This window comes from Corapipo altera, unplaced genomic scaffold, assembly GCF_003945725.1.
Source record: "Corapipo altera isolate COAL_440 unplaced genomic scaffold, ASM394572v1 122, whole genome shotgun sequence".
Taxonomy (NCBI): domain Eukaryota; kingdom Metazoa; phylum Chordata; class Aves; order Passeriformes; family Pipridae; genus Corapipo; species Corapipo altera.
The window spans coordinates 896,664-967,449 of NW_020884961.1; the positions used below are offsets into that span (position 1 = coordinate 896,664).

The following is a 70,786-nucleotide window of genomic DNA, read 5'->3' on the forward strand; positions in this document are numbered from 1 at the left end:
GATATGAAATGTCATTAAAAAGTAATGTTCCTCTGCTTTGACAATCATATTAGTAAACATTGGAGGCTCTGCAGGTTATATGTCAGACGGGCCGACACTAATGGGTTTATTAACATATACAGTAGCACTTTGTCAAACCTCCTTGTTAATCTAAATTTGCAGGTGACAAAAAGAGAGGGAACAGGGAGCAAGAAGATGATTTTTAAACACTGTTTAGGTTTGACCACAAGTTAGAGGAGCCAGGACACCCCCAGCAAGGTCACCTGGGCTGCCTCCATGGCCTCCCCCAGCCCTCACTCCCAGGGGAATGTCTTCTCTGAGCTGATGGGCAACATAGACACTCATGCTGGAGATGAATGAGTGCAGTGGGAAGGGCACTCACTTATTTATTTCAAGATTTATTTCAAGATGGGGCTGAATAGCTGCATCCCCATCAAAGCCAGCTGGTCTCTGGCACAGGAGCAGCCAGGACTGGGGTGTGCTGGGCACTGTGGGGAAGTCAGGGATTCTGAGGGGCAAATCCAAAAGGGCAAATGGAGTCACACAGATAAATGGGTTATGACAGGAAGTCAAGCCATAGAATCATAGAACATGTTGAGTTAGAAGGGACCCAGCAAGATCATCGAGTCCAACTCCTGGCCCTGCACAGGGCGTACCAACAATCCCACCATGTGCCTGAGAGTCTTGTCCAAATGCTTCTTGAACTCAGACAGGCTTGGTGCTGTGACCACTGCCCTGGGGAGCCTGTTCCAGTGCTCAGCCACCATTTAGGTGAAAGACTTTTTCCTGATATACAACCTAAATCTGCCCTGCCTCATCTCCTGAGCTAGTTGAGAGGAAAGGAAGTTAGATATTGAAATTTGGGCAAATGACCAGACTTCAGTCCCTATGGACAGGTAAAACCTGGAGGGATCTGCTGGCACCTCAGGGTGCCCACACACACTGAGTGTTGGGATCCAGTGGGACCTGTCCTGTGTTTTTTTCCCTCAGAGTGGGATGGTACAGTCTGTATATGACAGAGTGATCAGGTGTGTGTGTGTAAGGACACTCTGAAGCAGCAATTCCCCTTCTCCCTCTGAAAAAATAACCAGACTAGGTGAGGCTGCTGGAAGGCACTGTTGACTCAGGGTGTTGCAGGGCTGTGTTCATCTGTTGGGTCTGTGCTCAGAGGAGGGAACAGCTGAGCCGTGTGTTCCCTCGCACCAGCTCCGCGCTTGCCACAGGCTGAGCAGAGTCAATGACTTGCCGTGGGTTTTATTTTGGGAGCTGGGAAGTGTAAGTACAGTGGGGCCTATTCTTGTCCGAGTGACTAAGCCTGTGCCAGCCCGGAGCTCTTCATCCTGGCAAGCAGATGGTGCGTGGAGGAAAAGCGACTCCGTTCGCTGCTCTGAAAGGCCTTTTCTTCCCGCAGCGGCGCCTGAGGGGGGCAATGGTTTGGTTGGTCGGGCTGAGCAGTGCTGGGTGTTCAGGGGCCTTTTGGGGGGTGACACTAAATAGGGCAGAGTCACAGCTGAGGCCACGGGCAGGTCCTGCCTCGATGGGTTTGGAAGGACTTGTCTTCTGCTGGTGTGAAGTTGCCTCATGAGGATGTGGAGAGCTCGGCCGTGGGGTGGAGCAGTGGGGCTCAGAGATCCTCTGGAGTGACATTTCTTGGTTCAAGGAGCCTCTGTTCCTAAAAGCCCTGTGTGCCCCCGAGCTTGGCAAGATGTGTGTTCCTGCTTTGCAGATGCACCAGCCATGGCTGCTGTTCTCCTCACCAGCTCTCCTCATTTTGGGAACTGGAAGCCTGAGGCTGAATTGCCCAGCTGACACTGCAGCTTTGCAGGCAGGCACAGGGCTATTGCTGCACAACCCAGGCTGGCAAACCCACCTATTCCTTCCCTGCCTGCAGCAGCACCTCTGGACCTGCAGCCACTTTGAGCTGCTTCAGCAGCAGGCAAAGCAGAGGCTCTGGGCAAGAACAGAGATCATCTCTTCCCCTGCTCCTCTTCCTCCAGCCTGCAACCTCCCCCTGCACTCATCTTCCCTCTGTTCCTGCTCTTATGACTCCAAAAATAGGCTGGTTGTACCGCCTTGACACATGTACCTGTGACAGAGGAATGGGTGTTATAAGCCCTGGGAGTGGATCCTGTCAGTCTGGTGATTTCTGCTTTGTTGGCAGATAATTACAGTGTGGAAGGGAAAAGTGTTTGCTGAAAGCAGGAACTTAATGGGGTTTACAAAGGATGCTTTGTCCAGGCAGCTACTGGAGTTAATAAAACTCAGCTTGGGCTCCATAAAGCTCTGCAGACCTTAAAGTCTGAATTCTGCTGAGTGTTGCCAGGCTGGGAATTTGGGGCTGGCATTCATGATTACTGTCCAGTGCTCCATGGAGAGCTGTGGGGGTACACAGGGTAACGAGGACTCGGGGAGGTACGGGAACAGCTCCTGAGCATCCCAGTTCACATGGAAGTCAGAGCCAAACAGGCACAACCGTTCCTGTGTGCAGCCAAGGAGTTTGGTTGTTGGATTTCATAGCAACAGGATCCATGCTTTGAGACAACACCATAAACTCCTAGAGGTTTTCTGTTTTGGGGACTCATCACCATTGAGTGCTCGGTGCATTTGTCTTCATTTGGTCCCTTCCAGCTTAAACAGTCAGCAACACTTGGTAGTGAAGAGGGAGTACAGATTTTTAATACTGTAGTATCATTCCTCCTTTTGTGACCCTGTTCCCAATGCCCAGGTGGGATGTTTCTGCAGGAAGTGGGTGCCAACCCAGCCCAAAATACCCATGGACCCAAAAATGCTCACTTGCAGCACTGGGATCTGCTCCCTGTACTCGTGTCTGATGGTTGTACCTCCTTATGAGCTTTGAATTCCTCAATGTGACATAAAGGCAGTGGGAGCTGAAAAGCTGCTGAATTGGTAACTTTTGGGGGAGGGAGTTCCTGCTCTTTTATTGTCTTTTCCTTCTTTCCTCCAGTAGCTGCAGTAGGGGAAAAAAAAGTGTAAGAAGAGGGAGGAAGGGCCTGGAGGCATCAGGTCAGAAAATAAATACTGAAAGAATGAGAAATGGAGTTATTCGGAGAGCAGAGTTATTTACTTTGAGAGCCAACTTCTTTTTTTTTTTTTTTTTTTGGTAAAAAAATGTGAAAAAATAATTTTCTCCAAATATCCTTTTTTTTTTTTCTTCCTTTAAAAACTTCAGGCAAACTTTTGGTGTTGCCTCTGCTCAGGAGAGACTTTGCAATTTAATAACCTTGTTATGTTACAAATCCTGAGACTCCGCGACTCCTGCCCTAGTCCCTCTGCCAAGCACAGAGCATTTCTTGACCTTTTAAAGAAAGCCAGAGATAATGAACCATTTGGACCGTAGGATGCCCTAGTTGCTTGGAATAAAATCAGTGTGGCTGTGAATTTTGGAGAGGAACAAACGCGCAGCTCCGAGCCAGCAGCGAGGGCTGAATGTTCACTGTGATCTCCCACTGCAGAAAGAGCCATAAAGTCCTTTAAAACAGTTAATAAATCAGAGGACATGGGCAGAGCGAGATCTGGGCTGCACAAGGGCTTCAGAAAGTGTCTTGAAAGGTCCAGGGAGGGAGGATTTGTCTGGCTGCCCTTGAGTTTCAGCTTGTAACTAGTGGATTTTTCTCCTTCAAAATTCTCATCAGCTCTTGTGAAACGTGAATGCTGAAGAGGCTGATGCTGCTTGAGGGGAGTTGGATGTCAGATGCTTCCCCTGTTATGGATGGCCTTGGAAATTGGAGTGTGTGCCTCACATTTTACACCTCAGATGTTGGAGGTGCAGTGGTAGATATTACTTTCATCGGTATTTTCTGTGGTGAGTTTTAGTTCTTCTTTGAAAATGAAAACTCAGAAAAATATTACAGCTTCATGGGTGTTGTCCCAGGTGTCCTGACTAAGGTAGGAAACATTTCCTGGTGAGAAACACTGACCCCTGTTAGTGAAGGGGCCCCAAAAAATGTGTCTGGGAGTGGAGGCTGATCACCCAAACCATCCTTCCCATGGCCCAGCAGCTCTTCAGAGGAACATCTCCTGGCCCCCTCCACTGAAGCTGCAGGGTCCAGCTCCTGTGGGCACACACTGAGCAGCAGCAAGAGCTCTGCCAGTCCCAGAGGGTTCCCACACAGAACGAGAGGACCAAGGCTCCCTGGTCCTTTCTGGAGACCAGCAGATGTACATGGATGATCCTTTCTGTGTCCCTGGATTTCTGCATTGTTTGTCTCACCAGGTCTCTCCCAGTGCCTGGGGGATTTGCACCAGCCCTGTGATTTTCCTGCCTCCTGAGTGTGGTCACTCATGCAGGTGCTCTCTATCCAAGTGTTTTTGCTCTTTGCATGTACTTGCTGAGTTATTCTGTCCCTTTTCCTTGCATTTTCCATGGTACTCATGTCTTAGCACAGAAGCACCAAGCTCCTCTTCCCTTGCTCTTCCTGCTGCAGCTGGGTGATGTTCCAGGTCCATGGTTTGGACCCAGTTCAGCCCAAACGTTCATGAACAGGGACACAGGGACACACACATGTGCAAACCTGGCACAGGATGGGGCTGGCAGGCTGGCATGAGCTTTGCTTCCACACCCTCATTTCCATCTCATCCGGCCCTGCAGTTCCAGCAGAAAGGATGTAGAAAGACTTTTGGCTGGAGCAGTAGAAGGGGTGGCTAATGCACTCCAGCCCTCACCTCACTGGTGCCTGTAGAAATACATGATTAATTTGTTTAAAACATCACTGAGCATGTGTGTGTTATTCCTCTGCTGCAAAACCAGAGCCAGAGCCTTGGTCTGTAATTCTTTTAGGGAAAGATGTCATAGTTGGTCTTGATTAAACCTTTAGTTTAATGTTGATTAAACCATGGCTAAATTATTCATGTGTCTAGCTGTTCATGCAATACAGAAGGAATTTATTGTAATGGGATGGGTTGACGTGCCCAGTGTTAAAAACTTGCTGTTGTGCTCGTTAGCAACAGGTATGGAAAAATAAACAAATAGGATGGCAGGGGAAGGCCCTTCTGCATTCTCACCGCAGCGCAATGGAGCTGTGGGTTAAACTGAAATAGCATTGGGTTTATGGTGACTTTTAGCCACAGATCTCATGTCATAGCCTGCTTTCCTGCCAAGGAAACATGGGCAGGCTTGCTCTCCTCTAATGGGGAAACCCAAAACATTGCAGAACGTGGCCACCGCCGTGGTGGTGGCACAGGGCCAGGCGGGACGGTCCCTCGGTGCCATAATAAGTAATGATTTAGGGAAGGGAAACCTCCAAAGTCAACGCTCGTAAGGAAAACCCCAGGGCTGTTCTGGTATCTGGCAGAGTAGATGAAACACCATGCTGAAGGGATTTCTCCAAAAGGTCTTCCACTTTCTGTACAGTGCTGGCTTTTTTCCCTCAGAGCTGAGAAGCTTGGCATGTGTGTAACACATCCCACACCGCCAGGGCACGGTTATACTGGTCACTGGAGGGTGTTCCTGCTGCTGTCGTTCCCCAGGGATAAAACATAAAATTTAGGAATGGATGTGCACGAATCTACCCTGAGGCCTGGATGGTTCAGATCTGGGGTCAAGGGTGACTGGGTCAGAGCCACATCCTCGTCCCTGGTGGCCTGTGGAGGAGCATGTTGATGGAGGCTGCCTTTGCATTCACATCTCCCTCCTTCGCCATGCAAAAGCTGAGGGTGGGGAAGGAAGGGAGGAAGGAATATCCTGCTGGGTCTGGCCTCAGCCCTACCCTGCTCAGAAAGCTGCTGCAGGGCTGGGCAGGTGTTGGGGCTCGGGGAGGGCAGAGGGGAGCTGGCACAGTGGAGGAGCAGCAGGAGAGGGACCACTTTACATCTCTTCTGGTAACCAGCAGCTGAGGGGAAAGCTGGTCACAATGGAGGGGGTCAGACTTCAGAGGAAAATAAAACCATTCTGGAGCATGAGGAGTTAAGAGAAAGGATGATGTGGTGTGTTGGAGGAAAGAGTGACTCTCTGAGGTGGTCTTTCCAGCCTGCACTGCTCTGGTATCCTCTAGAAAAAGCTTCGGACTTTTGACGAAGGACCAAATCCTGAAATTTTGTAATGTTGCCCAGAGCCCTGTGTACCCCTCTCCTTGCTCAGATGGGCTCCCACCAGCATTACATCCCTGTGCTGCACGAGGGTGGTGCTGCTGGTGGAAGGGAGGCAACAAACCCTGAGGGGTTGGGGCATGTTGGAGGCTCTTCAGGGCATGGAGGTGGGTTGGACACTGTTCTCTTGTCTTTATTATCCACAGACCAACAGGTCCTGCTGGCTGAAGAGCTACATCCTGAGAGACAGATGGGCCATGGTTTGGTTTCACCCAGCCTGGGTGAGTTTTTTGGGCAGCAGAAGGTCTTTCCTGAAGTCTGTGCTGCTCAAAGAGTTTGGAGGGGCTGGTGGGGCCTGAGGATGTGAAGGTCATTTCCCCACACCCAGTGCTCATCTGCAAGCTCAACGTGCTCCTTGAGGTCATTTTTTAGGCCAGCCTTTCTCAGGGGACAGAATCAGGACTCAAACCATGGCTTGCTCCTGTTGAGGGTCCCTATGGCTCCCTCAAACTCAGGGAAGTCTCATCCCCAGGGGCTGGAGGTGCTGAGAGGAGGATTAAATTGGTTGGGGAGCCTCTTACACCTTCCCACTAAACAGCTCCAAAGCCTCAGGTTTAACTAATCTCCCCCCAGTCCTGCTCTCCCACACCCTGATCCCAGAGAAGAGGCTGAACACCAGTCAGGAGCTCTCCCATCACCTTATTTCAACTAAGGGCTGAGTTTCCTTGCTTGAACCCAGCAGGACACAACTCCCAACCCCCAGTGCAGACAGCAAGAGCTGTGATGCCCCAGGGGCTGATACTGAGGTTTATAAAGCCCTGTGTTTTCCTTTGGGCATTGTTGGTGGTGGGGGGGGGGAGGTAACACAGCTCCTGCACAATAGGAACTGTGCCTGGGGAGGCATTTGGTCCTTGTTAGCAGATGCTCAGTAGCTGTTTTGTCATTTTTCTTGTTTGTCATAAAAAATAAATACAGTTTAATGGATGATCTTACAGAGGCAGGTTTTGGCAACAAAATAGACCGTGTCCCACTATAAACTTGATGTGTATAATTTAAAGCAAGATGGAATATAAAACCATTTCCAACTCAGAGGAGGGAGAGTGAGACACAGATTTAGGTCTTGATTGTGCTGAAATGAAAAACAGTACATTCTTGGATAGTGTATTAAATCAGGCATTTTATTTTATAGAGTCCAAACTATAAACAGCCTTTTTAAGAATAATTAATCACATCATTTATTTTCTTTTGTTTACAAAATTTGGGAAGCTGATTTCTTTCATGTCTTTGTGTATTTCTAGAGATATTGTGTGCAAAAGAGCAGTTCTAAACACCAAAGATGATTATTTGGAGACCAGGGAGGACTTTAAGGGGACATTTCTGACAAAATCCCATCCACTAGCAGAGATTTAAGGAATACTCTGAGGAGCCTTTGGGAATGATGGCTCTGATGGGGAAAGCTGGAGCCAAGGGCAGGGCTGTGGTGTGGTGGTGGGGAGGTGGGTGGAAGAGGCAGCTGGTGATGTGATGACCTTCCCTGCTGTCACAGACTGGTGTTAGGAGGTTGGTGGGAATTGGGGGGCTTTTGGGGGTGTCTGTTTGCAGAGGATGTTCTGGCCTGTGGTGTGTTCATCTTCTGTCCAGATTGGAAAAACCTGCCCACTGATGTTACTTAAACTGGGCAGTTCATTCTTACTGGGATCAGAAATGGAACAGGTCTGTGCCCTCAGCACCCTCTCCATCACCCCACAGGGCTGTGGGCAGAGCACCCAAAGCCCTGTTGCTGTAAATCACCACAGCTCCGCTCCAGCTGGAAGAGGGATGAGGATTTCTGCCAAGGAAAGAGAGAGATCCAAAGTGCATTTCCTCCATGCTCCTGTGGTGTAAAGAACCCAGCCCCTCTGGTTTTGGAGCCTGGCTCGCCTCACTCTGCTCTGGTGGTTCAGTTCTGGTTTCAGCAGAGCCAGTGTAAATCCAAAACAGCTCTGGGGAAATCAGTCAAGTTCCCAGAGACAGGAGGCTAGGGGAGATAGGAAACTATTCACAGCTTGTCTGTAGCTGCTGACATGACACATAAAAAGCTGGCTGAAGGCAGCTCGATGTGCTACAGGCGCTAATCTCTGCTGTTAGTGGGTTTCCTGACACTTCCCATTATCAGAGCTTCTCTACAGTTGTTTACAGGACTGCAGAACTTCAATCTTTTCAGCTGAAATGCATCACCCCTGTGCCATCCATTGCACAGGTAGTGCCACTGGGTGAAATTCTGCTCTTTCTTGATTTTGTTATGACCTAAGGAGCTGCCCAAACCCCGCTGTGTTAAAAATAGCAAATGATAAAGCTGCAAAGTCTTGCACCCTGGAGGAGTCCAAGCCAATGTTCCTCCTGCCTGAGCAACCCTTGTGCCAGCCTGGAGAAGAGGAGGTTCCAGGAAGACCTTAGAGCCCCTTCCAGTGCCTAAAGGGGCTCCAGGAGAGCTGGAGAGGGACTTTGGATAAGAGCATGGAGGGACAGCACAAGAGGGAATGAGTTTGAGCTGACTGTGAGGGTGGGGAGGCCCTGGCACAGGTTACCCAGAGAAGCTGTGGCTGCCCCATCCCTGGCAGTGTCCAAGGCCAGGTTGGATGGGGCTTGGAACAACCTGGGCTGGGGGAAGGTGTCCCTGCCCATGGCAGGGGGTGGAACTGGATGGGCTTTAAGATCCCTTCCACCCCAAACCAATGTGTAATTCTATAATTAAATAACCGACCAGATCCCATATGAAACCCATCCTCCTTCAACAGAAGGTAAACTAACCTTTTTTTCTGGACTAAAAAATGATGTTTTACTGGAAAACCAAACCAGTTTTCTTTGGCTGTGCTGCCTCCCGTCCTCATGGCAGCTGTACTGCTGCTTTTCCCTGGTTGGGGTACTTATTGCTGGAGGTGTTGTGGCAATATGTTGGAGCTGAAACATATCGGCTTCGTGCCAAAATAATTCACTTCAGGCTGTTTGACTCTTTTTTTCCGATGAAAAATCAAAATTTCCTCTGGAAGATGAGACATGATTTCAGTGGGGTGGGGGAGGATTGAGTGGTGGTGGTGCGGGAAGAGGAAATAACTGTCTTTTAAAAAAAAACAACCAAAAAAACCAAAACCAAACTAAAAATTACTTTTCTTTTGCAAAATAAATTCTATGACACATTTTTTCTACCAGTCCTAATTTCAAACAGTGTTTGGTGCCAGCCCGATGAGTGTTGGAGCAGCTCACATTCCTGTAGGAAAAGGGTATAAATTCTAGCACCAAATTTGAGCTGGCAATGGACCTTACTCTCTGGGACCCTGTGGACCCTGTGAGGAGTCTTCCCAGTGGGATCAGTGCACAAAGCCCTGGTCTTCTCTCAGTTGGTTTGGACACAGAAATCCTGCAATGAGCCATTCAAGCACAGAAATGCATTTTGGCCATCAGAGGGCTGATACAACAGTTGTGTGAATAGGGAGTTGGCTTAGTGCTGGGATTAGATAACAGACCAATCTGGAGAGAAATTGTTCCTCCAGGGACTGGTTTGGGGTTCCACATGATGCTGTGTTGCATCTGCTCAGGACTGGCCACCTCCTGCCACCAGAGGTTCACGTGGAGTTGCAGGACAGAGACTTAGGGGGAAAGGCGACCTTGGATTTTGGATGCAAGGCTGGAATTCAGTTCCTGGCTCTACACAACAGCCTCCCTTGCCCACGTGTTGGCCTCCTTGTGCCAGCAGCAAGGCATGGAGCCACTGTGGTGCTCGTGGTGGGACCTCCCTGGGCCCCCTTGGGTTCCATTAACAAGCCAAAGGAGAGCTGTGGGCTCTGGGTGCCCTTGGTCTGGGTGGGTCAGGCTGTCTGTGCCTGCTCTGAGCCTCCCTGAGCTCCAGCCATTCGTCATCCCCAGACCCCAGAGGAAAAAAATCACAACTTTCAGGACATAAAGAGCAGAAAAGGTTTCACCACTCGCTGGTTTGCTTGTAGCAAACGGATCAATAACAATTGTTACTTAACTAAATAAAGCCAAGCCAGACCCAGCTTGCTGGATCTCCAGGGGTGTATTTTGTGGCTGAAAAGGTGCCTTTCCTCCTCGGAAATGGCACTAAATGTTTTTTATCTTGTGTGGGTATTAGGGGAAAGAAATAGGAAATTTTTTCTTTCTGGTTTGACCTGGCTTGTGATGAATGACACCCCGAGTGCTGGTTATCAGCCCCTGAGCCCCTGCCCCTCTTCTCAAACCTGGTGCAGTGTCACTGTAGTTGCTTGTCCATGAGCAGATTTGATTCTGAAGAGTGATGTTTCATAGAGGATTTGCTTCAGAGAAAGAACAACCGATGGTTCATCACATTCCCTGTTGAAATTTGTGGAGAGAAGGGAGGTATTGAGCAGGTCTTTCTCTAGAAATCATCTTGTGAAACTGGAATTTTCCAGTTTGGTATTTTTTGGTAGAGTTTTTGATTTCTCTGAGTTTTTCTAAAGGAGCTTTGGTCCATGGACTGGCTTTTTTTCCACCACTACTTTTCTTGATCAAAACCCCTGATTTTTCTTTGGGCTGCTCCTTCTCAAAGTGCTGCCCAGACAGAGCAGGGCCTTCTCCTCAAGCTGTGCAACGGCCTCCTGGTGGAAAATTATGTCCTCCAGTAGTGAGAAGGTCCTACACATTTATCATACAACTGCTCCCATGGAGCAGGAGAGGAGACTTTTACCACCAGGTGAGATCTCTCTAACATTGACAAACATGGTTGTTTTGGTGGGTCTGGAGACCTTCCTGTTGTGATGGAGTTTCCAACCTCTCCCTCCCTGGACAGCAGGACAGCTGTGGCTCAGCTGTGGCCCTGGCACTGCCTCTGTGTCCTGCCCATCCCAGGTGTGCTGTGCTGGAGGAGGTGAGCAGGGAGCTGAGCATTCCCCAGTGATGGACACTTCGTGTTCCTTCTCCCTCTTGTCTCCAGTGGAGCAGCACGGGAGCAGAGAGCTGGAGGGGACCGAGTGGTTGTGCTGAGCTAATGATAATCTCTGGCACAGGAGCTCTGAGGATTCCCCCTGCTTTGTGCTCTGCCCCCAGAATGAGTAAATAAAAGCCTCCTCATTTATTTATGATGCAAATAGCAACTGTGTGTTCAGCTCTAGGATTTGTTGATTATTTATTTAGAGCCTCTTGTCTCAGGGGCACTGGCTGTTTGCGTGCAGGAGGCATCTGTCTGGCCTTATTACCCACAAATAGACATCTTGCTTCTCAGGGTCTGGCTGCTGATGTTTTGGTAAGTCTGCTGTGAAAACATAAATCCTTCCAGGGAGACACAAGATCCCCTGGTCCTTCCTCTTCAGAGTGAGTAGGAGCAGCTTTTCTGAAAATCCCTCTGTGTCCCACTCCCATGGAGCAGGTGAACACTGAGCTCCTCTGGGCATGAAGGTTTCTACTGAGATAGCACCAAAGAAGAAAGGCTAAAATCCAGTTGCTGTAGGTCCTCAGCCCCAAAAAGTTAAAGGGAGGGTGGGTGGGAGGTGGATATGGGCAGGCATGAAAACAAGGAGACAGTATTTGGCCTAAAATACTAGTGAGGGCTGCCTGGGATCCCCTTCTTCTCCTCCCATAATGGGAGGCTGTGTGTCAGAGGTGCTGGATTTGTCTTGTTCCACAACCAGACACAAAGAGGAGCTCTGTGGGGTTCCAGGAGACCTGGGAGTGAATCAGTGCTGCCTTGTGAATGTTATCCCAAGGTGCCTTTAAATACTCGTGGTTCTCCTCAGGTTGGTGGCTGATTAAGTTCTGGCATTTGGCTTTAGGAAGATAATGACACTCATTTGATCCATCTCAGGGCACCCCCTTGGCTTTGACAGCTGATGGAACACAGGCATTCCTGCAGACATCTGGAATCCCTGCATCCCACTGGTGATCCATGGCATGGAGCAGCTCCAGAGCTTGGTGAGTACCATGCTGGCCAGCATTCTGAATGAGTGCAAAGGCAGGGAGGGGAGGGCTTGTCCCTGCAGATGGATTAGCCCAGAAAGGTTAGATTGTGATGAAGGAATTCTGTCCATCCCCCTGGTCACAGCTGTGGCACCATCACAGGACTCCATGAGGGAAGGCACTGACAGCTCACCCTGACCCTTTGGCACCATCCCATTATCCACTGAGCCATCCCTGCTGAAATGTCTCTCTTTAAGTACCCCATGCAGGAATCCCTTCTTTGTAAAACGATGCCACAGTCAGGGTTTTAGAGGCAAGAGCTGATTTGTTGAGATTTCTTTTCAAAAAGCATTATTTACCCTCTTATTTGACTGCCTGTCTTGCAGTCTTGGGGCCCATAGGTAGGAATTATTTTTCCTGGTACCTCTGTGGTGTGGTTTTTGCAGGGTAAAATCATTTACATCCATTAAGTCTCAGAACTTTGAGGCAGAAATAGAAGAATTAATCCCTACTCCGTAGCACAGCTGGCCAACCTGCAACAGAGGACAATTAAATGCAGACCTAAATGATCAAACTGAGCACCTAAATGAGTGACCAAAGGCTCAGGTCCAAGCTCAGATTGTTGTAGGTCTTGGATCTCTTCTCTTACAGACTGAGAAAAGTTTGCTGTTAAGCAAGACAGATTTTGCTTGGCTCCTTCACTCATGGCAGGATTTCCAGGGTTTTCCAGGACTTCAGCCATTCTCATGGGTTTTCTCTGAATCCTCCTCCAGCTTCTCAGCCCACATCTCAGGGTGTGCAGCCGCTCAGGACTTTACAGACAGGATCCCACCTGAATTCTGCATCCCTCGTGCAGACAGCCACCCCTGTGATTAGTGGTGAAAACCACTGCTGCTGGTCACAGAAGTGTTTTAGAACTGACAAAATTGAGAAAAGGGGGATGCCCAGGAGCCCCTGGGCTTGGAGGAGGTATTTAGGGATTAGGGTGGTGTGGCATTCCTGTGGCAAATCATCAGTGTGTGTCCTGGAGGGACAAAAGGAGCTGGATACAGGTAAAGAGCAGAGTGGTGGATGTTGTGTCTGCTCTGTGTGTGTGTCCCCAGATGTGCACACATCTGGAGGGATTTGGGAGGTACTCAAATACTGAAAAACCTTCCAGAGGTGCACAAACAGGCCTTGGTGAGTATCAGTCTCACCACAAATGCGTTATCAGCTGCTCAGGAGAGCTGGGATGGGCCTGGGCTCTGCAGGGGCAGGACCCGTGTGGCTGTGTTCCATGGGCAGCTGGGATGCACACATGGGAAACCCTGGGGCTGCAGCTGCCACTGGGACTGCAGTGGGTTCTCCAGCCTCTTTGGTCTCTGGGCTTGGACTCAAGCCAGAGTGCATCTCATCGAGGGGCTGGGATGAGGAGGAGGGGAACAAACTGTTTAGAGGGCCATGAATAGGAGCTTTCATGAGCTGTCATTTCCCATTACAGCTGACTCGACATGGAAACACAGCGCAGGGCCCTGGCAGGAGAGGTTCCCCTGCCTCCAACTCCCAGCCAGCTCCATCCACAGCCTCTTCTGGCTCTTTGGAGACTGAACCTTTCAGCTTGAACCCTCTACAGTGAGTGCTGGACCCATCAGCTGCAGGATAGTTGCTCAGCTCTTGCTTGGTGGCATAGAGAGGGGGTCAGAAGGACCAGGACCTTGCTATGCTGGATGTGAGTTGATGTGGGTGATACAAGGAATTCTGTAGCACCTACCCTGAGTGCAAGGATGCCAATTGCATGAACCTTCAAACAAGACCTTATGCATTGAGAGCCTCCTGCCAAAAGGTAGCAGGGAATCTGATGTAAAACCAGAATTTTTCTCCATTTGCCTTGGAATACAATATCCTCCTGAGCTGGCTCCCATATTGCCTCACAGAGATCAGCTGTCCACCAATCTACCAATACCTCCCAAACTTGGCTGCATTTCAGTGCTTGTGGGATGTTGTATAAAAAGAACAGGAGGATGATTGAGAGGCTCTGTTTCCAATTGACCTTGGTGCAAAGTGCCTAAATCTGAGCCCGAGGATGGAGCTACACCCTGTGTGTGTGGATGGTTGCAGGAGTTCTTGGTGTCATGTCTAGTTGGACGTGGGTGTGGTGGTGCTGGAAAGGAAGGAGAGCTTGGAAAAGGAGTTTCCAACAGGGAGCAGCCAAGGGAAACTGGTAGTTTGTATGCCAATGAATTGGAACTGAGATTAGACAGGCAGAGAGTAATTTTTGTGCCCTGAGGCTCATTCATCTGCTTAATTCTGGGTGATTGGTACAGGAAAGGATGGGGGCCAAGGGCTGAGAATGGAAAACCCCAAAGCCCATCTGTGACACAGTTAGTCCCTGTTCCTCCCTGAGCAGGTTTTAGGGCAGCTCTGAGTGAACAACGCGCTGAGTGTGGGGCTGGTGCTCCCCAGTGCCCTGAGATGCTGTGGGTGAGTGGGGAGAAGGGCTGGGAGGAAGGACAGGGTGGAAAAGCTGCACTGCTCCAAGGCCAGGCTGAGGATGGAGCAGAGAAGGGCTGTGAAGCACAAATAACACCTCTGCAAGAGCCAGCCTTGCAGACACAGCTGCTGACTCCACTTCTGTGGTGTGTCCCCACCTGCAGCTCCCTTCAATCTCCCCTTTCATCCCTCCAATCTTTATTTCATTTGATTAATAAAAAACTCCTTTCCTCCTCTCAGCAGAGATACTGGAGCACAGCCCACGTGTTGGGAGGGGAGGGAGGGAATAGCTGCAGCTTGGCTTCTCTCCTCTGACCACCAGCCAGCTCCCTATCTCGGGATGGATCCAACAGGAGCACAGGAGCTCACATCCAAGAAACCCCAGTGCTCTGCCAGGGCCACACAGGTAGCAAAGAGCCTGATAGAAAGTCAAGTGAAACATCTGGGAGTCTTTTTTTTTTTTTTTTTCTGCTGCCTTCCCTGTGTTTCAGGGCAGGAATTCTCTGATGTGCACAGTGGATTTGCAGAGCTCCAAATGCTCCAGTCTCCCACATGAACCCCCCTGTGTGTGCACAAACTCATGCCTGTGTCTGTCCAGGAAATCTGGATCACAGGACAACAACAATATTCTGAAGCCAAATGTCAATTGATTTAATAGAATCACAGAATCACAGAATGGTTTGGGTTGGAGGGAACCTTAAGGACCATCCAGTGCCACCCCCTGCCATGGGCAGGGACACCTTCCACTAGCCCAGGTTGCTCCAAACCCTGTCCAACCTGGCCTTGGACACTTCCAGGGATGGGGCAGCCACAGCTTCTCTGGGCAACCTGTGCCAGGGCCTCCCCACCCTCTGAGTAAAGAATTAAAAATTGGTTCAAGAAACCATCAGATCTGATGCATTTTTGCCCAAGGCAGTGGTGGAATCACCATCCCTGGAAGTGTTCAAAAATGTGTAAATGTGGCACTTGGGGACACAGTGGACCTGGCACTGCTGGGTTAGTGGTTGGACTCGATGGTCTCAGAGGGCTTTTCCAAACTTAATGATTCTGTGATTTTAGGAGGGACAGTGAAGCATCAAAAATGCACCCAGTAAAGCTTGTTAGCAACTCTTTTCCCCTTCTTTCTTCCTGAAAGATGTCTTATCCGGCCTGGGAATGGGAGTCCTGCCATGTAACATGACTGAGTAATCCCTAAAACCAACAAATAGCTTAAATAGATAATTTCTGTTTCTATGAGCCATCCAGCTGAGAGACAGTGAGAGAAGTGAAAAAAACTATTTCAGGAATTAATTGTGAGCAGAGAAGGACTCCAGTGTCAGCAGTGCAGGAAAGACACGAGCAAAGGGAAAAAAAAAATACAGGAAAATGTAATTTAAACATCCACAGAAGACATGCAAATGCAGGCACAATGAGGAGCCTCTGGATTTTTTCCTAATGAACTCTAATGCAAAGGGGAAATTAAAGAACTCTTGTTTTCCACTCTGTCCAGTTGCAGAGTGTCTGTGCAGGAGCTGGAGCGTGAGGAAGGCTGTGGTGCTGGAGGGTGAGGGATGGGGCCAGGAAGGGACTTTTCTGCTCTCAGCCTGACAAGAAGAACTTGTCAGGATTGTGTTTTTCATGCAATATTCTTGTTTGCTAAGCAAAACAAACAAGTCACTCAACAAAACTGGAACTTTAAGCAGGAGAAGATCAGCCTGGATAAACTTCTTGACTGGCTGTTTTTGTTTTTTCATTTTTTTCTAAAAGGGTCTTCAAGATGGTTCAATATCTGAGGCCATTTATTTTTTGAAATAGAAACATCCATTTTTCTACTCCATAATACTTCTCGTTTTGAATCATAAGCCAAGTATAGCATGAATGGGCCTTCTCTGCTGAAGGCAGAATTGAAACCAAATGTTTAAAAATTATCTATTCAAAACCCTTGGCTTGACTCGACTCAGACAACTGTTGCTTTTTTAAACTATAAACAATATTGAAATTCTGACTGTTTATCCCCAGATGACTTGAGGATTGTTTACAATTTTTCGACGTTTCTCAGGAACTAAAAACCTGTTTCTCATGTATATTTATGCTGGCAGCTGCTATCGAAAGGACAGCTCAGCTCCGCGAAAAGTGGAAGCATATGACAATTTTCTCTTTAGTAAAACTGGTGAAATAGGGGGTGTCAAAGCAGGAAGAATTTCCCTGGCCAGTTTGGTTGTCCAGGCAGCTGCCTCTGGGCAGGGTCCTTGGTGTCATTCCCCTCTGGAGTGATGGTGCTGAGGGTCCAAAGTGCACCATGAACCCCAAACTCTCCCCACATCCCCCCATTCAGGGCACATTGTGTCTGAGAGGGGTTTGGTGGTTGAAATATAAGACTCTGATTTCGGGTGCACATTCCTGAGCTGCCTGGAGAATAAGCTTCTGTTTGACAGAAGCAGGACCCACACCTGGGATCCCAGAGAAGCTGTGGCTGCCCCATCCCTGGAAGTGTCCAAGGCCAGGTTGGACGGGGTTTGGAGCAACCTGGGCTGGGGGATGGTGTCCCTGCCCATGGCAGGGGGTGGGAAGAAGATGATCTTTAAAGTCCCTTCCAACCCAAACTATCCTGTGATCTGGCCATGCAGGGCTGCAGGTGGTGTCCCTGGGGCCAGGCTCTGCTGGAAATAGGTCAACTCTACCATTAATAAGCTTTCCTAAGGTGGTGAAGGCTCAGCTGTGATCCCCATGGCAGTTGTGATGACGTATGTGGGCAGTCCATTGCTTTTTCCAGACATCTCTTATGTGAGTCTCTGCTCCAGCTGACACGGTGTGTGCTGGCCGGGGTCACTCAGGGGCAGGCAGAGCTCACATCTTGCTCAGCAAGTCATACAGGAGTCATATCCAACTTATATGAGCAGAGCTGGCCATGTCCTAAGCCCCAGCCCTGCCAGCAGCTCCTGTGGGTAGTCATACAAATAATTTCTTCATTGAACCTTGAATCTGCTCATTGTGGAAGATGGAGGAGTTCGGTCTCAGGGCAATACTGGGTTTGAGTCACAGGAAAGGGTAAGAGGGAGGGGTTTTTAAAATCACAGTGTAGCATTGTCGTTGGTTTTATCTTTATAATTCCCATGGCAGGTGGCTAGAGATGTGCCTGTGGAACAGGATGTGCTCCCAAACTGGGCTCCTTGGATTGTGGCTTCACTTTGGCTAGCAGACCCTGTCTGGACTTAACAGAGCTGATTAAAACCCAGTAGGAAATGGCTCCAGCATTCCAGCAAACCCAGTGATGCTGCTGAGTTGACCATGTGCTGGAGGCCCTGGTGGAATGCTCCCTTTGCCCCCATCAGCCCTGTTCCTTGCTGATTGCAGGGGGAGCCTGTGCTCAGAGCACAGACAGCTCTGCCCATCCCAAAGCTGTAGGTCCAGGGAAGCTGTGCAGCCTTTTCACACAGGCATAGCCCCAGGAGCTGCAGCCCAGGCAGCTGCAGCAGTGCAGAGAGGGGGGTAATTAGATTGTTTGCCCTGTCGATATGATGCATTCACCCACTTTCCTCTGTGCTCTTAAACTTGTCCTCCTCAAGGAGAATGTTTTCACTCCATTGCCATCTCCTCTATGCCCAGCCCCGGGGGTCCCCAGCAGTGAGCTGGATAGAAAATCTATTGATTGTGTTCCAGAAGCCCTGTACAAGGGAAGGTAAGTGCTCCCCAGCCAATACCTCTCAGTCATTTCCTTTAGGTTGTTGCTCACATGCCCTAAATCACAGCGGGTGGTGAAAGAACAAAAGAAATGAGCTGGAGAAACTCCGGCCCAGCAGGTCTGATCCTGTCTGCAGCACCACCATTGCTTTGGCATTAAGGGAGGAACTCAGAGAGGCCAGATGCTGGTGTGTCTGTGAAGAACCCTCCATTTCCAAGGCTGTTCCAAGTTTCAGGAGGGGAAACAGCAAAGAAGAGCAGGGAGATGTACTTGGGGCTGATAAGCCGTGTTTGAAGTTCCTCTGCTGCACACTCACACCAGAGAATTCGGCCTCCAGAAGTCACACAGTTTTGTTAAGAACCACGAGATGACGATGACCATTATTATTCCTAATTAACAGTGCTGGAATGCAGGTGCTGAGTCTTTCCCGAGGAGCTTTGCTTGGCTCCCAGCAGCTTTCCCCACGAGCCAGACCAGCCGTGCGGCATTTCCCGGCCAGCAGGGCTGGAAGGTCGGGGGCCGAGCAGCGTGGTGGAGGCTCAGCAGTGCTGGCCTTGGCTCACAGCTTCACACCCAGCTGGATGATGATGATGCAGAGCTGTGCAGTGCTGTGCTGAGCCTGAGGGCAGCGCTGGCTCTCGTTTAAGGAGAGCTTTCCCCACGGAGCACTGAGCTGCCTCCGGGACGCAGCGCTGCAGCCCCCGCCCAGCCGTGTGGACAGGCACAAGATGAAGGAGGTATAATTTTTTTACAAAAAGCCATGGCTGGCCAATGTCTTAGGTAATAAATGCTGTGAGCTGAGGAATGCAGCCTTGTTATTGCCTGGCCAAGGGGAATTAATTCTGCACATTGGCTCCGCCGGAGTTTTCTACCCAGGCGTCGTTGACTTCTTACCACCACATAGATATTTCTGTATTTCAGCAAAATTCCCCACTTCTAATCTGAATAGTCCTGGCTGGGTGGAGTGCAAAACCCACATTGTTAACTCCGGATAACGGTAATTAAAAGAAAATAAAATCAAAGGTGCTCAGAAAAGAAATGGAAAATTTTCCTGTGGAAGCCAGAAGATTATATTAAACTTCAGTGGTTTAATAAAATATTATGAAGTTTGGGAACGTATTTTCCCTGGGATTTAATCTGTTTATACATCTAAAAAAGTAAATAGAATATCACTTTACTTGACCACACAGCAAACCTGATATAGGAGGGCTGTATATATTTCTTGGGGAATTCCTTCCCCCTCGGGTTTCACGCAATGCACCATGAGCTGGGTCCATTCCTCAACTACCAGGTCAGAGGAAGCAGGAATTCATCCAGCTTGGTGGAGAAATGCTGTGGATGTGGCAGGGCCAGGGCCAGCCAAGGGGTGAGTGCTGGGGGAGCCGGGAAACCCCGACTGCTCAAGGATTTCTGCAATTTAAAGAACAGAGCAGGACACTGACCTTGCTGGGGAAACACGTGGTGGAAGACAGGAGGTGGTGGAAATGATGCCAGCAATGTCACTGGAGAGTTCACAGAGTGAGTTAGGCTTAGGAGAACTAAAATCACACACAAGTGGGTAATTTTGTGGTTTTTTCCCCTTTTTTCATAAACCTGCCCCCTCTTTCCAGGTTGCTGCCGCCAGCAAAAAGAGAGCACAGCCTCCCAGTACCCGTAAACTTTATTAAATGTGTGCCTTTTCATTCTTAAATTAAATTGAAATCAGTCTGTTTCATGCTGAAATGGCACCAAAGGGAGAAGGATGACAGTATCACCAAGAGAAGTGGAGGGAGGAGGGAAACCCCAGAAACTGTTTTATATACGATCAAGAAATTTTTTAATGGTTAAGAAAGTGGGAAATTTCCCCCCTCATCTGGAGACCTGACACTGTGTGGGTTAGTGGGGGAGAACCAAGGAGGTTGAGGATCAGTGTGGGTCAAAATCTCTATGAGCAGGGTGGGCAAGGCCAAATCATCACTGGGAATTTGACTTTGACCCCAAAGACCACCCTGAAACCACACAGAGGAGTCCCCAACACTGATCTTCAAGGCACCTTGGTGGATATATTTCTTCTAACTGTGTAGATTATTGACTGGCAGCATTTCCAGAGGAGTTGGATAAACTCCCCATGGCACAAAATCAGCTCCAAGGTCAATGTGGGCACAGCAGCCTGGCCCTTGCCTTTCCAGGAATGGCAGCAATATAATTTGCAGCAGCAGAGGGGCCTGTTTGTGTCTTGCCAAACTGCATTGGTAAAGAAAACCCCATTTCTCTGATATTTTTCAGGTGTGGCCAGTGGAAATAGAGTGCAAAGGACCTTCCCACAGCTCAGGTTTGGCTGGAAGCTGCTGTTGCACTGGGTTAAAGGGAGATCTCACCTTCAATCACCTCTCTGAATCTACAAGCCTGTCCAAAGCACGTCACCAACAGTGGGAAAAACAGTGATTTTTGGAAGACTTTGGGGCAATCCTTGTGCTCAGCACCCCTGAGCCCAAGCTCCTGGTGGTTTCAGTGCAGGAGGGCTGTGGTGCCCTTTGTGGGGCTGGGCAAGGTGCTGTGCAGACCCCAGAGAGCCCCAGGGGCACCGGGGCAGTGCTGCAAGTGGGGGAGATGGGGCTGTGTCTGTCTACTCAAAGATCATGGCATCACAGAATGCTTTGGGTTGGAAGGGACCTTTAAAGGCCAACTTGATCCTGAACATTTCCAGGGATGGGGAATACAAAGCTTCTCTGGGCAACCTGTGCCAGGGCCTCACCACCCTCTTTGTAAAAAACTTCCTTATGGTGGATTTGACATTTGATCCTGGCAGGATGCCCTGTAAATGTTGTTGGGGTTTTTGTTTTGGTCTTAAAACAAATGTTCTAAAATCCAAATTTCTCATGGCATATAAGCCTAAACTTCATCAGTGCCTAATGGCAGATTTGATGATTGAGACCTGAAGCATTTTAATACACCTAATTAGTATCTCATAGTTATTGTATTGATTTTTCTGCTATAAATAAATAAATAAATAAATAAATAAATAAATAAGCAAGTACTTTATAGGTCACCTTTTTATTTCTAGCTACTTTTACTTTCCTCTCCAATGCACATGCTCAGCACTGCAGGCCCACGAGGGGTGCGGTTTTTCAACAGTTTACTTCCAATTCTTCTTAGGTTAAAATAATCTAAACTTCATGGCTGGATTTTCAAATAAGCCTAAAGAGTTTAGGGGCTTAAATGCTATTAGAGTTCAAAGCAATTTGGTTGCATGACCTCTTTTTAAAAGCCATTGTTCATACGTGGAAGGATTTTCAAAAATACTTAGGGCCCGGATCAAAACCAATCAATCACAGTCTCAGATCCCTAAATAGTTTTACAAGGTGTGCAGCAAGGGAATCAAACCCTCGGAAATGAGGGGAAGTAAAACATTCAAGCATTTAGGGGAAAGTATGTCTGTGTGGCCGGGTTCAGAGCACTGGGAAGAGGTTTTTAAAGGCACATATGATGGCCTTGGGTACCATATTAAAGCTCTGCTGATTTACTGACAGGGATTTGGTGGCAATTGTAGAAACTCATTTGTATGAATGTGCTTGGTATTGCTGTGGCTTGTGAAATATGGGCAGAATGATCTGCAGCACTTTAAAGCTGCTTTATAGGAGTCTAAATGTGGCTGTATGGGAGACAACAGCAATATAAGTATATTGATTTTTTTTTAAAATCATACCCATAAGTGATATTTATCTTTGTGTGCTGGTTTTGGCTGGGGTGAAGTTAATTTTGTTCACAGGAGATGGTATGGGACTAGGGTTTGGATTTGTGCTGGAAATAGTATTGATAACCCAGGGATGTTTTTATTATTGCTGAGCAGTTCTCACACAGAGTCAGAGCCCTTTCTGCTCCTCACCCCACCCCACCAGGGAGGAGGTTGGGGATGGACAAGGAGCTGGGAGGGGACACAGCCAGGACAGCTGACCCCAGCTGAGCCAAGGGACATCCCAGATCATATGGCATCACATCCAGTATATAAAAGCGGGGAAAGAAGGGAAGAGGGGATTTTTGGAGGGGTGGTGTTTTGTCTTCTCAAGTCACTGTTATGTGTGATGGAGCCCTGCTGTCCTGGGGATGGCTGAGCACCTGCCTGCCATGGGAAGTGAGGAATGAATTCCTTGTTTTGCTTTGTTTGCATTCATGGCTTTTGCTTTACCTATTAAGCTGTTTTTATCTCAACCTGCAGGTTTTCTCAGATTTACTCTTCCAATTCTCTCCCCCATCCCACTGGGGGAGCGAGGAAGCAGCGATGTGGGGCTGAGATCCCAGCTGGGCTTAAACCAAGAAAACTTGTCCAAGGCATGTACTTATTATCCCAACCTTAGTTCTCCTTCAAATACCAAAGAAATGGCACTCTTAGACCTTTTTTTCAGCTGGGAAGACTGCAGACTCTGTGCCTCACTGGTGCTGGCACATTTTGGTTGTGCCTGGGAGTGAACGATGCCTTCTCCTCGCTGCCACCTTGACTTTTGCATTTGAATGGAAGAGCACAGGGTGGGAGGGATGGTGTCTATCTCCCATTTCTGCTCCAACAAGCTTTGCTTTCAGAATATTTTTCCCAATAACTGCCCCCCATCCTTTTGGCTACACCATAAGCCCATTCCCCCTTGATCTGTCCAGCACGGGCAGAGAGCAGGTTCCTCCCCTCACCTCCAGTGACACACTGGGGAGACCATTACCAAGAGCCCAATAATCTTCCAGCTTCCTCTGATTTGGGCTGCAGAGATGCTGGGAGGGCACATGACCCCATGGAGCCAAAGCTGTGTGACCATCTCTGATGTTCTGGTGTCATTTCTTGCATGAACATCGAGGGGCTGAAGGGAGGCAGGAAAGAGAAAGGTCTGTTGGGGGTCTGTGTGTGGTGCCTCTTGTGCCTTTCAGCCACAAGGTGTTTGCAGAAGGCATTTAGGCAAAACGTTTATCCAGATGAACATTGCCAAAAAGGGGCTTAAAAAGGGGACACAGTGGAACAGGAATGGTGGGAAGGGGATGAAGGGATCAGTGGAGGTAGTGAGGGTGGTACTGAGCTGTGCCAGGCCAGGACAAGCTGCTGAGCACAGCTCAGCTTTGGTGTCACCAACCCATCACTTCACCAGTCAGGACACAGAAACCTGGGCTCAGGTGGAGCTTTGGGATGACAACAGTGGGAGAAGCTCCTGGAGCCTTGTAACACTAGGGAAGTTATTTTAATTCCCTTAGGAAATGGGCCTGCCTTGGGAAACCCTGAGGGTTTGTGTCTTTAGGGGATAGGAAGGTCCCAGGACAGTGCATCCTTGGGAACAGAGGGAGGAGTATAAGGATGAGCTGGAAGGTGGCTTGGGGTAGCCAGGAGGGAATGTGGCTCACCACCTGCAGTGAACTCGGTGCCATGAGGCTGAGTGGCCTCCAAGCTGTTTTCCTTAACTTGCCAAGGTGGAAATGCCCCCCTCTTGGGTTAAATCATAATTTCAGATCAATTCTCTTTGGACTCCTTGAAACCTCTACTCTGCTGTGATTTTATTAAGATCCTGGCTGGTGTGTAGGCAGCCAGTGAGCTTCATCTCCAGGCTTCTTAACCAGATTCCCAGACAATCTCCCACTTTGTGTTGCCCCATCAGGGTCTTTTGAAAGCTGGACTCACCCTCCTGTTGTGTTTATGCAGCACCAAGAGATAATTGGGTACTCCTTTAGTCCAGAAAACACTAAAGATCAAGAACCAGCAGATAAATGAGCCCATGGTAACATGAGATCCTGCTTCACTAATAGATTTCTGTTGCTGAGACATTTCCATCAGCCAAAAAAAGGTGATAAAGGAGATTGGTTTTGCCTGGCAATTTTTAAAGCCCTTCACAACCAATGTTCTTGTTCCTACTTCCCACTCAGTTCTCAATTAGGAAAGAACTATTGTATTCTCATTCCCCTTTCTGGACATGCATTTTGTTGACTTTTTCCCAACCAACCCTTCTTCCACTGTATTTAAGAGTGGCCTAACTTAAAATATTCATCATTATGGCTTAAATTGCATCTGCCAGACACCAAGAAGTTTCCTACATGTATGTACTGGGATGGTGGGTCTCCCATCACCTTTAAGATTGGTGTGCCATGAGCATCCTCTCACTGTGGACTTTCCCATTCCCAAAACCCCTTCAGAGGGCCCCCCCTTGGAAAAGGATCCTGCTGTCAGTGTAGCAAAAGGGATGCAATAGGGAACTCTGGTTTACAGCCAGCTCCTGTGAATGAGGCCTTTTGACTACCTGGAAATTTTCATCACAGAGTCAAAAGAATCATTTGTTTCCTTTCACTTTTGGCTACCAAAATTATTTTGTCTCAAAACAAAACAAAGGATTATTGGGTTTGGCTTCTATAAGGGGAAAAAGAAGTTTGGTTGATGAAAGGAGCTTGATTTAGTGGGGGTAAAGGTAAAACAAAAAATTGGATAAATGAAAAAAAATTGACCAAATGTTTCATGCAATAAAAAACCCCCTAGGGTAAGGTTTGGAAAGCCAAATTAGGTATTAAACCTCCTTTGTTTTATTGTCGAAAGCGGCGAGGTCTGGCCTAAAATGGCACTTTCAAGCCAAAATCCGGATGACCTTTCAGGAAGACCCTGAGCTCCCCCAAGCACCCTCTCACTTCTAAGAACTTTACACCTGCATTTCTTTTACAGAGACAGTGCTAAACCTTGGGCCCATGGAAGGAAGCAGCCAAGCTGCAGGTGATGTCAACAGGACCAGGTTGCTCTTCAGAACCTCCTTTTTGTGGGTGGACACATCACCTCTTCTCTGAGAAAAGCAAGAAACCAAAGCAGCGATAAAAGAAAAGAATAAATCAGAGCAAACCATGTTTCAGCACAACTATTATTTTTTTTTCTGTATTTCGCCCCTCTCTACTGATACGTAAAAAAAATATATATATTATATTATATTTTCCTTTTCTTAAATTATTTTTTTTTTCAGCCTCAGTCCCAGCCAAAGTCCTGCCCCGTCATCTGGTAGAACTTCATGTTGAAGGGCCGGTAGAAGTCCCGCAGCCTCTGCACCACCTCCTGGTCGATGTCGGGGTGGGTCCTGCCTTTGGTCTTCCCCAGGCAGTGGGGTTTGCTGCTGCCTTCCGCCTTCTTCAGGCACGGGAACCCCTTGGTTTTGTTGAAGTAGAAGTGTTTGTCGGTGATGATCCTCTTGAGGCCCAGAAAGTCCTGGACCCTGCCCAGCTCCCCCGCGGGGTCGCTGATCAGCCTCTCCCCGCTGACGAAGAGGATCTGCCCGATGGGGAAGTAGAGGAGCCAGTTCTCCAGGTGCTTGGCGTAGATGCCAATCTGGATGGCGCTCCACGAGGTGTCGATCAGGCCCGTAGTCCTGTTTTTGAAGGTCAGGCTCTCAAAGGTGGGGATGTCGGGCTTCTTGGAGAGCGTCTGGGTGTAGTCCGAGATGGCTCTGGTCACGGGGTCCCGCACCACCACGATGAGCTTCGTGCCCTTGGACATGGAGGAGATGCGGGCTGGGGCCTCCTTGGTGACGAAGTAGCTGGGGGTCTTCTCCATGGTGATCTGCCCCTCCAGCGTCCTGGGCATCAGGTCCCTGGGATGAGGGGACAGAGGGACGTGTTAGTGCCAGAACTCCCTGGGTGGGGTGGGGAAGCTGGGTGTGGGCAGTGCTGTGGGCATGTCCCAGGTACCAAGGGCAGGATGGTCCTGAGCCTCACACCTCCAGCCCAGCTCTTTCCTTCTCAGCAGACCCACAATACTCTGATTCTGCAAAGATCTGAGCTTGTTCCTGATTTCCTGCTTTGTCTACCTACCCATTTACCTGGAATTAGACCTGAACTCCTCTGGCCTCTTCAAGGCCTCCCCTCTTGATGGGATCCCACCTCCCTCCTTGCAATGGCACTGTGAGAACACACCTCCATGATCCTAATGCCTTATCCCTTTAAATTCCTCCCTGCCCACACTGGGCTTTTCTGCACAGTGGCTTAAATTCCCTGGAATAACAGTGAATTCCTGGAGTAACAACACTCCCTTCCTGCAGGACAGAGGGATTTTCAAGGGCTCGGATGCAAGACTTTATCTTTTGGTATTTTCCAGGTGGCAGCACATAAAAATGTGCAACATCAGCTCCCTGACCTCAGCAATTTCCTTCTTTCACCCCAAGACATCCTACACGGAGGCTGCTTCGGGAAGCTGTCCTAGATGGGAGTGGGAGGGGACCTGGGGCTCAGGCCAGGATCCATCCTGTTCCAATGTGCCTGTGAGAGTTCAGAGCCCTCCTGGCCCAGGAATGGGTGTGGTTTGCTAAAGGACCACAGGATTTGGTGTCAGGGCAACCTGAGGCCCTCCATGTTAAGCAAGGCAAGGTGTAGGAGCCATATGAGCATCCGACTGCTCCTTCTGGGCACTCCCAGTTCCTCTCCTTGTTCCTCCTTGCCTGCCACACCACATCCCATCCCCTCACACACATCACCCTGTGTATCACCCCCAGACAGGACCAGCATCTACAAAACACCGGTGATTCACACCACCATTAGTTGGTTACATGAACCCCCCCTGCCTTCCAGGCTCCCAGCAGCATTTCCCTCTCTGCAGCTGATGTTCCGATGGTCCTGTCCTTCCCAGGGGGAAGGGGAGATGGATGGGAGGTGGCTGCAGCACCAGTGAGGTTCACTGCCATGCCACCAGCAGTTCTCATGGCAACTGCAGCCCCCCACGCCCTGAGCCCTCAGCTTTGACCCCTCTGAGGCCGTGACACCCGTGCTCAGTGATGAACTGCTCCGTCCCAGCTTTACTGCCACCGTCCTGCAGCAGCAACAGCTGCTTTGCAAACCTGTGCAATATGCCAGCAAAATTAAACTCATCTATCAAAAAAGCAACAATGAAAAGCCAACAACGGCTAAAAAACACCAATAACAACCAAACCCCGGGCTGTTATGTTACAAATGAGAGAGCAAGGAATGACCCTTCCCCAAAGCAATTCCCTTTGCAACCATATTACACAGAGGCTGAGCAAAGGCATGGTCCTAGAGAAGCCAGATCTTTGCTGAGGGTTTCTTTTTAGGGGAAACTCCAAGAATTTGGGCCACTCAGGAGGGAGAATAAATGAGCTGAGGGGTATGAGAGAGCTCTCACACGTCCTGAAGGCTGTGAAGACATAAAGGGAATCACTGCTGAACTAAAGGTGGCCCTTGACAAGCAGACACATAATTCTACGGTGGAATTTGCCATCACTTGATGCTGAAAAGGCCAGAAGCATAACTGCTTCAGAAAGAGACCGGGCAAATTTATGGTGGCTGAAATAGAGTGGTGGCAATGAAATGTGGGAGACCCAGAGCCACTTGAGCCATGAGGAGCCCCCAGCCCCTACTGCCCTCAGCTGGGAGGAGGTAACAGGAGGAGACCTCCAATCCCCAGCCTTCATACACTTGTCTGTGGACACCTGATACCAGCCACTATCTGGAAGAAGGCACTGGGCTGGAAATCTCCTTGTTCTGGCCTGGTGCAGTTGGTTGGATGGGGTTTTGCTCAGGGTAGCCTCACATTTGACAAGGGCATGGAGAGATAGGACAAGGGGTGATGGCTTTAAAGTGAAAAAAGACAGGTTTAGATTGGATATTAGGAAGGAATTCCTCCCTGTGAGGGTGGGGAGGCCCTGAGGTTGCCCAGAGAAGTTGTGGATGCCTCATCCCTGGTTCAAGGCCAGGTTGGACAGAGCTTGGAGCAATCTGGTCTGGTGGAAGGTGTCCCTGCCCCTGGCAGGGGGTTGAAGCAAGATGATCTTTAAGGTCCTTTCTGACTCAAACCATTCTATGAATCATTCTATGAATCACCTTTTTCTCCAAAATCCATCAAACTCACATTTCTCTGATGTGGTGGCGATTGCCCTGCAATGACTGAGTCATCTGGAAGCACCTGAACCCTTGGAAGGGCAAAGGAACCAGGTCATACCCCCTTCCCCACTGCCTGTCAGCTTAGTCCCCATTGGTCCCTGTCCCTGTAAGAGCCTCCTGTAACTCAGAGTTGCTCTTGAGCAAGAGCAGGAGCCACTGAACCAGCAGCAGGACAAGGGCAGCAGGATGGCACTGACTTCTGTTTGTGTTCTGGTGAGTGTTGAAATCTCAGCTGTGCCTTCCCAAGGAGCAGATTAACCCCTTCCATGGCAAGGCTGCAAAACAAAGTGTCCCTCAGTGCCCAGGAATGAACAAACACCTCCACTGCCGGGTCGGCGGGCAGGGACACACCAGGAGCCCCGGGAATGTGCTACCACAGCATTGGGGAGATTAATTAATTACAAAGGGCATCTTTCATGGACATAAACAGTTGCCTGGAGGCCTCCTCGGACTAATGGCATCTGGGTTTTATTGCAAAAGAGCCACTTGAAAAGACAAGAACCACAAAAATGTTTCTGGCAAGAGCAGCCACCAGCGAGCCCTGCCAGAAAAAATGGATTCTGTTATTTTAATTTTAGTAGAGCCCGGAGCTTTATTTAATTACTTAATAGGGGAGGAAGACTTTCCTCAAAGGGAGCATTTCAGCCAGGCATGTATATTCATATCTGGCCTTCCCCAGGTCCACACTTTCTTCCCAGCACTGGTGTCCAAGGTCCAAGACGGCTCATCCTGTGTCTGGCCAAAGACCCTGGAGGTAGCTCATGAGGGGGGTTGTGACCCCTTCCTCACCCCAATGGGCTTTGCAGGACTTCATTTTAGTCATGAAACAGCTTGGATTTGCCTTCCCTGGGAGCTGCTGCAGCAAAGCCTCCAGCCCCTGGCCAGAGTAAGATGGGCACAGCCATAGGGTCAGGATGGGGTGGTGCTGAGGAAGGGCTGAGCACCAGGATTAGGGTGACAGGTCCCAGTGATGCACATGGGGCTGCTCGGGGATCTCCTGATGCACTTGGTTTGCCAGTCCTCAGCATGGGCACATTAGTGCTGGGGTCACACTGGGGCATCCCAGTAACTGGCTCCCAACCCTCCGGCACTCCAGGTGTGGGAGCTGACCTTTGGTGCCATGTTTATTATGGCTTTTGTAGCTCTTTGTGGACTGTACAACGAAGCCTTTAAAAAGCTGGACTCTCAAGTTTCCCAGGGTGTTGGCTCAACCCCCGCCCCAAAGATCAGAGTCCACAGAGACGCCCTCTGATCTCGAGTCCCTGTTCTTATCAAGAGCACAACTCCAGGGAAGAAATCACATCAGAAAAACAGAATAAGATACGGGATTCCCTCCTCACAAGACTGAGCACCCAAGGGTTGTGTTTCTGGCAATTCATCTTGGAGGAGCAGAAGCAATGATAGGTGTTGGTGGTGTTTGCCAGGGGCTGGGAAATGGGTCAGAACAGCTGGTTTGCCTCAGCTGACCTGTGCTGCTGTCCCATCAACTCCAAGCAGCAGGAGAAGTTGGTGACTGGCAAGAAAACAAGCACGGGTTGTTCCAGAAACGGGATTTTTGGGAGGGAACAGCCTGTTTCATGCAGGAGGAGCAGCCCTGGCCTGCTGTTTCCCACAGAGGTCGGAGCAGCTTTTGGTCACTGGATTCAGACAACCCGACGTGAGTTTGCTGTTTGAAGTCCATCTGCTGCTTTGCTCCCGGCTGGACCGAGCCCTGTCCTGCTCAGGACCTCCTGGGCTCCTTGGCAGCAGGCAAGGCATGAAGAGCAGCTGTGGATGGACTTGCTGCAAACCTTTCCCACATAAATCTAGTCCAGATCTCTCTCCAAGGGAGGCTGACGTCAGTAGATAAGGGCAGCTCCTCACCAGGCCTGATGCCACTGCAACCCAGAGCAATAAATAAAGCTGCTGTGATTACAGGTCAGCCCCATGGGCTCTCTGGGCTCCAGTAAAACCTGCCCCAACCACGTGCTAAGCACAGGATTCATCTCCTCTTAACCCCAGAAGGTGAGTTCCTTCTCCCTGGCAGTCCTTGTATGACTTTTTAAAAATAATCATCCCACCAGAGCCTGGGTATCCAGGCTGGATGGACTGAAAGGATCTTCCAGAGGGAGGTGTGCCAAGCCTGATGCCATAGAGAGGAATGATGGTGTCATCTCCCTGTCCTGTGTTGGCAGGGTCAGCACTGCCCTGCGTCAAAGGGTCTTGCACCCCCTCCTGCATCTGAGTGCATGGCCAGGTCTGCCTTGAGCTCAGCTGAGTTTGTGCACTGCCTGAAATGGCAATTACAGTGTCACTGGGGAGGAGGAGGATGCAGGGAATGGGTCTGGACCAGCACTGGGGTTTGCATCCTGCAGCAGGGCAGCTCCTCAGTGCCAGAACAGGGAACAGCTCAGTGGGAATGAGCAGTGAGGGAGAAAGATCATCAAATGCTGACGTCCTGGTCTCAGCAGCAGCAAGCTGGGGGTGGCACACGCTCCCCCTGACAGCCTCTGCTGTCCCTGGGGCAGTCACAGGTCACTGGGTGCAGGACAGGTGAGCAGAGGGGTCTGCAAGCAACACAGCACAGGTACAGCTTGAAGGGCAAAATCACCACCACCGAGTCCTGAGATGCAGAAAACTCCACAGCTGGGGCACGTGCCTGGCAGTGGCAGCTCAGGGACAATGCCTGTGTCCCTGAATGTCCCTGGACCCCTCCAGCAATGCTGCTGGGCCACCTGAGGGCTCTCCTCACCCACCTGCAGCAGCAGCAAAGGAGGAGCTGCTGTGGCCGAGCCCCTTCTCCCCACACTGATATTTACCCTTATCTTTGGCCATGTTCCTGCTGCTCTGGCCTCAACTCTCGAAATGCACACAGGACAGGAACTATCCACAGGATAAAGGATGGGAATGAAGCAGAAACACGAAGTCAGAACTCCGCAGAGTCTGTTTACACAGCCCTGGGCTTTCCCAGAGGTGCTGGTGACTTGGCCTATCAGGATCTTCCCATTACACAGCCTGGGGGGTGCTGTGGGGTTATGAGACACAGCAGAAGCAGGAGGACACTGCTGACCTCTACCCTACACCCCAAGACACCTTCCCTAGCCAGCCTGGGGCACTTTGATCCAGCCTCAAGGTGCTTTTTCCATCTTTGCCAGTAGCCTGAGCTACTGGTCCAAGCAGTGGGATACAAACAAAGAAAGGGTGGGGAAGAAAAACTTCTGGGCAGGTATTAGAACATCTCAGGAGCCTCCCTGTGCAGTTGTCAATGAATGGGATAACAAACTTAGGGCAAACTGCAAAGGAAAAATCTGCCCCCTGTTACTTTTTCCCTGCTCAGCTGGTTTGCTGCAGTTTGGTTTTGCTCCCAAGGCGAAGTCCAGGGTTTAGCTGGGATTTGGAGCTCCCCAGCCCGTAGCAACGGTGGGAAAGGAAGTCTCTCATGGTGGCAAGTCCTGTTTTTAGGGAAGTGCCACTGAAGAGGTCATAGCAGGAAAAACCATATCAAAGAACTGTTGCTCTTTCTGAAAGAGCCCGACAGCTCTGCTATCAGCTGTGGGACCCTGGATCCCACAGAAGAGCCTTTCTGGCAAGGAAGGGCCAAATCTGCTCCCAGAGATGCAACACATGCTCACAGGGAGGACTGGACCCTCTGGGCAGAGCTGGAGAAGCAGAGCAGAGAAAATCAGCTGTCTGAGGGGGTTTATTTCATGTCTCACTTCTCTACAGAAACACTGCCGGAATTTCTGTCCTCAGGAAGGAGCCAGACACCAAGTGATGGGCAGGTGACACAGCTGGCAGTCCTGGGGGAAACACAGAGCCCTCTCCAGCATGAAGCTATGGAACAAGGAGGGTGGGGAAACTGAGGCATGACCAGCACTGTGGCTCGGTGCAGCCTCACACCCCCAGGGTGCTGTGCACCCCTCCCTGGGCCACTGCAGCCACCAGCAGGTTGTCTTCTCCTCCCCCCAGCATTTCTCTTTTTCTTTCAGATCATTTTTAAGTATTGACTCTGCAACAGAAATTTATAAAAAACCCCAAACTTGCTCTCACAGGCACTTCCCTCCCCCTGCAGCCCACACTCCCAGAAGTACCATTACAGCATGTACAGGAGATGATTGAAAAGAAAGATGCTCTGGCAAGAGTGATAACTTCATGTAACCAGGAGCGAGTCTGTATATATAAATTAAAAAAACACTGCCTAAAGAGATGAATCCCTCCCTCCCATGAGACCAGTGGCTCAGCCCAGGGGCTGTGCTGCCCTGGCAGCTCTAGCAAGGCTCTAAATTTGCTTTGATGAGCTGTGAGGGTACATCAGAGTTGGCTGAGCCTCCTGCTCTGCTTTCCTTTAGATCTCAGGTGAAATCAATACGTGGAAAGAAGCATTTCAGGAAGTGGAGAAAAATGAAAAAAAAAAACAAAACAAACCCTCCAAGAAAAGCTGTGGGACTGAGGAAGCTGAAAGGAAAGGGGTAAAGGATCAGAGAGGTCTTCAAGGAAAAAAGAAAACCACTCAGTTGCTGAATGTAAAATCAAAACCAACTGGCATTAATAGCAAAAGGACACCCTTGCCATTGGTTTTAATGAGGATGGATAAGGCTGAGCTTGGAGCAAAATAAAGGACAGGAATAGACCTGGGAGAGGACAGTGAAGACCGTGGGTGTCTCCTACCCCTACCCATCCTTTTATCTGGGTAAAGATAATACCCAGGGAAATCTCAGTACAACACAACCATCATTTCCTGGAGGACACTGCACCCTCACAAAACAACTGCAGTAAGGTCAGGGGCCTTGGGATTTCCTCTGGCTCTGCCCTTGTGCCCCCATAGAACCAGTGCAAACTGTGCAGGGTGAGCACATCACCTGCTGGGATAAACGTGGTCTTGTTCCCTTGGCCATGGTTGGAAAGGTGTCTGGGAGAACTGCTTCATTTCCACAAGCAGGGAATGATCCCTGGGTTATTTGCTTCCCCAGGATGTGCTGAGGAGCCTCCTGGCACTGTGGCATGATCCCTGTGCCCAGCACAGTGAGGTCCCTCCCAGCACACAGATTTTTCATGCTCTCCAATAATCCAGAGGGGTTGAAAAAATTAGAGCAAACACGAAATATGAAGAGAGTAGGTTTGGACTGATTATTAGGAAGAAAGTCTTCCCTGTGAGGGTGGTGAGGCCCTGGCACAGGTTGCCCAGAGAAGCTGTGGCTGAGGGTTGAGGGTTGAGGCTTGGAGAAACCTAGGATAGTGGAAGGTGTCCCCCTTTGGCAGGGGGTTCGAATGAGATGGTCTTTAAGGTCCCTTTTGACCCAAAGCATTCTGGGATTCTGTGAAAACAGGCCCTCGTTGGGTTGAGATGTGCTGGGATGAAAAGAGCAGTTCTCAGAGCACATGGGAAGTATCACCACTCCCCCTGTACCAGAGCCCAGGCTGCAGGGACAGTCACTGCTGGGTGCTGCAGGCACAGCCCTGGACACAGCCATCGCTGCTGGGGACAAACGTGGCACACCACTGACATGCCACCTTCCCAAATACAGCACTCTGGAAGAGGCAGGGCCTCTCCTGCCCCCAGCCCCCTAATGTGCCCTCTCTGTGCTTCCTGCTGGCACACAGGAGCAGCCTCAGGAGCTCCCCAGCTCGTCCTTACGGCGGATGCTGGAGTTTATTTGAGCAAGCCCTGGTATTTATGTATCTCATTACATCTGCAGCCAGCAGCATCTGTTTCCACGCTGTATCTGTCAAGCAGCATCTTATCAGCAGAGCTGTTTTCCCATCCCTCCCTCCACTCCTTCCAGTCAAGCTCCCTCTGAAGTTCAGGGCTGGCTGACAGCCTAACACAGGTGCAAACCTCTGCCTAAACTGCAGCCCACAGGGTCCCCCAGGTGTTCTCCCTGTCCCCATCCAAACCCCCAGCAGTGACCATGGCCAGTGATCCCAGCCCCAAATCCAGCCCACTCAGCAGGGCAGGGGTGACAGAGGGACAAGGCAGGCAGCTGTGCCCATCCAGGCACCCATGCTGTGCCCATCACATGAGCTGAGCCAGGCTCTGGGGGGTCCTCAGCAGACCCTCCCCATTGCACCGTGGGCAGCTCCACTCCCTGCACCGGTGGGTTTAACCACCTCAGGAATCTCACTGCCTCCAAAACAGGCTGGGACACTCAGCTCCCAGTGCAGCATCTATGGGGGTAACATCCAGTGTCACCCCATCCCGAGGTCACAGCCAGGAAGCCTTTCCCCTTCCGAAGGAGCTGGGACACCCATCAAAGGAGCGCCGCGGAGCAAACAGCTTGTTTGCACGGAGCGCTACTGATAACTCCGGAGGTGGAGATTCTTCCTGGATCTCGGGCTGTGACCCCGGTCAGGAAGAGCAGGAACAATCCTGGGCCAAGGGCAGGTCAGCTGAGCAGGAAGCGGCAGCGTCCCCAGGATAAGGGGTTCATCTGCCCCCAGGAGACCCCCGTGGGACCGGGCACACGCGTGACTTCACGTTGTCTTTCCCGGCCCCGGAGCGATGGACCAGGAGGGCTGGGAAGGGAAGGGGAGTGTTTGCACGCAAAGAGGGGCTGCACGGGGGGCTCTGCTCGACAGCCCTGTGCCCCCACTGTGCTGTCAGTGCTCAGCTCCTGCCTCGCTGCCCCCCCGGGGACGGAGATTGCACTGATCAGAGCTAATTACAGCACGCAAACCCTCTGCCTAATTGCTCTGATTAATTATTGATAGGCAGAGCTCAAGCTCTGAGGGCAGCAGGTAAGCAGGGAGCCCCGTGCTCGGGCAGGTGTCTCCTGGCTCCTTGTGCTGGGAGGTGATCCTGCTGTCCCAGCATCCCGTGACCCGTCTGCGAGAGGGAAACGTACTGAGAGGCTCCCAAAAATCCTCTGTGCTGGGAAACACATCTGGGCATCTCCTGGAGACCACCAGTGCCTAAGTGCTATCGACAGGCAGAACCCCCCAGATGCCATTAGCTGTGCAAGCCATTGATTTTCTCTGCTGGAACAAGGAACTCATCAGAGCCTGAAGCAATCTCAGGTAGCACCACCACCTCCTCCAAGCTGACCAGCCAGGCTTTGGAAAAGGGGAGTTTTGTAGTTGTTTTCTCTCCAGTGGCTAACTGCTGGTAAATCCCAGCCCTGTGCCTACCAGGAGAAGATGAAGAGCTCTGGAGCCCTCAGCCACAGCCCCCTTTTACCACATCTCCATCCTTTATATGGGAATGGAGACGCCACTGGGCAGCTTCTAAAGGAGTTCTCTCTGTTGGGTTGGGAATGGGCTCATCAGCCATCTCTGCCACTGTCCTGCAGTGGTTCCCCATCACCCTGTTCTTTAATTCAGCCTTAGAGCTCCTCTTATGGCATTCCCAGCAGCTTTGGGGAGTGCTTTGGGGTTTGCCATGCACTGGGGAGCACAAACCCTGCCTGTCCCCATCAGATCTAGACCTGCACTCATCCAGCCTCTCCAGCACCACTCCCCCAGTGACAGCTTAACCCAGCAGTGGTTGGAGCTCCATGTGGAAGGCACGAGTTGTTTGCCAAGTCCCTGCAGCACCAGCTGATTCTCACATGGGAGCAAATCAGGCCCACAGTGATTTCATCATATTTCCAACATGATTCCCAAATGAAAAGTGATTCTTCATTTCCCAGCTGGATTTGCTTGGGTAGATTCAGGCTTCTGGTGGCTGGTTCTGTTGGCTTTTGGGCGCTGCTTTATTGTAACTGTGGTCCCTCTAAATGAAAATAGGCACTCCTGCTCTCTTCCACAGATGCCTCTATTACTGGGGAATGAGAGGCTGGATGTGGCTCAGCAATGTGAGTCTGCAGCCCAGGAAACCATCCGTGTCCTGGGCTGCATTCCCACAGCGTGGGGTGAGAGAGGGAATTCTGCCCCTCTACTCTGGTGAGATCCCACCTGGAGTACTGAGGCAAAGTCTGGGTCCCCCAACAAAACAAGGATGTGGAACTGATGGAGTCCAGAGGAGACCACAAAGATTCTCTGAGGGCTGGAGCCTCTCTGCTCTGGATCCAGGCTGGGAGAGCTGGGGGTGTTCAGCCTGGAGAGGAGAAGCCTCTGGGGAGATGTTACAGCCTCTTCCAGTGATCCAAGAGAGCAGGAGAGGGACTTTAGACAACAGCCTGGAGTGATGGGACAAGGGGGAATGGCTTCCGACTGATAAAGGGCAGAGTTAGATGGGATATTGGGAAGAAATTCGTGGCTGTGAGGGTGGGGAGGCCCTGGCACAGGTTGCCCAGAGAAGCTATGGCTGCCCCATCCCTGGAAGTGTCCAAGGCCAGGCTGGATGGGGCTTGGAGCAACCTGGGCTAGTGGAAGATGTCCCTGCCCATGGCAGGGCGTGGAACGAGATGATCTTTAAGGTCCCTTCCAAACCATTCTGTGATTCTGTGATTCTTTGGCTATTTTACAACCTGCTGACTCCCCCTTTATGCCATATTATGCCAAAGGAGGATTTTCCAGCTGAAACAACAGGCATGACCCTTCTCCATCCTTGCACCCTGCCCTTCTCCCTCGCAAGTGCAAGTCAAGAGCTCCCTGTTGCACTCCCACCGTGCACAGGGTCAATCACTGCTGGAGGGGGAAGGCAGAGGACAGTTTGTGTGTGGCTGGACACGAAGTCCAAGTGACCCAGCATCTGATATAATTAAACCTCAACCTCATTCTTCCTCCCTAAGGACACCCCTGAAGTCTTACACAGGTAAATCCCCCCAAACATCCTCCCAGGTGGTTTTGGAGGGACCAGGACTGCATCTTCCCTCACCTGGTCCCAGATAAACCCTCTTGATGGGCTCAGCCTTGGGATCCCAGGGCAGAGGGGTTTATACTGGGGAGGACATGGAAAAACTTCCACCCCCAAACTAATAACCACCTCATGTGTCTCTCACTCCAGGATCTCCAAGACCACACATTTCAGCCCTGACTAAGCAAATCATCTTAAAGAGGAAGGTTAAAGAACTGTTTGTTATTGGAAGTGTCTCCCTCTTTATTTTTTGATAAATTAACTCCAGCTTCATTACTTCATGATATATTTCCCTTGACATTTAATTATACTTACCCCAAACACATTAAGCCAATCAGTCTGAACAGCTTCTTATTAATATGCAAATTTCTCCTTTGAAAAGCCATGAATCTGTGAAAAATCTCTTTAGGCTTCAATTAGGCCCATTTGGGAAGTTGGGAAATCCCCAAGAAACAACCTCCTGGCCCAAAGCTGGAGGGGATTGGGGGTCCAGCCCCTCAGACCCTCCCCAGTGCCTGGTTTGGGGATGGAAGAAGGGGATGCTGCACTTTCTTAGGCCTGGAGACAAGAAGGTGGGAAGTTGAATCCTGCAAAACCAACATGGTGTTGCCAGCTTATCCCCATCCCAGCCTCTCTCTGTGCCATCCCTGGAGAGGCTGTGATGCAGAGTGACCCTCTGCTGGGACCACAAAGGGCAGCTTCGCGTGGGAGCTGCAGAAGATTCCGTGAAATCTTGGCTTTCAGCAAAGCAAACAGGAATCCGGTTCCCCCGGCGCCACAGGCGAACGGGACATGATTTGCATTAGGCAAATAAATTGAACCACACAATTAACCATCTGCCCTGCAACAGATTTGGGTTCTGCTTTACAGCATCACTTCCAGCCTCCCTGCGCTCTCACATCCGCCCGAGTGCCGCAGGATTTTCTGCTGGGAAACCAACGGGGAATAAATTCACTGAATCATTCCTATAAATAATTGGAGAGAAACATCAGTGAAGGTACCACAGCTCCAGTGGCCTTTGGCCTCCTGGACGCGTTTCCCGTGGATTACGACAATGGGCAAACCTCAAAACCTCCTCAAAACCTTCCAGAGCCTCCAGTTCCCACCAAAAGCCTTTAGCTGCTAAACCAACACGATTTCCTGGGAGCTGCTGAGTGCCACATCATCATCTCAAGGAAAAGTTACCCATTCCATCCCATTTCAAAAAAGGTTGCAGGTTTTTTTTGTTTGTTTTTTTTTTTAATACGATTTAGTGTAGGTTTTTTTTTTATTCCCTCCAGTCAGACACCAAGATCGGAAATACATTGCAATCAGTGTACTATATAAATAGTCCAATTTTGGAAAACGGCTCTCATGAGCAATAAAGAAACCCAATTTACTATGCACTATAATAAAAATATCTCTTTTAGCACATAAATCAAACCAAAGTGAACAGATAAAAAAAATAAAAGTCAAAATCAACTCGGCCCCCCCTGGTGTCTGCCCACGGCCCAGGGGAAGGGCTCGCCTGCCCTGTGTCAATATAAGCAAGAGCAAATCTGTTAAAAATTGCAGCCACCACTTTGTTTTCTAAAGGTCCCAGTTTATCCTTCAGCAGAAGAAGGAGGGCTGGGGAGAGGTCGGCCAGAAACACAATCCTTTCCTGTATAAACACTGTAGCCTGCGCTGATTTTAAGTGCATCATATGGTATATATTTTATGTGTGTATAGAGAGAGAGAGAGAAAGGGAGATTTTTCAAGCCAGTCAGAGACATAAAGTGATCTTATATCATCTAAAACCAACAATCATACTTGGACTTCTGGCAGTTTTCCTTGCAGTCGTCCCTGCCACCCCCCTGCCCCTTCCCCCCCGGGCTGCCGGAGCACGCTGCCGTCTGCCCCCATTATTTTTCACAAAGGCATATAAATCACTGTGGAAACTCTTATTATCTTATTTTCCCTCTGCTTCTCTCTTGTCTGTTTTGAGAAAAATTAATGCATTTGTCTCCAGAAAAATGTGCAGTCTCTATAATTCAGTTTTAAAACAAGCACAACTAGCAAATGGATAGACCTCAGTTAGGAAACTCATTTTTCATGCGAGTAATTGAACCCTTCCCTTCGATTTTTCCTTTGGGTGTTAAAGACAACTGATGCCTTCCTGGAATTTGCTGAGGTCTCAGAAAGGTGGAAAGACAAGACAGACAGACAGAAAAAGCAGAAGAGAGAACGAAAGAGGAGATAGAATGAAAGAATAAGATGAAAAGAAAAAAAAAGCGAAGGGAAGGGAAGGGAAGGGAAGGGAAGGGAAGGGAAGGGAAGGGAAGGGAAGAAGAAGTCTAAAGCCTTGGCTGTCTCTGTAGAGGAACCTTCGGGAGCTCCCAGGCAAGCATCCCAGATGGAGTTTTTCCAAAAGCTGGTGGTGGTTTGGAAGGCTCCTTGCTGCCCAGGCTGCTGAGGAAAGCCATCCCCATCATGCACCCAGAGAGCTTTGACCTGCCCCCTGCTCAGCTGCCTGCAGACCTGGGGACCACCAGCCCTGTTGTGTCCTGCATCACCCCAGACTCAGATGAGGGGACACACACATTGTGTGGTTGATGCCAGTGCTTTCATCCTGATACCTCTTTCTGCATCCCAAACTCAAGAATCTCCGGTGGTTCCCTCCCACTGTTAATGGCACACCTGCCCCCACCACAAAATGGGATCCCAAATCAGCACAGTTCTCTGGACAAAGCCCCTCAGACAGCTTGTGTATTCCCAAGCCACAGAAATCACATCCAGCTTGAATATAATCCCTCTCCCTGGTGCTGAGGGTTCCTGTGTGGACCAAGCATCACCCCTGAGAACAGTATGTAGGACAAGGGCTCCTGGATGGAATGATGCACATCCCCAGCACAGCTCCTGAAAGCATCCTGATCCCTTGTCAGCTCTGAGGCTCCATTCACCACTCACACAGAGGAAGCCAAGAATAATTCCAGAAAAGCCACAATCAAGTGAGCTCTCAGGCCAGCAAAGTCTATTGTTCCTTTGTCTCTCACTATATTATCTCTGTCCCCTGGGAGCTACATTATTGCCTGCAATATATAATGTGATTTGCTTGTTTTCCATGTCTGCCTCATTTTTCTCAGGCACAAGCACAGGAGCACCTTCAGCCATGCACTCAGCACAGTGTGTGTGTTCTGGCCATGGAAGAAGAGGAGAAGGATGGGAGAGGAGCTGGGATGGGACCTGGAGCTGGAGAGGGGGCGGTGGGTGAAAAGCTGCAGGCAACATGAAGGGGGACAAAACGTTGGCTAGAAATCAGAAGGGCATGGAAAAACCACTGAATGGAGGTGATCTGGGAAAAACCACTGTTCTTCCATCCTCCTTCCCTCTGGAGAAGGAGAAATCCCACCAGATCTCAGAGACTAAAAATGAGGACCTAGTGAGTGCAGGGACTAAAGCAGCTAAATTAAAGCAGCAGAAGTTGGAGATAGGGAAATAATATTAGAAATGGGCAGTGGATGCAGCAGGCTGGGACCATACAGACTGCATGGCCACACTCAAAAAGTTCTGGACATCCTTGTGACCCTGCAGGTTAATGGACCAGCTGCTGGGGTTTGTTGGAAGCAAGGAGGATCCATCCCCCAGGATATGGTTATGTTGTCCTAACAATTCAACAGAGACTATTATAAAGTTTAGGAAATTGCTGTGAATATAGTGCTGGAGATGGTGTGTGTGTGTGTGTGAGGTGTGTGTGTGCACATCAGCAGAGAGGTGTATGAAAGACCCAGACACCTCAAAGGACCTCACTGTTGAGAACAGAGGTTGTTCCTTAAATTATGCTGAGAAGTGCCTTCTTTATATATCACTACACATTTCCTCCTGCTGCAAGGCCAAAAAATCCTCCATCTGTATTACAAGAAAGGGAGCCTGACCTCAGGCTATGATCTAAAATACATAGAGTCACACAAGTTTACCCTTGCAGTGATTCTTCATCCTTCCCGTGCCAATTCTTTGTCCTTTTGCTAAATGAAACTTTAATGGCTGGGAAAGGGCTCCCTACTTTCATTCCTGGAGCAAAGCAGTGAAGTGCAAAGAGGGCAAAAGTCTCCAGAAAATAGAAAGCTTCAAAAGATTCTTCCTGGCCTAATTTGCAAGTTGTGGGCAAGGCAGGGGCTGTTGCTGAAGGAGCTGCACAGAGCACAGGCCCCTCCAGCCCCACAGTCTGCACAGGGAGTTCAGTCACCGCTCACAAGGTCGTGCATCAAGAGCTCTTTCCTGTGCTCAGCAATTCCAGGGAATGCATCAGTGTCTAACCTGGCATCAGAGTCATCTGACATGTTTCAGGAAGTTTTAGTTGATAGCAGATCTGAATTTCATGAGTAAATGATACGGGCCTGGCTGCTCTGTAGGTTTGTGCCACGCTCACCTTCACGATGCTGCACGGGGGGGAGGCTGGGGGGATGTGGAGGCTGTGGCTTGGACATCAGCATGACTCTGAGGTTGTTAGGAGTGAATACAGCTTAATAATGGAAAAATAATAATAATTAAAAAAAAAGAAAAAAAAAAAAAAGAAAGAAAAGTCGTCTCCAAAATGTGAACGGATGAAAAAAACCCCAATTAGTGACCTCAGCTTCATGAGTCAATTTGAGTCATTTAGATCCAGGTCAATTATTATTCCTCTTCCTCACTCAGCACTGCACTGGCATGGGTTGGGGTTTCAGATCAGCTCCTGAAGATGACCTCCAGCCTCTCCTTTTCCAGGGCTGCCCTGCTTAGCAAGATCAACCCTCCTTCACCCTTCATTTCTCAGCATCCCCAAAGAGGAGAAAACTCAGCCTGAGTGTGTTCCCTCTTTCATTGTGTTCCCCCTTTAATTGTGTTCCCCTGGGAATATGTAAGAAAATGCAGGAAGAACTGGCTAAGCCCATGCTGATACTCTGTATCGCAGCAGGGATTTCAAATCCATGCTGACACCGTGGCCCACCTCAACAGTTGGCCATCGCTCTGTGGTGGGGGCTCACCTTGGAGGGCAGCAGCACCAGTGGCACTCCTGGCATGCTGTGATCTCTCCATCACAACATGGAGAGCCATGGAGGGCTTTGGGAAAGGATTCTGTGCCTTGGGAGCCCAGGTCTCCCAAGGAGCAGTGAGATTTCTTCTCTTAAGCCACTTTGGAAAGCCCAGACAGGACCCCGGAGATGAAGACTTTGCAGTGGGATCAAAGAGACTCGTGGAGATAGCAACAAGGATTAATGCTTCTGCAAACACACTGTGAAAGCTTCTTAGTTATTCCAGTGGGGCTTTCTCCAGAGGGGCCTAAGCGAGTTGGGCACTTAGAGCTCACTTGGATCTTTTATTTAGTTTGCAAATCCTGCGCTGGAGCAGTGCAGCAGTGTGACCCCTGCAGCAGTACTTTCTGAGAGTGCCTGCTTGAGTGAAAAGCTGAATTGATTCTGGCTGTGTTGGTGGCCTCCCACAGCTGCTCTTTCTCTGTGTTGGAGGGAGCAAGGAGGGAGCGAGGCTGCCGGTGGAAACAGTTGAGGGTACAAAGTATTTAAAGAAATAAATAAGGGACGAACCCAACACTGAAACCACGTGGGCTGTGTGTTCAAGGGAGCCACTGAGAGTGGTTCTGATTCCTTCCACAGGGGTTTATGCTGGACAGCACATGCTGGAGGATGCTGCTCCTGGCAGATCCAGGCTGTGAGTGACCTCCAGCCGGGCGAGCAGTGCCTCTGGTCCTCCCCAGTGGATTCCACCACTGCAGGAATCCCTTATTTCATGAGTTTGGTTACTCTTCACATCTCCCTGTACTTTTTTTTTTTTCCTCCATCATCAGCCTTTTACAGTTAAAAACTGTAGAAAGAAGACCCAGGAGGGGGTTTTGTTCCCCAGCTCGTTGCATGTTCATGATGTCCTAAATCATTCCTACCACCACTTCTAATCTTACTGTGGAGGGTTCCAGCTCAGGGAAAGCAGTATGAGGAAGCTGGAAAAAAAGGCAGAAAAATCATCAAAGAATCTGTTTCTGTACAACTGTTCCTCATGATAATAATAACAACAATAAAATAATAATAATAATAGTAGAAACACAGTTCATGGTCAGGCTGCTTTCCAAGCCTTCTCACTGGGTCCCCTGGCTTTCATTTCATGCCCCTCCCATCACCACAAACTGGACAGGGAGCCCCATCCACTGAGCCCCCAGCACAAAGCAAACGGGTTCAGCATTGTTGGGAAACATGGCACCCATGTGACATGCTATTGTCCCTAATTTGATTAATGAAGCCATCACGCTAACAGGGGATCCCACACTCCCCCCAGCACCTTGTTACTAACCCACGCCAGGAACTTCCCAGCAGAGCATTAATTCCCCAGTACTTGCCTTTCCCAACCTTGTCAGGTAATTGTTTATGAAAAGATGAATGTATACAATAATACTGGGTGAAGGGAGCTGATGTATGCGGTGTTAATGAATGAAATAATCAGTCTGGTAATAACTGGCATGTGTATTTGTCAAAAGGGAACCAGCAGGACATTAGCATTCTGCAGCCACCGAACCTTTATCTCCTGGTCTTGTGTTTGACAACCGCCCCCAGATAGTCCATGAATAAAATACAGAGTAGCACCCAGACATAATTAAACTGCCAATGTGGATGTACCTAAATGAACTTGATATCTTAATGGCACTGGATAGCACGCGAATAATGAAGGCGGCGTGAAAGGGACGTGCATAATGAGCACAGACACCCCGGCTGGCGCTGAGGCACCGCCCGTGGGGACTGTCCCTCGCCAGGGCTGGCTCCTGAGCTCCTTGTTACCGTGTGGGGCACTGCTTAGCACGTGGGGCATCTCCAGCTGCTGAGGGGACCCGTGCCAGGGCTCTGGTGCACTGGGGACGGAGTGCTGCCCCTCTTGGCGTGAGGGCTGGTGCCCTGCAGTGCTGGCAGGGCTGTGGTCACAGAGGGGCTCTCAGACTGGTCCCCTGGCACGTCTTGCCCTCCCCCTCCAGAAATCCCTCCCTTGCCCCATCTCTCTGCACCTCATTCTCGCTGCTCCTCCAGAGACCTCTGGCACGCTGCTGTGCAGCGCAGACGTGATTTTAGGAGCACTTTACATGATTAGATTACCAAACATGTTCCTTTTTTATTTTCTTTTCCAGCATGGAGATGGTTTTCGAGGAAAGTGGCCGGTCCTTGGGGATGGGATGCTCAGAGGATGTCCCAAGATAACTCAGCGGCACGTGCAGAGCCACAACTCCTCATTCCCATTATCCACAAACATCAAGCCAGATGTGTCCTCTCCCAGGACCCATGGGTGTAATCCTTCCTCCAGAGGATGCTGGGCACCCCTGACAGCTATTCCAGCTGCCCCCACAAAGCTGCTCCAGCGTGATGCTGCAGGTCACGGGCATTTGCTCCCAAAAGGCAGGTTTGATTCCCCCTCCTTTGGTGTATCATCCCACTGGGCTTCTACTCCACCTTGCTCTGAAGGTAATTGTTACTTATTGCTCTAATAACTCTAATTTTAGCAGCAAATGAGTGCTGTACAAAGTATCGGTCTTATTAAAGAAATAACAATGGGAAACTGGAGCACGCGCTTCGGGGGAAGGAACACTCCCCAGCACACGGGATGCAGCAGTGCTGGTATTTGACAGCAGCAGAGTCCCTGCCTGCTGCTGATAGAATTCCAAGATATTTGAACACAATGAGCTCAGCGTGTAGGAAAGCAACTGGCTCGATAGGGCTCTGCTGTGATGTAATCGAGTGGGGGCCCAGGGATTGTCACAAAGCCAGCATGGGAAATGTGACCTGCAGCAGGTCCTACCTCCCTCTGAAAAGGAGATTAGGGAAAAGTGCTTAATGCAAATGAAAAAAAATTACAGCGGGTTTTGGGGAAAACATCTTAAATACCTGTCAGTGTTCAGGGCCAGGCTGGATGGGGGATTAAGCAACCTGGTCTAGTGGAAGGTGTCCCTGCCCATGGCAGGGGGTTGGAATGAGAGGGTCTGTAAGGTCCCTTTCAACCCAAAACATTCTGTGATTCCATGAAAATCCAGTAGACAATACAGCTGGGCCCAGAGCAGGGAGAGGCAGCACCGAGAGCAACACAGTGGAGGAAGCATAAGCAAGTGTGCTGCAGGCTGGAGTACTGAGAGGGGTTAAAAACCATAACCCCTGTTTGGGCCAGGAAAAGGGAAAAGGTGGCACTGGTGTGATCCAGCCTGCTCAGGGAGGTGATGGGAGTAACTTGGACATGTGCTCACCCCCCCCACGTCTTGAGCAATGACAGTGAGAACGATGCAGCCAAAGAGCTCAGGTCACTGCCAGGTGAAACCTTCAAGTTCCTGCACTCAGCCCCTTCCCCCCACTGGATATTTGGCCCTGACTGCCAATTCTTTAACCACTGCTTTCCTTCAGACACCCCCGTGGTGCCCCCTCATGAGACAGTAATGGGGATTTCATTAGATTAAATAACTCCAATGAACCCCAGAGACCAACAGCACTTTAAACACGGAGCTTGGAGTCAGAATTACCGTTATTTAACATTGATTAGATTACAAGGCAAATCCAATTTTTCCCTAACCATATGATGGCTCTGATTTGCCTGGCGGGAGATGTTAAGGACGGCATTCCTGGAAATCTCTGCTGAGGGGGGGCCACGCCTGAGTCAGCAATGTTGGGGTGACCCACAGGCTTGTGTCTCCAAGTCCTTCTGTGGAGAGTGTGAGCAGGGCTCAGGGAGTGTCCCCATTGTCCCTGCTCTCGCTTTGCTCCAAAGCTGGGGGGCACAGGTGGATCTGTATCTGCCACGTTGGCTTATCACCCCCTCCAGCAGGAATATCACCAGGAAATAATTGGGCCTTCTTGACCCATGGCCCTGCCACGGCTCAGGCCATTAATCACCGCCCAAAGCTCCCTCCTGACTCTTTCCCCACTGAGTCCCAGAGCCAGGGATGTGCCTGGTGGCTGTGGCACTGCCCATTGCTGGTGCCCGAAAGGAGAAGAGGGTGGGAGAGTACCCAGCTCTCTCCCTTCTCCTCATGCCCAGGATCCTGTTGGAATCTGTTTTATGACTCTGGGCTTGGAGTTGGTTGGGCAAGGCTGGTCAGGGCAGGAGTGGGACTGTCTCAGGAGGTGTGGCAGGTGCCCTCTCCCTGAGGAGAGCATGGGATGGCTTTCAGTGAACACTGGACTTCCCTTCCTAGGGTGTGCTGGTCATTTAATGCCTGGCCTAGGAGAACAGACAGGACAGAGCTTCCTCTGGACCCCTTGGCTGATCATGTTCAGAAGCCAGGAGGTCAAACAACCCCTAAATGCATTCCCTACATCAGGCAATCCCAGCAGCAGCAGGCAGGCAAGAGCACAGCCCTCCCAGACAGACAGACAGACTCCCACGAGAGCTGGCTCAGCTGCTGGTGCAAATCTCACTGGTCTGATAAATCTGGCATTATCCTGGGGATGTGTAAGGAAAAAGAAAATTTCTGCTAGAGTTGGCTCCCAGCAACAAGGTGGCCATGACCAGAGGCCAGACCCACCAGGGCACCCACCCTGGGCTGACCACAGGTTATTCAGCAGAAGCTCCCAGGGATGGAGGGGAGAAGCAGGATACATGTTCCTGCCCTGCTGGAACACCCAGTGGGCTCCAGTCTGGGTCCAAACTCCTCCACCCCACTCACCCCCACATGTCCCCAGAGGGGTGATGGCCAAGAAAACCCACAGGAGCAGCCAGAGTTGAGCACAGCCCTGCAGGTCACCCCACCTTAGGCTTCTTCATCTGGGTGTGGGCTCACAGCAGCTTTTACTGGGCAGCCTGATTTGACCAACAAAACCAAGTGCTGCTTTGAGGGCTTTAATAAAATCCAGAGTCGCTCATAATTTTAAACCAGAGGAAACACACCCAAATTCCTTCCTCGCCTCTGCAGTCACCACCCCTGATGCCTTTCCCATCTACCTTCCCAGGGCTACAATGTGACCAAGCCCAGGCAACTTCTGAATGAGAGCAGGGTTGGGACATAGCTGAGAAAACAGCAGGAGGATGTGCAGGGGAGATGATTATATTGTCCAAAAAGTAATAGTAATTTAAAATTCCAGTGCTGTGATAGCATATTTCTCATACACCAAAGGATCCAGAGGTGTTTGCATCTTTCTTGGGAAAGGTGGTGGATCTCAATGGATAAATCAAGTCCATGGCTTCTCCTGCAGCAGGAAACTGTGGGTGATGCTGGTGCCTGGCTCCAGAGGGTCCAGTGAGCTGCTGCCTCACCACACGGCCTGGCAGAGGCAGGAGGTGATGAGGAAGCAACCAGTTTCTTCCTCCTGCCTCTATTGTGGGGCAGACTGCAGGGGAGGGCAATAAATACTGGATTTTACTGTCATAAAGTCCCCTGAACAGCCAGGCTGCAGGGACGGGAGCACCAGGCACGGGGACACATGCAGGCATCAGCTGTGAGCCGGCAGTTCGCTGTCACTTGGCCGAACAACTCAAGTGCAATTAGGAAGCACCGAGCAGACGAAGCTGTAAACTCCAAACCCAGCGCTCCGAGCTCGGCTCACCCGCCCCGCCGCATCACACCCTGGGGGCAGCGGGTCCCCGGGCTGTGACAGAGGGCCACGACCCCCCGGGTGGGGAGGGCAGAGCTCAATCTGTGCCATAGCAAACAGAGCAGCCCCGGCGGCCGGGCAGGCTGTGCTGACCCCGAGCCGGGGCACTGCACACGGTCAAACTCAATTAACTGCTGAGCGCGGCATCTGGGTCAGGCGGGGCACTCCTTCCCCAGCCCGGCCCCTCCGGAGCCTCCCGGGCTGACTGACTGTGTGTCCTACTAAATTCTTTCGGAGGCTCTTCCAGAGGGTTTGCTGGTGCTGGGAGGGAGGGTGGCAGGGCCAGGAGCAGGCAGAGCATCACCATGACTTGTTACGAAGGCGGTTCTGGGGCTGAGCACCTCTGCCCTGCATCTGGTGCCTGTGCTGGGCTGAGCAGGGATCACACCCCGGGCATGTGGGAACAAGATTTCAACCCGATGTGACTCCATATCCAGCCCTCTGGGCATCTTCTGCACCTGCCTGTGGTTGGAGCAAACATAGCCCAGAGAGGGTGATGCTGGAGGGACAGATCCTGTTGCCCACTGGCTGCAAAGCTGGCTGGGTTTAAGGGCTGACATTCTGAGCAAGCACAAAAAAATGCAGTCCATGGGTGGGCATGAATGGCTGGGAGACAATATGTGTCCCAGGGGAAGCAATGAGCTTAATGTTCTGTGAGTAGCTCATCAGCATAAACCCATTTCACAGATGGGGAAACTGAGGCATGGGACAGAACAGGTCCTTGCTCACCACCACCCAGCCAGCTGAGTGTGTCCCAAACCCTCCTCAGCTGCCCTGGATGACACAGGACATGGGCAGCACGTGCTGTCAGGGCCATGATGTCCTCAGGAGCTCAGCTCTCCTGTCACTGCAGGTGCACAACAAAATCCCACCTCCTGCCCAAGGAGGGTCCAACTGAGCAGCTGGGCAAGAAACAGTTTGTTCAGTCTGTTTAAAATCTGGGCTTCCACACCTTCACCTCTTTGCTGTGAAACGGACCTCCTGCCACAGGGAGTGGGACCAGGCAATGCAGCATTCCCATGGCATCTTCCCTGGAACACACATTGTCTCCCAGCCATTCACCCATAGACTGGGTCTTTCTGTCCTGGCTCAGAAAGTCAGCCCTTAAACCCGGCCAGGTTTGCACAGGGCAGAGGACTGGGGCTTGTGCCCTCCATCCAGGCAGCAAACCCCTCCAGCAGATGGGCAGGAATGAAGAGTCAGGGCAGCAGTTGGACTTCAAACCACTCCAAATGTTTGCAAAGCAAATGTTGGTCCTGGCGGGGCTGCAGCAGCCCAGCCCACAGGTCACTGCCAACCCTGCTGCCATGGCACAGAGGAGCAGCCTTGGATATCCTGGAAGCCCATAAATCTGAAGGGATGTTTCAGAAAGTTCAGCTGTGCTTACCCAGCTCTCACCAGCCTGTAAGTGATATATCTTTTTTTTCTTTGAACTGACACAGTTCACACACATCCAGGCTCTTCAGCACTAGAGCTGACAGGGAGCAAGGGTTTGATGGACATTTATACCCAGATTACCCAGACCATGGTGCAAAGTGCACACGTGCCTGTGCTCAGCATCTTCCTCCTCCTCTTCCTCTGTGTGGCCTTGCCCTGTTGGGGAAGCTGGCTGGGACAGGGCACACAGGGCAGCCAGGTGCTGGTGGAAACAACACACAGAAGCCAAGGCTTCCCAAGCCCTGCACAGGAGGTGTCTGCACCAGCTGTCAACCCCAAACCACACTCCTCTGGCCCGGCTCTGCATGTCACTGCCCGTGCTCTGCCTGCTGCAGGCAGTGAGATTTGCCTTTTCTGTTTTTCTCCTCCTTTAGGGATGATGGAGGCACTAACAACCTTTATCACACAGGTACAAGACTGCTGAATACCAGGTAAACATTTATGGGTAAATACTCATAATTCACACAGCAGAGTTCAGCAGTGCAAGGGGGCAGGGTTATTGCACAACATTCGCTTTATGCCTTGCTGTGACATGCAGCTTTTGCACAGAGAAAAACCTCAAATTATCTTTTAGAAACAACCACTTCCCAGCCATCAAAAGCCAACCACCCTGAGCTCTGTGGTGGGTCTGTGCCAGCAGCACAGTGCCCAGCAGGTCTGTGGACAGGGAACAAAGATGATTGGAGCCAGCTCAAACTGCAGATTGAATTTTTAGGGGCAGAGACTAGAACTACCTGAGCTGGAAGTTAGCCCAGACAGGGGGATTAGCACCCTCAACCCGTGTGAGAGGAGTCAGGGGAACTTTTCCTGACCTTCAGCAGCAGGAACAGGTTGAGGAACATCCTGCAGCAGTTGTTGCAGAGCAGTACCAGGGGGATAGGGCTGGTGAAGCTCAGCACACGCTGAACACCCACAGCTGATGCTTGTACCAGCCAGCCTCCCTTCCTGCCACAGTCAGAGGAGAGCAGCAGCAGCTGGAGGTACAGGACAAGAGGTCTCATGTGCTCAGTCTTGCCCACATGTGCTCTTCTGCCTGTTTCCCCACTGGCAGAGCGGAGCATCCAACATTCCACCAATACTGCCGATGGCCATGGCACGGCACTAACCCAGGGACCATCTGCCAGACCCACAGCTGTGCCCTGGCTCTGCCAACATCCCCTACCAGGGAGGTTTTGGGAAGTGAGGAACACCAGAGATAAGGCCTCTGACCCAGCACTTGTGTCTCAGAGGAGGGAGATCTCCCCCACTCCTGCCATCACCAGTTTTACCTGTGCAAATCCCAGTGTGTTAATGGCACAACAATAATTGCACCCAGGATAACACTCTGCTCCCCCATCCAGGCCTGGGGAACACGGGCACAGGTCACCCAGGAGCAGGGGAAAGCTGTTCCTTGCTGCACCAGGAGACCCAGGGTCCTCCAAAACAGCTTCTTCCTGAGGGTTAAACAAAACTTGGCAAGGTCCAACCTGGACTCCAGCAGTGCTGGAAACCAAAGGGATTTAAGGAGCAAATTGCCAACCAAGGGAACAACTATGGAGGCAAAGTCCAGATGCAAAATGGGGAAAGCAGCATGTCCAGTTGCTGGACATTACAAAGGCTTGAAGCACATCAGCAGTGTGGGGTCACTGATCTGGAGCATGTTTTGGGGGTCTCAGCTGAGCCAGGCACCTCCTTTGCTCCCTGCACACCACCTCTCCTGGGTACTGCATCTCCTGCCTTTCACTTGCTAACCCTGCACTGGAGGGGTCAGGACACAGAGGTTCCCCCAGGTGGGAAATCCACATTTCCTCACTTGTTTTACTGAGCTGGAACATGCCAATGCTTGGGGACTTCTCTCAGATTGGGCTTTCCAAACATTCCAGTTCAGACAGTGCAAGAGTGCTTAAATAATGTCAAAAGATGCTCAATGTTACAAGACCATGAAAGCAGAAGTGAAAGAGTAATGACAAAACACAACACTGAGAGCCCAAAGCTGCAGATGTGAGCACACAGACCCACGTAAACCAGGGATAAACATGGAAAGCAATACTATTGGATTTGATAATTTTCCATAAAAGGCTTCCTCAGAGAGCACAGGCTGTGGGAGGGAGCCCTCTTCCAATGGGCGATGGCAGAAAAACATCAGCCTGGCTTTTTGGGATTTTCAGCAAAAAAACAACCCCACTAAAGAGAGATATATGAAAATAAATAAATAAATAGCCAGCTTCCCGTTGTGATGTTGTGCTTGAACCTGAACATCTCTCCCCAGGGAATGTGGGAAGGGCAGTTGTGTCCTGATCTGACTGTTTACATCCCAGTTTCCAGCCAACAGGAACTGGAGTCAATGGGTACAGCTGTAACAGGGGAGGCTGCTCCATCTCCCACAGCTGGGAGCCAGGCAGGATTCTGCTGAAGCTGCTGTGCTGGCATCCAAAAACTGCAGGGATTGGTGCAAGGAAGGTGTCCAGATGCCTGGAATTGCCCCAGTGGGAATTTCTTATGCGATGTTTGGGCACAGCTGCTCGGCCGTGGGGAAAACAACCACACAAGGCTTCCAAAGCTCCCCCCGGGGCAGTGATGGGAAGTTTCTCCTCCATCTCCCACCAGAGACATACTCAGCAGCAGCCTCGAGCCTGGGGGAGTTTGAGCAGGGATCTTTATGTCTCTGCAACAGATGGTGTTGCAACAGAAAGAGCACGTAATGAATCTCCTCACTTCCAGGAAGGAAGAAGGATGGTCTTGCCGTGCACGAAGGGAACCGGCGATTTCTTTTGCTGAAAGATTTCCTCCTGCAGAATCACATCGTTTGATGAAAGAAATGCCAAGGATAATTCACTTCCTCGAGCAACTCTATTTATATTCTCACTGCGGTCACCGTCCTGCTCTCGCAGCCCTCAGCAGCCACGGGGCTCAGGTGGGCACAGTTTGGAGCTGAATATGTTTAACTCCAAACCATCAAAGCCTGAATTTCCTGGGGGGTGGGTTATGCAGGAGACAGGCAAAACCACCAGCTGCTGTCACAGTCCCTGGGATGCCCCCAGAGCCTGAATGAACACCCCCACTGCCCCACATGGGGCTTTGGAACGGGGTAAGACCCCGGTATCCAACTCCAGCTACACGACTTTAACTGCAACCTAATCCACTTCCCTCCCGTAATACCTGCACATAAAGAGAATTTGCCAAGATTTATGGCCACAACACCCGCCCCTGCTGCCTCTCACCAGCCTCTGCTGCTTCCCTGCAAAAGCAGCTTGGGTTACCTCAGGATTCTCCAGGGGAAAAGCATAATTAGCAGCTCAGGAGTTTCAATGTCTATGTTGATGAGGGGGGCTCATGGGGGGTTATTCTCAGGTTTTCTGATCACTTGTTGTTCGCTCTGAACTCTTTGGAAAGGCACCAGCTCCCTTCCCCCTCCCCAGACCTAACTGCTCTTATTATAGACTTCAAAAGGTCGGGGTGAAATCCTAGCTGGGCTGTGTTGAACAGACATACTGGTGGTGATGGCATGGCCAGAGCATGGCCCTGGACCCCAGACTCCATATAATGACTTCCCAGGAGCCCCCCACCCCCCGAAGGCAGCACAGCCTGGCAGCAGGACAGGCTTATGTGCATAGGTGAGGATTTGCAAAATCCGGCCTTAAAGGGGGACTAGTGGTTTAAGCTGCTTCTCTCAAGTGTATCCCAATTTTTGCCATAAATGGGCTCCTGCCCCAGCCAGCTGGAGCTTTGTGCTGCTTTCCACAAGAGCCGGCTCTGGGAATTTTACTGACAACATCTTGGACAGTCGAGGCCATATTTTCATGATTGCTCAGCAGGCAGGGCCAGGGGAGCCCCACTTCCCAGCACCCCAGGCTCAGGCAGAGCCATGGAGTGGATGGGGAAGGTGCTGATCCCCTCCGGGGACAAGGGTGTGAAGCAGTACTGAAAAGGAGGATGGGTCTGTTGACTTCTGAACCTCCCTAATATATATCCCCATGGAAACCCCAGGACCTGGAGAGAAGAGTTCAATAAAATCCCAAGTACTCATTTTGATGCCTTCTAATGGGAATGTGATTGACTTCTCCTAATATGCCAACTCAGGAGCTCATTCCATCATTAGAAACAAACACAAACCCTGGATTCAAATTTATCCAATAACAGAAAACAGAAGGGATACATAGAGATGCAAAAAGCTTAAAAGAATTACCAAAAATAATAACCCCTTTGGGGTCTTTTGAAGGAGTAAGAGGGGGAAGAGACCACCCCAGGTCTTTGCAGGTAGATCTTGTGAGGAGCATGTGCCTGGACAGTGCCATCCCTGGATGGTCCACTACAGGTCCACTGCACCTCACAGTGAGAGGACAGCCAGCCAAAGCCATGCCAAGGCTGCAGGACCTCTGCCAGCAGCTCTGGTAGGGTTCACCTGCTTTGGGTGTTATTTAACCCACAGCACAGCCCAACAAGCTCAGACTCCATACACCTCCTCCCCCCTGTGTGAGGTGAGGTGCCACAGGGCCACAACGCTGCTGTTCCACCCCTGCACAGGGCAGTGACTTCCCTCCCACTTTACAGATGGGCAAACTGAGGCAGGCCAAGACATCTCCCCAGTCAACCCTCAAACTATTTCAGATCTTTACTGAAGTGTCCAAGTGTCTTTGGAGTGTCCAAGCCCAGATCACTCACAAAGGCAGTGGCAAAGCACATGAGCACCAGAACCAGTTACTGTCTCATACAGTCTCAATGACCTCAACCCTGATCTCATCAGCATTTCCAACATGCTCCTTCTCCCCCTTGCTCTTCCCCAGCAAAGAGATGTCCCTTCAAACACCCATAAACCCACCTCATCCTCCATCTCCAATGTTTCCTTGCCCACACTACCCAACCAAGGCACACACTCTCTGTGCCAGGCTCAGCCCATCTCCAGCAGTTGTTTACAGTGAATTACCTGTGCTTTGGGGCCAAGACCACCTTTTATTCCCTTTTTATACAGCACCTGGCCCTGGGAGCTCAGTATGGGAGGTGTCTGATTACACAGCTAATAAATAAACAAGGGCCTTGATCCTCTTCAGCGTGTTGCTGTCCAAGGCTGCAATTTCCAGAGAAATTGCTGCAGGCTGCACTTGAAGCTATTAGTAATTCAGATGTGTTTGGGAGGTGAGATGTTCCCAGGGCAAGGAGAAGGTGCTGCTAAACCAGACGTTCCTACAGGCAGGTGTGCAGACAAACAGGGAGTGAAAAACCCAAACTGACTCAAACTCCATGTCCAACAGCACAAGCCACGTTGTGGGCCTGAACACAGGCAAAGACCTGGTGTTTCTTGCAGAGGCAGCAAGGATGGCTGGAGAAAGGTGGAGAGATGATCACTTAAAGGCAACTACTCTACAGCATGTCCCTTAGGCCAGGGGGTTTGACAAGGTCTTTCCTCCCTATGGCCACCTGGTCCTGCTCCACCTTCCACAAATTGTACTCACTGCCCTGACATCCCCCCGGCATCATCCATGCGCTCCTGCCCACCCTGCCTACACTCCCACCCTCCTTCCCATGCTTACACAGCACTCACAGACTGTGCTGCTGAATTATGGTGACCTCAAACCCCCAGGACCTCCAGGCCATCCATTGCTGCAGGAGTGGCCTGACTCCTCCATCCCCAGCTCTGATTTCACCCAGATTTGAGGCACAGAGGATGGGAAATGGCACACGGAGGGATGCAGCTGCTCACAGCTGCTGTAAGCACATCCCCTCCCAACAAACCTCCTTTCCTCCATCCCAGACCTCTTCAGCAACTGAGATGTTCTCTGTTCCCTTTGACTCAGAAACATCAGTGCCTGCCTAGATTACAAAGAAGCAAGAAAAAAAAAAAAAAAGAAAGCCTCGGAGAAAAACCCCAAGAGTACATTAATTAGGAGCCAGAACTCCCCAGCTCTGGAAGCATCAGGGAGGAGCAATACTTAAACTCCCAGCCTGATGGGGTAACTTTGAATCATCTTTCATCTTCCCCTGGATCGAGTGTGATCTAATGACATTAGCTTGGCTTCGCTCTAGTGAAATTGGCATCGGTGCTACAGAGGCAGGGAGATTAAAACACACGAAATAAATGTTCCTGGGGTGACTGACAGTATAATGACATTCCAACAGGCAGCTCAATCAGCGCGAGACTAACAAAGGATCAGAGGGAACCAGCCAGATTTGCAGTATCACCCGCAAACACAGATATTTTCTTTTAATCCAGACATTTCTTTTACATGACTGGATCACCCCGTGTTCTTGGGAGTTTTCCCCAGGCTGTACAGCCGTGTTGGGGTGGGGGATGGCAGTTGAACTCTGTTAAAGCCCGTGCTCACCTGCTATTGAACTCTGTCAGCTCAATAGCCTTGTTCAGGGCTGCAGCAGCGATCTCGGCGCTGAAGTCAATGCGAGCATTGTGGGCTGTCCCCTCCCTCCTTTTGTCCCCATATGGAGAGGGGACTCACAAACCCAAACCAGAGAAAGCTCCTTTCGGCACTCACAACTCCCCTTGACATTCAACCCACACACGGAGGTGTCACACTCACCAAATTAAACCCCTCAGATGGTTTTTATAAAGTCAGCCCCTCGGCAGGACAGTTGCCCCTTACCCAGGGCTGAAAGAGCCGAGCCGTTATTCCACTCGATTTAATGGATACTGCTTCCATGTACTGTGTGGCAACCCAGTAGGTGACACCACTTGCTGTCACCAAGCCTGTGCCTCACGAGCCTCTGCCCTACAGGTACCACCAGCTGACCTGCTGCTCCAGGAGCATCACCCTCCTGCTGCAGCCACAGCTCAGCCAGTTCCTCCATCCTCACAGCAGCTGCTGCTGAAGTTGCTCTTTTGTTTCCAGGAGGAACCATGGTCCCCCTCATGCCCAAAACCCTACAGTCCCCCTGCCATGGTCCTGGTGTGGCATCCTAGTGACAGCCCACCTCCACGCTCCGGTGACAGCGGCATCAGCCGCAGAGGGTGGATGGATCTTCCAAGCCACAAGCCTGAGTCGCTGCAACAGCCACCAGGTTTTTGTTCCCTGGGACAGGGCTCTCTCCCCGCTGCTTCCTGCGAGCGCTGAAAGCCAACCCAAGTGTTTATACCTTGTAACGATGCTGTTTAGTCTGACTGCTGGGAAACAGCAGTGCACGTGAAACCTAAGCCTCTGATGCCAGAGATAAGGAATCGGGACCCCTGGCAAACATGTGGCCATTTCCCCGGCACTGAACCCTCCTCAAAGATCACAGCAGACCCGTGGAGAGACACGGGGAGTTTTTTAAGTGAGTATTTCTAACAGGCTGGTAACCGGTGACCAGCGAGCTGACACCGCGGCTCTGCCACGGCACCGGGACCCCGTGTGTTAGTAAAGATTACTCATACAAGCAAAGCCAGCAAGATTAGGTCTCAAAGGAATAATCTCACACAAAGAATTCACTGTACTTCAGCCTCCACAGGGCTAATAAAAAAAAAAAAAAAAAAAAAAGATGAAACTCAGTACATCAAATACCAGAACAAACAAACTGCAGCTCATGTGCCAACTGCTAAAACATAATGATTACACAAAGAGCGCTCGGGACAGCACCTCCAGTGAGTAAGAGCTGCAAGAGCAAGACCAAACCTCTGGAAAATTAAATCCCCTACATCAAGGGCTGTACTATGCCCTAAGTGCCTGTGGCTCCTCCTCTGTCTAGGTCTGCACTCCTCGCTCAGGGACTGCTTCCAGAAGCGGGTCTATCCCACTGCCATCTGCTCCTCAAGGCTTCGAGAGCATCTTTGATAAATGAGCTTTTCTGCATATCCACCATAAATTGCAGTAGATGCCACCCCACAGCCATGTGTTTATTTTTCAAAGTCAAGGCTTGATTAGAGTTCTTGAGGTTTTTCAGATTCGTTTTTAACGTTTCCTCTCTGCTACAGGGTCAGCATGTGGAAATTGGATAAGCACAGACTAAAAATATAATTCTGTAGACAGCTTCAGCCCACACGAAAGGAAATCTTTCTTCTCGGAGAACCCACACTCTCTGCTGCCTGCAGAAACCCGCCGTGTTCCTGACACCGGCGGATACACAGGGAAGCTCATCCCTTCCACGTGTTAAGACTTTTATATAAACACTCGGACTGTCAGTACTATCCTACTCCACATTTCAATACCGTCACCACAAGCTGAGCCAAAATCATCATCTCCTCTCTGATAATAGCTGGGCTTAACACCAAAGTAAAACAAGCTCCAGGGGTACTCGAAGCCCTCTCCTTTTCGCTTGTTCATTCAAGAAAGCCACAAACACAGACACACTCCGAGAAAGAGCAGTGTCGCCCCCACCCCAACCAATCCCTTCCACAGGAATCTGCCAGGAGACGCTGCTCTCGTAACTTTAAAGCACACAAGGAAAACATCTAAACAACATCAGTGAGAACCTTCTCGGCTTAAACATTTACTGGCTCGTTCGAAAAGGGGCACCTTTCATTTTGTTTAAAGCAACACAAATTTACTGAAAGCTGAACCCCGTCTACCTTTTTGCTCATTTCTCAGGCAAGGTGAGCGCGTGGGGTCACGCTCCTGGAACTGGCATTTTTGGTTACTCATTATTGGGATGCTGGAATATTTACATGGGAAGCAGGTTTTTTTCTCCGCACTGACTACAGGAAAGAGGCTTCTAACGGCTGCATCGCTGGGCTGGGGGTTGTGGGAGGTGACGATGCGATGGTTTGCAAGGGGAGGCAGCCGGGGCTGCGGGGCGGCTCGGATGGGAGTCAGGATGAGCCACCCTGACAGGTTTTGTAAAGGCCCCCTGCCCTGAGAAAAGTAGGGGAGCAGCAAGACGTTGGGGGGGCCGTGCTCCTCGCCGGGAGGAGGTTACCTCTGCCTCGGCATCCCTGTGCATCCCCAGGGCGATGGGGCATCCACTGCTCTTCCCATTGTGTGCGGGGTACACCCCCGGGCTGCAGGGGGGCACCCCCGGAGGGACCCTGCATGGGGCGGGAAGGCTGGGGGTGCGCTGGGCAGGGAGAGGAGAGTCGGGGAATTCAGGGATGGGGTGGCGGAGAGCCCTCGGGAGGGGAATGCGGGGAGAGACGGGCTGGGCGATTTGGGAGCGGGGACGGGAGGACGGGTGGAGCGAGGAGCTGGGGGGGGAAGCGTGCCCGAGGAACTGGGGAACGGGCACGGGAGCTGAGGTGGGGGGGCGAGGCGGGGAGGATCGGGGGATGAGAAAAGGATCGGCGAGGGGTTTGCGGAGCGGGGACAGGGCTGCGGGTCCGGGAGCCGCGGGTGGGCGGCGGGTCAGGGCGGCCAGCGGGGGGCACTGCCGGCTCGGCCACGGCCCCATCCCCATTCCCGGCCCCGGCCCCATCCCCGGCCCGTCCCGTACCTGTACCAGGCGAGTCCCCGCTCGTAGTTGCGGTCGAAGAAGTGGGGCTCTGCGCCCACGGCGCGCACGTCGGGGTGCACCCGCAGGAACTCCAGCAGCGCCCGCGTCCCCCCTTTCTTGACGCCGATGATGATGGCCTGCGGCAGCCGCTTGCTGCCCTCGCCCAGCAGCAGGGTCAGGGTGCCGGCCGTGCCTCCCCCGCCGCCCGAGCCGCCGGCCCGGCTCCCGCCGCCCCCGCCCGGCACCTCCGCGCCCGGCGCCGCCTCCTGCTTTCGCCGCCGCTGCTTCAGCCGCTGCGGGAGCCGCTTGCGCCGCGCCGCTGCCGCCTGCCAGGGGGGCAGCTCGGCCGAGCCCCCCAGCAACCCTCCGCCGCCGCCCTCCTCCTCCTCCGAGGCGGCGCCCGCGGCGATGATGGGCCCGGGCAGCGTCTGGCAGCGGTCGGCCAGGCAGTAGAAGACGTAGAGGGACATGAGCAAGGAGCAGAGCATCACCAGGAACTTCTTGAAGATGCTGCGGGGCAGCGGCTCGGCGGCGGGGGGGGCCGCCGCGCTCACGGCCATGCTACCCCGAGGCGGCGGCCGGGCCGGGCCCTGGCCATGCTCCGCGGCCGCCCCCCGGCGCGGCCCCTCCGCGCTGCGCTCCGCGGGGCCGGGGGGCTGCGAGCTGCCGCATCCCCTGCGCGGGGGACCCGCCGCGGCCGCGCTTCAGGGGGGCATCCCCCCGAGGGGAGGAAAAGGGGGGCGCGGGGGCGGGTTTGGGGGGAGCGCGGAGCCGCCCCCGCTGCCGCTCCGGGGGCCGGAGGGGGATGCGGGACCGGGGCTCGGCGCGGGGCTCCCACGTGCGGCGCCCGCCGCGGAAAAACTTCGGCGGAGACATCGCCGGGCTTGGGGCGGAGCGGGGAGGGCGGCGGGGCCAATGGCGCGGCGGGGGCGGGGGGCAGAGCCGCCCCCGGACCGGCCCCGGCAGCGCTGGGGGGGCGGACCCCGCAGGGAAGGCGCTGCCCAGCCCTTGCGGGGCGAGCGGGGGTGTCCGGGAGGTTGTCCCAGGGGGTGCGGAGATGCTCTGGAAGCTCTCCCGGGAGATGCGGGGGTGGCCGGGAGGCTGTCCCGGGGGTAGAAGGATGCGGGAATGTCCCTGAGCCTCTCCCGGGGGTTGCAGGGATGTTCTGGAGGCTGTTCCCGGGGGTGTAGGGATGCCCTGAGGCTGTCCCAGGGGGGGCGGGAATGCCTGGAAGGCTGTCCCGGGAGTAGAAAGATGCGAGAATGTCCCCGAGGCTGTCGCCGAGGGTAGAGGGATGTGAGAGCCCCTCGGGAGGCTGTCCCAGGGGGTGCGGGGGTGGCCACGAGGTTGTTCCCTGAGTAGAGGGATGCGGGAGCCCCTCGGGAGGCTGTCCCAGGGGGTGCAGGGGTACCCTGAGGCTCTCCCGCGGGTGCGGGATGCCCCGTAGGGCACAGAGAGCTTACAGAGACAGCACAAAAGCTTATCTGGGTTAGCTTTTCCCTCGGTGCTGTCCGCTTTCCAGCCCCAGCGGGAGCTCCCGCTGCCCACGGACAGGCTCTTTTGGCAGCCGAGCTCGGCCGGACTTTTCCGTCCAGCGAGTGCTGTGTGTTCAGACCCCGGTGTCCGTCTGACTGTGCTTTGTCCACCTGCCTGTGGATTTGATTTTTGAACTGCCCCCCTCAATCCTGCCGGACCTGAGAACAAATTCCCGATTTGCCCAATGATCACATCCACCCTTCCAAAGGCAAATACCTTCACATGGAGGAACAGTCCCTGTTAAACAAGGTGAAACCACTGACAAGGGTGTAAAACACAGTTGTGGCATCACAGCTACACCGAGAGCTCTGCACTGAACACACAGAGAAAGACCTGGAATCAGCCTTTTCCCTGCTCTCTTGCACGAGTTGCCCCCAGGCTGGCTGCAGAGTCTGGCCCGCAGTTGGTAAGAAATATCTACAAACACAACACGATGTTGCTCTCGGAATTTGCTCTTCTCCTCTGAGAGTACATAAAATGTGGAAATAGCTCTCAGCTTCATGCCTCGCCTGCCTGATTCTAAGGGCTTCATTATTTCATTGCCTGTGGGAATGCCCTTTTAATTTGAAATGTTTGTCATAGATTATAGAATTTTTAAACAAACTTACACATGAAACACTTGACTTAGATCTTTTTTTTTTCCCTGCTGTTTGGTGTGGACCTAGCTGAGGAATTAAACTTCAACTGCTTGGAAATAAAGCTGGTGTATCCACAAATTATTCAATGAAAAGGAGAGGAAAAATTGCAATGAATTATAATCAGCCATCTGCAGAGCTGGCTGCCTAATAAAAATGTGTTTCCAAATAGTAAACAGGCCAAAATTAATAACAAATGTTATTTGCAATGAATTATTCTATTAGATCTTCTCCCAACTTTATGGCATTTTTCCTCTCTAAGAAAAGAAACTTATCTTGAATATATGCATTTCCAAACCCATACCCAGCCCAGCTGCAACGCAGCCAGATCACTTTATCTGAAATTAGTGAGTGCGATTCCAGCTCTGTGTGTTTGGTGACTTCAAGACACTGTAGCATTTCAGGTATTTCAATGCTCCAACATGTAAGTAGATGCCTGGTGTGTTTTACAAAAGGCTATAAGCAGGTTAGGCCCCCAACACCTCTAGGCAACTACTTACATCATTAGGAACCTAAGTGCCTTTATAAATCTGTGCTCTGATCCAGCTCATTGAAGTCAATGAAAAGAGTTTGCTGACATCAATGGGCTTTGGAGTGGGCCCTGCAGAAGGAGCAAGATCAATGCAAAGTGGTTTGACTTCTTTATGCTGGTTATTATGATACTTTTTTTTCCTAGACACTTAGAACAATGCTACATTTTCTGTCTGAATAAATGGTCCTTCCAAATGGAGAAAACCAGAAAAGAGAAGTGAAATTGGTGTGAAAGAGTGTAGAGTGTATATCTGCTGGGCTTGTATCACAGGACTCCTGTTTGCAGCATTTTTCCTGGAAACAGTGGTGAGAATCTCAGCTTTCCTTTAAAAAGTCACTAGTTGCCTAGGGAAAATGTGACCAGAGCCTATTTAAAAAGTTTCGGTGTCTAGAAAGCAATAAGCTAAATATATCCTTATTTAAAACAGCCCCACGATATTTAAGGCAAACTTGTGATTTTTTTCAGACCCTGACTCATCGTTTCTGCCTGCTGGGGCTGAAAAGGGACCAGAGGCTCAACAGCCAAAAACAGTTCTCAGAGAAGGAAGGTGTCTTACACCTTAAAAAGGGCAATGCAGGGAAATAGTGCATAGTTCCACCCCTCTGTACCCCACATTGCTGTAGGCTCTGTTAGTACAGCTGCAAATCTGAGATTCTTTCTTAGCAGACAGGTTTGGGCCTTATATTTGGAAGAGTTTCTTTCGCTACAAAGACCATTTGATGAACATTGTACTATAAAGCCAGAAAAATTATGTGGTTGACGTCATGACATCCAATGCTGAGAACTTACACTTCTTATCTTTTTTAGCCCTGCTGCAAAAATAACCCTTCTCAGGGATAACTTAGAGGGCTTTTTATGCCTTAGAACTTGGAGCAAAAGGTGCCTTTTATTTTACTCAGCCTCTTGCTCAACTGACTTAAATATTTTTAGTGCAGCCTATTTTTTTCCCCCCCCCTTAAATTTGTGCCACGTTGATCGATCTGCCCATCTCAGAGCCTTTCCCTGCACCCATCACAGACCCAAAGCCTGGCAGCAGTGGGGTGCCTCGGGGTGCTGGGATCCCTGGGGCAGCTCTGCAGGCCGTGGTGGGCACATGGGTGTGTGGTCACCCTCCCTGGAGGGCTGGCAGGGCACAGGGGAGCGGGGCCACCCCAGCGTGCAGGGCTGTGCATCGTGCCCGTGACTCAGGGCTCCCTGGCACCAATCCTGCTGCTGGCATGGGCTCAGCCCCAGGATGGTCCTGGCAGGCTCTCCTCTGTGCTCCTGTTTGCACTCGTTCCTCATCTCACTTGGTTGTTGCTTTCCCCTTTTACCTGTTTACTATTTTATTGTTGCTCCCCTCCTGCCTCCCCCCACGAATGCTCTGCTGCAAGAGTCATTTTGGGTGGTGCTTCTGAGAGTGAGTAGGGCTGGGGCCAAAATCCCCCTCCACCACCACCACCAGCAAGGTTTCCCACTCCAAATGGGCTGGTTTGGGATGCCCTTCATGGGGGCACTGAATAAGCAAACCTGCTCACCAGGAGAGAGCCCTTTGGCGAGCGAGTCTTCGAAGGCTTAAACTGAGCAACCCAAATCCTCCATCGCTTTGGCAAACAGGAGCTGAAGGTTTTGCTTCCACTATCTATTTCCAGGTGCTTCCATACAATCAGGACAGGGGAAAGCTTCCAGCTCGGATGCCTCGTGCATGCACAGCCTGCACCAGCCCCACTAGGATGGCTGTATTTTTTCCCCTTTCCCAGTGACCCGTAGCACAGATGGGATCAGGGGTTAAACTGGGAGTATGGTGGAAAAGGGACCGGGGGAGCCCGAGGCTAGCACAGCTTAACAAGTGATTATGAGGTCTGAAGGCAAAGGGAACCGCTGCCTGTCAGGAAGCTGCTGCCGAAGAAAACATCCCATTGTAGGGGGGAGATGGAGTATGGGACAGAGGGGAGAGAAACAGATTGATCACCGAGGGGCGATGTGACCCCGCATGGGCTCCTACAACAAAAGCCCCTTCATCCAAAATGAATAGGAACAATGGCTAATGGAGACAGGCCAGCAGTGGCCCAGGATCTGAGAGCCTGAGGAGAGGGAGGAGGCGATGGCGGGTCCTGTTCTACCCAAATCCTTTATTGAGCTCAGTAATCTCCTGGGCTTTCCCCTGCTCGAAATCACACAGAAAGTTCAAGGACTTTTTGCCTTCAGATTGTAGGGACACACATTGTCCTGGAGAGCTGGAGAGGTGTGCAGGGGGGGTCAGCTGCTGGGAAGTGCCCTGGAGCAGGGCTGGGGTGCCCTGGGAGGTCCCCAGCAGTGGTGGCAGCAGCACTGTGGCTACTGGCCCTGTCCTGGTGCTCACTGGCTCCTGGGTGGGTTCCAGCTCTACTGAGCTTTTTGGGACAGAGTGTGGATGCACAGATTCTGACACAGAGAGGTCCCAGCTGAATGCTCCTAAATAATTATAAAAGGAATTGTGGTCTTTCTCTTATGGGGTCAACAGGGCCTCCTTAGGTGCAGCATGTGCTGAGGGAGTGCAGGGCAGTGATGGAGCCATGAGGGCACCGGGAATGGGAGTTGCATCCTCATGGAGTATTGCCACAAGGGCTGAGCAGGCAGAGATGGGTGCTGGAGATGTGTTGGAGAGCTGAGCAGTGTCTCCAGTGCTGGGGGTTTTGTTGAAAAGGTATCCTGAAATACTGAGCCAGAGACACTAAAAATGTAGAGATGGGATGTTGATTTTATTTTTAATAATACTGTTTTGTTTTTTTTTTAAGAACAAGAGCATCCACAGGAAACATCATATAGCCCAGGGAAGAAAAAAAAGAAATTAAAAAGAAGTTTTAAGGGAGTATTTTCACCCTGTGTTCACATAACTTGACAAAATTTCCTGGCCTGTTGCAGAACTTGCAATGCCTGTGCCCAAAAAGCAGCAGAGGATGAAATCTGAGTCCTGCTTTGGCTGAGGCAGGAGGCCACGTCACTCTGTACCTGATGCCTGGCCATGGCACTGTGTCCACCTTGTACCTGATACCTCCTGCCCAGCAGGGATGGAGAACAGGCCAACTTGATTAGGGAGCTGGCACAAGACATGAGGACATCTGGGAGGCCTCGGGTGGGGAGCATGAATTAATAAGAACCGGTAAGAGGAGGAGGCTGAATGGGACTCAGAGACCCGCTGGGAGCTCGGCGCTGGGAGCCACGGTGCCCAACTGCTGCAGGCAGGGTCCTGATTTCTGGACCTGCCCTTCCCAAGGCAGCCATCCTTCTCAGGGTGATGCCTCTGCCATACAGGAGGGCAGAGCAGGATCATGCCTCTCCCCTCTTTACTGAAGCCACAGCTCCAAGTCGTGGGTTTGGTGGCCTGTCACTGCTCCAGGCTGCTGTGATGGTGGGACAGGCTGGGACACAGCAGAGTCAGGGTGAAGCTGGCAGCCTCAATGCTTTGCTGTGATGCTCAGCTTGGTGCCTGCTCCCCCCAATGACTTCTGCAGCCCACCAAGTGACCAGGGATCCCACCAGGGGCAGGCCCAGAGGAGGAGCAGCCCATGGGCCTCAGCCAATGGCACTTAATGCAACCAGTGTCCTCAGGGGACTGTCACCACATCTGTTTGATGCCTCAGCCAGCTGAAACACAAAGGCACTTGGGTCAGCATAGCCTATGGGCAAGAAACCACCCATCCTGGATGCATAAAGGAGGATCTTTGCACCATGATAATCCCTTCTGTGCACCCCAAGAGCAGGCAAGGACCCCTTTACCCCAGGCAGGGCAGTTCCACGGGGCCATGGTGGGAGTTGCTTGGCTGCAAAGGGCTGTGAGACTGAAAAGCAAGTGCATGGAGAGGTCTGAGAGCCACACAGAGGGTCTGAGTGGTACAATGAGGGGTCTGGGAAAACAATGAGGGGTCTGAGTGCTGCACTGAGAGGTCTGGAGGCTACACTGAGAGATCTGGGTGCTTCACTGAGGGGTCTGCAGGCAGCAATGAGGGGTCTGGGTGCCACATCGAGGGGTCTGGGTGCTCACTGAGAGCTCTAGGAGCCACATTGAGGGATTTGGGTGCTCATTGAGGGGTCTGGGTGCTGCACTGAGTGGGCTGAGAACTACACTGAGAGGTCTAGGAGCCACACTGAGGGGTTTGAATGCTCACTGAGGGGTCTGGGTGCTCATTGAGGGGTCTGGGAGCTGAGCCCAGCTCTCACCTTGGCTTTTGTCAGATGGAGGAAGGCACCATGCCATTCTGTGGACATCCACCCCTCCCCAGGCAGCAAGGGGCTGTGGGAAGAGGTGGATTGCCAGCTGGAGAGCCAGGAGAGGCAGCAGGGGTGGGGATGTTCCCTGCTCAGCACAAATCCACACACAGGGAAGCTGCACATCGGAAACAACCTGTTACACTCCAGTGCTTATGCACGAGCAGCTCTCATCCATGGAAAAAGCACTCGGAGCAGCCCAGCAGTGGGCACATCCTGAGGTGTCTGTGCCTGCAGTGCTGGACACCCCGAGCAGTGGGATGTTGCTGGGCTGGCAGCCCAGGATGATGAACACCTCCCCAGCATTCCCAACAGCCCTCAGCCACTGCAGGCAAATATTTACAAGAGCTCTCCAAGGGAAACCCATAAACTGCTCCCTGGTATAGCTTCCTGAGGATCACTCCAGACAGCTATATTAGCTGGAACATGAAGTAGTTACACTCCTGCTGCTCTTCCAGTGCTTTTGAAACAGATACTTGTCTCTTTTATTACCTTTGTTTGTGTCTCGTTTTATTTGTGCTCTGCATGCTTCCTTGTGCTGGGTTTGATATGGTTGTGAGTGGCTATGGGTTGGAACAACAATAAATATTTTCCAGGCCTTTTGGGCTTTTTAATATCATCCTCTATTAAAAAAAAAAAGAAAAAAAAGAAAAAAAAAAAAAAGAAAAGAAATCCAAGCCAGGCAATGGAAACAATACAGGGAAAATTAAATCCTAAATCTGCATTTATGGTTCTACATTAAACACACAGGGAAGGCTGGCTACTGTTGATAAAACTTTTTGTTTCTGTTAAAAATGTGCTTTTGGGGAAAGTGGCATGTTTTATGGGTAAGGGTTGGCTTTGATGAAGATACATACTTGGTAAGGTTTTCCCAGCCCAGGATGGACACACCATTGGGAGAAAATGATCCCAGTGACGGGACTGGGGACCAGGTGCACCCTGTGGGAGCTGCCCACACTCATCTCCAGGTTCACTTTGTCCCTCCATAAAATGCCTTGTCTCTTTGAGGAGGCTCAGCCAAGCAGCTCTGAAGTTAAAGGGAAGTCTTTTAATTGACTTTATTGGATATCAGGCAACGCTTGGAGAGCAGTGAGGGCTGAATCAGTCTCCCAAAAGGCTGGGAAAAAAGAGCCAGAGATCCACCAGCGAAGGGCTGGGTGCAAAGCCTGTGAGCTCCTCCCTTCACAGCAGGTTATAAGGAATAATTTGTCCTCTGTACAGAAATGGTACATGTGTGGGTTGAATGTGGAGGCACTGATTTGATTCTCATGCCTTGCTCTTTCCATGTGATCCCTTTGGAATATCTCCCTCCCCTCAGAAGGGCTGAAACCACAGTTGGAAACAAGAGGACCTGATCCAGAGCCCCAAGGTGCTCCTGGGGTGTTTGAGACACCCAGAAAACACCGGAACCACAGGCAGAGAGGGGCAGTGATGCACCCCCAGTACATCAAATCCCAGGGTCCCCCCTCCTCTGGAGACCCTGCCCTGCTGCTCCCACTGCTCCGTCCCAGCTGAGAGGAGCTGGTGACAGCTCCTCTTCTTGGCTTTGCTGGGCTGAAGAGAGCACTTTAAAAGGAAGCAGAGTAGTAACATAGCATTAGTTCCTGCTGGAAGGGGGAATGAGATGTACATTCCTGCCTTGTATGGGAAATTTGGCCTCCTTGCATCACCCTGGGAGTTTGGGCTGAATATCTTATTCTTAGCACCACATCCTCAGACAGCCCGTGCTCCTGCCAGGCTGTGCTAAAACCTGCTGCCAGCCCATGCTAAAACCCATGGAGATGGTTGGGCTTCAGCAGAGGGTGAAGTCATGCCTGGAGAACTCGCTGAGGCTTCAAGGCCGGGCTGGGGGTGGCTGAGCAGTGGCAAAAGCCACCTTAAACCCACCCAAAAAAACCCTAGGAGGGGAAAACTGCCCTGCTGTGTGTTTGGCAGTGGGTCCACAGCCCCCTGTCAGTGTGTGCAGGGGATTCACACCTGCACACACCAGCTCATGGATGAGCCCATCGCCCCACTGGGATGAGGTCTGGATATGAACAGAGCAAGGTGTGACTCGTGGCCCTGAGAACCAGTCCTAGTGAGCACTGGGAGGGGCTTGGAGGCAGTCCCAGGACTGAGCTGTTGTCAAGTTGGGAGCACAGCATCCCAGTGTCATTTTAGGCCTAATTTGCATGTAGAGCACAGCGCTGAGTGTGTAATTACTGAGTTGCACAGGCAGTCGTCAGCCTGCTGTTTCCAAACATGATCTTTAGTGCTTCATGGAACACAAGCAGACACTTTCCCTCAACACAGCTGCCTGGGAGGCTTGGCTAAGGGAAGCAGAGGGGCTGGGGGGAGGTTAGACAGGTCCACCTGACCAGCATCAGCTGGACATGCCCTGGGAAATTTGGTCACCTCCTCTAGGCAGAGAAGAGGCTTGAGACAGGTTAGTCTGGAGGTGTTACCACTGATGGCTTTTCTTGGCCTCCACATCTGCCATGGACTAACCAGATCTGCCATTCTCTGCCCCTCCCCAGTCATCAGGCTCCCTCTTTCCCCCTGTCTCTACTCCCTTCCTGGCCTCCACATTCAACCAGGGGCCCTTATCTCCCTGCTGGGCTCTGTCAGAGGCATCTGCAGCACTGTGCTGGGAGGGCTCAGGCAGGAAAAGCTCATTCTTGAGGTTCCCCTTCATGGTGTGAGCTTGTGTCCCAGCTCAGAGGTATCCACATAGAAAAGGGAAAAGTGAAGCTCAGGGTCCAGTGTGTGTGTGCAAAGGGATGCTCCTGCTTGTGTGTGAACATCTGTGCTGCATGCACAGGAGTGCAGGGTGTGTGTGTGCAGGGTTGTGGGGGGTACCTACATGTTTGCACTTCATGAGCCCTGTGCATCTGCATTTCATGTGTGTGTTCAGGTGTTTCTCTGCATGGATGTTCACAGAAAAAGGGCCTCATACCCATTTAAGACACATCTATGTCTGGGTGGGCGTCCCATGCCAACAGACAGCAGAGTTCTGCAATTCCAGAGCCATGATGAGCAACAGCAGAGTAAACAGAGCATCATCCCATATCTGTGTCACGATGGGGTTTCTTCTCCTACCAGCCTGGTTCCCCCATCCCGTGTGCTGAACGGGGCAGTGGGGAGGGAGGTGACGGGCACCCCGTGCTCCTTCAGAGTCAGCCGGAGCATGGGCTGTGCTTTCCACTCGCCTGGCTCTTTGCACCAATGGATTTTTCTTCTTTCCATCTGTTAATATCAACAAAACCTGCCAGGGCACCTCATCACCGGGGCTCCCCCAGAGCAGACACCACATACTTGGAGCATGCAGTCAGCTTTTCCAGCCAGTCCTCACGGCCGGCGTAAACCGTCTAAGTACCGTCAGAAACCACTTTATAAACTGAGGGTGGGAAGGGGGTGATTGATGTCTCCATGCTGGACATGACACAGCTTCTACACTTCCCTGTATTTATAATATTTGTGTATTGCCCCTACCTCAAAGCCTGACAGGGCCGGTCCCATTCACTTAGAGATGCGAATTTGGCACAGCCTGACATAAACTCCATCTCTTCGGGCCACCAAGGGAGAACTATTGTTATAAACTTTCTCCCCCCACACACCCTCCTTGGCCCCTCTTTTCCCCCCATTCCAGTCACATTATTTCTTTACAAGCCAACAGGAACAGAACCAAATGTTTCACATCTGTTCTCGCCCGTCCGGCCATTTGCATGAGAATCGCGGTCGGTGTTTCAATGAGCACAGCTCACTGGCCAGCAATGGGGACAGGGACAGCCACCACCAGCCCCTCGTGCTCCTGCCAGATGTCCTGGCTCTGCACAAAAGAGACGGACCCAGGGCGTTAACAAATCACCTTCTTTCAGGGTCTCATCACTCCAGAGATATGTAGGGTGATTTTCCTTTCTGGATGGTGTTGGATGAGATCCACCCTTGGGTCAACCCTAGAGATATGTCATGGGATTTTCCTTTCTGGATGGAGTTGTGGAGCTGATCCTCACCCTTGGGCAACCCTTTGGAACCTCCTGTTTAAGGGAGGTGGTGTTCTAGTTTTCCAACATCACCATCATGAAGGGAAGGTGGTGCACCAGCCAGGCTAAAGGCAGGGACATGTTTTGTTTAGTTTGGTAATTTTAATGGTAGATCTTCTCCAGTGATCTGGCACCATTGGGAAAGATCCTTGAAAAGTTTCACAGGGAGTTCCTATTTGAAAAAAACCCAAAACCCAAGCACAAAATCTCCATTAATCTGCTCTTTTTCTGCTTGCCAAAAGCATCTTCCTCCCTCCCTGCTCTTCCCCCGCATCCCTTGCCCTGCCCTTCTCCAGGTCTGTTTGGCTCCTGCCCCTGCCCTGAGCTGGAGGTGAGACTCAGAGATGTGATTTTTGGAAGCTGTTTCTTCCCTGGGCCTTATGAGCTGCTGGTTGACTGACACAGGAATGGCTGAAAGACTTAAGTTGTCAACATGAGCTGACAAAAATGCCTTGGAAGTTCTAGCAGAGAACTGTAGCATGGAAACCCTTCTGCACCATCCACCTCCCCATTTAGTGGATGCTCTTAACTCTCAAAACCACGGTGTTCTCCTAGGAAAATTAACATGTAAAGAGAAGTTTTAAAGGCATGGTGGACCACAGGGCCTCTCAGGTTAGAGGCTGTGGTTGTGACCTCCAAGCAGCTCTGTACAGCCCTGGCTTGGGGGATGTTGGGTGGTATGGTGCTTTCAGCTCTGCTGGGCCACTTGTGCATGTGAAAGGCTTCAAGGTTGGAATCACGCTCCAAAATGAAGATTATTCCAGGGGGTAGTTACTGGGTACAGCCTGTTGGGTCTGTGCATGGGGCTGTCCCACCTCAGGATGGTAAGCTGATATCCATGTGCCGGTATTCCAGCCCTGCCTGTGCAGCTCACAGTCCTTCCCATGAGCTGGGAATCACCTTGTGGGGATATTTGGGAAAGGCAGGGTGGCCTCACGGGAGCAGGCATCTGCCAGGGTCGTGATCCCCAGCTGCAACATCCTCCTTTGGGCCTGTCCAAGCATTTAACTGTTTTTTTTGAGGATTCCCAACCACAAAGGCAAGACAGATTGTGTATCGATCCAGCTCCCTGCAGTCAATAGCTGCAAACCACCCACAGCCGTGGCAGGAGCCTGATCAGTGTCACTGAGAGGGGCTGGGCTGGGGGACAGCTGTGTTTGAGGGGCAGCAAAGCCCCAAGAGACACCATGTGCCACAAACCCCTCCCTGGCTCAACCCCAGCCCCACCAGGGTGGGCTGGATACAGTTGGCCCAACTGAGCCCACTTTGTGCCCACCTCGACCTCCTCTGTCCGCTCTGCACAGCAGAGGTAGAACAAACAGCAGCTGAAGGACTGTCACGGTGTGTTCCCCCAGCCCAGACCCTGCCCTCAGCTGCAGCCAAGCCCCAGCAGCCCTGGGTGATGCCCTGGGCCAAGGCAGGGAACAGGGCACAGGCAGCCCCAGCCCCTGCCAGTTCAGGGGTGCTGCAGCAGAGATGGGTGCCCTCAGCACCCCCAGGGCAGCTCCACCAGTGTGGCCATGGCCTGGGTACAGGGGATGGAGCTCACACCCAGCTTTCCTGCCAACATGCAGAGCTGCCCATCCCAGGATTGCTGAGGCTCCAAAGACCCATCAGAGCTGGGGATGTGCTGCAGGACGTGGAGGGTGGTGCAGATTTCCTACTCGGATATCATCTCCATAGGGTACAGTGGAACCAGTGGGTCAGAGCAAATCCCCGGGGATTCAGAGCACATCCCCGTGAGCACTCCCACACTTCCATATTCCATGTCTGAAGGGCAGCCTCAGGAAAGCCAAGCAATCCACTCGTGTTCAGCTGTAAGATGTGGGACAGGAGGGCAATTGGCATT

The 70,786-nt window shown here is 51.2% G+C and overlaps 1 protein-coding gene across 1 annotated transcript; it reads right to left on the reverse strand.

Annotated features, from left to right (window-relative positions):
* Nucleotides 1-24,773: 24,773 nt before the first annotated feature.
* Nucleotides 24,774-58,545, reverse strand: LOC113957019 (heparan sulfate glucosamine 3-O-sulfotransferase 3A1-like). The gene is made up of 2 exons (XM_027664134.1): nucleotides 57,986-58,545; nucleotides 24,774-25,647 (listed from the first exon to the last, which is right to left on the reverse strand). The coding sequence occupies exons 1-2, from the start codon at nucleotides 58,543-58,545 to the stop codon at nucleotides 25,029-25,031; spliced, it is 1,179 nt and encodes a 392-aa protein (XP_027519935.1). The 3' UTR covers nucleotides 24,774-25,028.
* Nucleotides 58,546-70,786: the final 12,241 nt, after the last annotated feature.

What these genes read in the sequence shown, in the direction of transcription:
- LOC113957019 (XM_027664134.1), bottom strand. Translation starts at nt 58,545, where the DNA reads ATGGCCGTGAGCGCGGCGGCCCCCCCCGCCGCCGAGCCGCTGCCCCGC. An exon ending in CGGGGACTCGCCTGGTACAG is followed by an intron (nt 25,648 to 57,985) that starts GTACGGGACGGG and finishes CCCTCATCCCAG; the next exon opens with GGACCTGATGCCCAGGACGC.